This window comes from Helianthus annuus, chromosome 4 (assembly GCF_002127325.2).
Source record: "Helianthus annuus cultivar XRQ/B chromosome 4, HanXRQr2.0-SUNRISE, whole genome shotgun sequence".
Taxonomy (NCBI): Eukaryota; Viridiplantae; Streptophyta; class Magnoliopsida; order Asterales; family Asteraceae; genus Helianthus; species Helianthus annuus.
This window is the reverse complement of record NC_035436.2, coordinates 92293421-92365509: the sequence shown is the minus strand read 5'-3', so window position 1 is coordinate 92365509 and position 72089 is coordinate 92293421.

Here is a 72089-nt window from a genome sequence, read left to right as displayed (position 1 = left end):
CATGCTAGGCCACTAATACGTAGTTCTGAGATCGTGGTACATCTTATCCGAACCAGGGTGTACTGAGTAGCGAGACTTATGTGCTTCATCCATTACAAGTTCGTGAAGGTTGCCATAAAGTGGGACCCAGATGCGTCCTGTTACATAATAGGCGCCGTCTTCCTTTTGTTCTAACCGTTTCCTTGATCCGCGTAGGGCCTTAACCCTGACGTTTTCTGGTTTCAATGCTTTTACCTGAGCATCTCGTATATGTGCAGGAAGATTAGACTGAATGGTAAGTTGTAACGCTCGTACGTGCTTAGGTGTAGTATCCTTTCGACTGAGGGCGTCAGCCACAACATTGGCTTTGCCTGGATGGTACTTGATCGTGCATTCGTAATCATTCAAAAGTTCAATCCATCGACGTTGTCGCATGTTTTGTCACACCCCCAAAAAACCACCTGCGGAAAATCACCGCTTGGGAGCGTGACTGACCAGGATCAAGCCACCAATCATATTGAACATGTAATTAATATCAAGTAAAATAAATGCAAACCAATCATTCAATACGATAGGTGTTCAAAACATAAATATAATATCAAGCGTAGCGGAAGCATAAGTATGAAAAACCAATGTATATCATAGTTCAAATGTTTAAATGTTTTAACATGGCATCCACGATCCATGCTCCACAACGACCTGCTCCTCCCTGTGCAAGCTCCATGTATCTAACGACCTGCAAGGCATGCAGCAGAGAGTCAACAACTAGTTGAGCGAGTTCACAGTTTATAGTTCAGTAATTGTAACAGTATAGTAAGCATTGTATTCGTTTATTAAGTCATGTATCGTAATAGTTCGTATCGCGGCCCTCTAGGCATGTATGCGAAGATTAATGAAAGTTCTCAAGTATTCTAGACTAGGTATATTTGTATCGCGGCCACCCGGCATCTGTGCGAAGTTTAGTGAATAGTTCGCAACCTTCCTAGGCATGTGTGCGAAGATCAGTCATAATATCGCGGCCAACCCTGGCGTGTATGCGAAGATCAGTTCAATTAGTATCACTAGTCTAGCAGTATCTTAACCAATTACCTTCCTCACCTGAGGATCATATCACTACGTTCCATTATCTAGAGATGTACAAGTAAATAATCCAATCCCATTCCCACCCTGGGAACCCCATGCCTTGGCTGTGTGAACTCACCTTGGTTTGCTCGGTATGCTCAAAGGGTTACACGTTCACAATTAATCAATCACGACCTATCGTACGCACGTATACATAATCAGTTTCGAATTCGCAATATTTCACATGTACTCTATGTCACAAAGTGTGTTTGGCAATTGACAACATGCACCACGTAAGCAGTTAGTAAGTTCTCATGCAATTTATGTTTCACACAAATGTTCATCACAGTTTATACTAACATGGTTATTGATTCACATACTTGAGAGTGTCGCAGTCTTAACGAAGTTAGCAACTTATCAGGGTTTATAAACATAACAGGAATAATAAGGTAACACCGTTAATTAACTAACAGGATTTACTAACGGAGTTAACAAAAGTTAACCACTTACATAGTCATATACGTAACTTAACAAAGTTAACAACTTAACAGGTTTAATCATGTTATAACATACATTCATAGCTCCATGTTAACAGCACACAAGTCGGACAGGGCCTTGCCCTATTTAAAACTCGGACAAGTGTGGGGGGGGGGTTCCCCTGTTCAAAAGTCGGACAAAACTAGGCATGAAACTCGGAGAGAATCAAAAGGGGGGTATGGGGTTAAAAGTCGGACATATGGGGTTGGGGGTTAAAAAAACTCGGACATGGGGGGTTTAGGGATAAAAACTCGGACATGGTTATTCTTCATAAAAGTCGGACCACATGTGTAGTTTAAAAACTCGGACCCCCTTTGTTGAAATCACAAAAGTCAGACTAGGGTATGGGGCCAAAACTCAGACATCACAACCATGAGAAATTCGGACTCATCAACATATAGAAACTCGGACCCCAAGTGCTTGTTTAAAAGCTCGGACAACATGTGTAATCATCAAATAATTCGGACAACAACACTTATTACAAACATCGGACTATAGTAATATATATAAAACTCGGATTAGGTGATTATGCATGAAACTCGGACTACATGTCCTATGTTTAAAGGTCGGACCCTATGCTCCTTTTAAAGGTCGGACATCATTCCTTCTTAAAAATCTCGGACAAGCTTAACAATTACAAAACTCTGACAAACATTAATCATACGTTCATTGTGATTATAGCAGTTACGCTTCATACATTCAACAGTTACTTTCATGGTTTCTACGATCCAAAACCCTAAATCACACATATTCACAGTGCAGTAAATCTCAATCAAGCTCAACGATTTTTGCACATCATGTATCTAATCATAAGCAATCTATTATACAACTAGTCAATTATCATTTCACAGTAAATCAGAACCAATTAAACAAAGAATAGCATAAGAAGAACTAGGGTTTTCAAGTATTACAAGATTCAAGAATTGAAAATAATCAAGCAATCCATAAACAATTACCTTGTATTGATTCTAGAGAAAGTGTGGAATCACGGGTGATGAATATCTTATGCCAAAGATGATGGTGATGATTGCCAGAGAATTAGAGAATAACAGTACGTGTCTTGCTTTGTGTAAATGATTAGTGAAAAGGAATTAGGGTTAAGTATGATTTAGGTTTCACTAATAACTCTTTACACCCTTTATTATTATATTTTACACAAGCACACCATCTCACAACAATTTCACAGTTTCACCACCAAGTTCACATATTTGACAAGTCTATCACAATTAACACATAACCATGCAAAATCACACAATACACTTCATTGTATCCAAAACGTTACAGTTCACAGCAAACTAATTGTGCAAATAACAACTAAACAATAAATGAACGTGCAATAAACGCGAAATAGAAATCTTGGAAATTCGAGTTGTCACATTATCCCCAACTTAAGAGAAATTTCGTCCCGAAATTTAGCATGCGGTTACTGAGGAAGCTAGGTAAGTTGTATCGTTTACTGGTTTTCCTGGGGTGTCACATCATCCCCCCGTTGATTTGGAATTTCGTCCCGAAATTCCGCAGTAGTAGCTTCAGTCTCAGTAGTGGTTGCATTGGTTCCGAATAACTGGGGGTACTTTTCTGTCATCTGATCTTCGCGTTCCCAGGTGTACTCTGGGCCACGTTTGGAGTTCCAACGAACTCGGACAAGAGGGATTCTCTTGTGTTTGAGGAGCTTAACATCCCGGTCCGTGATTTCAACTGGTTCCTCGACGAAGTGCAACTGTTCGTCGATAGTGAGTTCCTTAAAAGGAACTATGAGGGTCTCATCTGACAGGCACTTCTTCAGATTCGACACGTGGAATACATTGTGAACTGCACCGAGTTCAGCTGGTAGGTTCAGTCTGTAGGCTACTTTGCCTATTCTTTCAGTGATTTCGAATGGTCCAACATACCGTGGATTGAGCTTGCCTCGTTTACCAAATCTAACCACACCCTTCTAGGGTGAGACTTTAAGTAAAACCCGGTCCCCGACCTGAAATTCCAATGGCTTCCTACGCTTATCCGCGTAGCTTTTCTGGCGATCACGAGCTGCCGCCATGCGTTGTCGTATTTGTGCTATTCGTTCAGTAGCATCAACTACCATTTCTGGACCTGTAATCTGACTATCCCCCACCTCTGCCCAACAGAGAGGTGACCGGCATTTACGTCCATACAATGCCTCGAATGGAGCGGCTTGTATGCTGGTGTGGTAACTGTTATTGTACGAAAACTCCACTAAAGGGAGGCGCTTTTCCCAGCTGTTGCCGAAATCAATAACACACGCCCGAAGCATGTCTTCTAGAGTTTGGATCGTGCGCTCAGACTGCCCATCCGTCTGAGGGTGATAAGCTGTGCTCATGTCTAATCGAGAGCCAAAAGCTTTGTGCATTGCTTGCCATAGTTCTGAAGGGAATCGTGCATCCCGATCCGAAATAATAGAGGTTGGCACCCCGTGCCTCGAAACAACTTCTTTCAAGTAGATGTCTGCTAAAGTAGAGAACTTGTCCGTTTCTTTGATAGCCAAGAAATGAGCAGACTTTGTGAGTCGATCTACGATTACCCAAATAGTATCATTCCCGCGCTGGGATCTAGGCAGGCCAGTAACATAATCCATGGAAATTTCTTCCCATTTCCACTGTGGTATCCTGGGTTGTTGAAGTAGGCCTGAGGGTTTCTGGTATTCTGTCTTGACTCTCGCACAAGTCAAACATTTGCCGACGTAAGTTGCAATGTGGGCCTTCATACTAGGCCACCAATATGTAGTTCTGATGTCGTGGTACATTTTATCCGACCCTGGATGTACCGGGTAGCGAGACTTGTGTGCTTCATCCATCACAAGTTCTCGTAAACCGCCATATAATGGTACCCAAATACGTCCTGTTACATAGTAGGTGCCGTCTTCCTTCTGTTCTAATCGTTGCCTTGATCCGCGTAAGGCTTCAGCCCTGACGTTTTCTGGTTTCAATGCTTCAACCTGAGCATTTCGTATCTGTGCAGGAAGATCAGACTGAATAGTGAGCTGCAAGGCTCGTACACGCCTAGGTAAAGTATCCTTTCGACTGAGAGCGTCTGCCACAACATTGGCCTTGCCTGGATGGTACTTGATGGCACATTCATAATCATTAAGTAGCTTGACCCATCGTCGTTGACGCATGTTCAATTCCTTCTGCTTGAAGATATGCTCGAGACTCTTGTGATCGGTGTAGATAGTGCACTTGGTACCGTACAGGTAGTGTCGCCATATCTTGAGCGCGAAAACAACAGCTCCCAGCTCTAAATCGTGCGTCGTGTAGTTCCGTCCATGAACTTTGAGTTGCCGCGAAGCGTAGGCAATAACTTTATCCCGCTGCATCAATACACAACCAAGCCCCTGTATCGATGCGTCACAATAGACCACAAAATCGTCCGTGCCCTCTGGCAATGAGAGAATAGGCGCACTGCAAAGCCTATCCTTTAAGTACTGGAAAGCAGTTTCCTGATTGTTGCCCCAACGGTAGGTGACACCCTTCTGTTTCAGTAGTGTAAGCAGCTATGCGATCTTCGAAAAGTCTTTAATGAATCGTCTGTAGTACCCCGCCAAACCCAAGAATTGGCGTATCTCTGTTGGTGTACGCGGTGCAGGCCAGTTCCTGATCGAATCTACCTTGGATGGATCGACATGGATCCCATCCCTGTTCACCACATGGCCTAAGAAGTGGACTTCTCGAAGCCAGAAGTCGCATTTTGAAAACTTGGCGTACAATTGCTCCTTTCGAAGAAGTTCCAAGATAAGTCGTAAGTGTTGCTCGTGTTCCTCCTGACTCTTGGAGTAGATCAGGATGTCGTCGATGAAAACAATGACGAACTTGTCTAGATAGGGTTTGCACACCCTGTTCATAAGATCCATGAAAACTGCAGGCGTGTTCGTAAGCCCAAATGGCATGACTAGGAACTCGTAGTGACCGTAGCGAGTTCTGAATGCTGTCTTGGAGACGTCCTCATCCCGGACTCTCAGCTGATGATACCCTGACCTTAGATCAATCTTGGAGTAGTAACTCAACCCTTGCAACTGGTCGAATAAGTCGTCGATGCGTGGAAGAGGATAGCGATTCTTCACTGTGACCTTGTTCAGTTCGCGGTAGTCTATGCACATCCTGAAAGTGCCATCCTTCTTTTTCACAAATAGTACTGGAGCTCCCCAAGGCGAAGAGCTTGGACGAATGAAGCCTTTATCCAAGAGCTCTTGTAGTTGCTTAGACAGTTCTTCCAGTTCAGTTGGAGCTAAACGATACGGTGCGCGAGCTATAGGCGCTGCTCCTGGAGCTAGCTCTACTTGAAACTCGACCTGGCGATGAGGCGGTAGACCAGGTAAATCTTCAGGAAACACTTGAGGAAAATCACGTACAACTGGAATCCTCTATTCTTTTCTCTTTCGTCGATGCATCAGTAACTAGTGCCAAAATGGCAGTGTGACCTTTTCGCAAACATTTCTGTGCCTTCAAGAAAGAGATGATGCCAACCACAGCACCACTCTTGTCGCCCTGAACTTCGAGAGGTTCTTTACCCGAACGTGGAATACGAATAATCTTCTCCTTACATAGGATCTCTGCTTGCTGCTTGGACAACCAATCCATGCCGATGACGATGTCGAAACTACCCAGAACTATAGGAATAAGGTCGATGGAGAAAGCTTGACCAGCGAGGATAAGATTACAACCCTGAACTATTTGTGTTACCTCTATATTTTTACCATTAGCTAACTCTACGACATGTTTAGTGTTTATTGGAGTTGGTGCACGCTTTAACATTTGGCTAACTTTCAAAGACACATAACTTGTATCCGCACCGAATCAAACAAAACAGTAACGTAAAAGTCGTCAAGAAGAAACTTACCCATGACTACGTTGGGATCATTTCTCGCTTCTCCCTGCCCCAGCACAAATACTCGTCCCCTAGCTTCGTTGTCGTTGTTGTTCCCACCATTGTTGTTGTTGTTGCCATTTCCCTGATTGTTGTTATTGTTGCGATTCTGGTTCTGGTTCAACTGGGGACAATCACGCTTGAAATGACCTTCAGCCCCACACTGAAAACATCCCCTGTTGCCCCGCTGTTGCTGCTGCTGCGGGTTCTGTGGAGCTGGTGGTGGGTGTTGCTGATTCTGATTTGCAGGTCGCGAACTCCTGCAGTCTTTAGCTTCATGCCCTATCTTGAGACATCTCTGACAACGCTCCTTACGACACCGTCCACTGTGGTGCCTGTTGCACCTGTTACACAATGGGTGAATTCCCCGATATCCACCCTGCCCCTGATTGCCCGAAGAGTGCTGACTGAGACTCTGATAACTGTCAGTTTTTCGCTGCTGAACCTGTGACTGAACTGAAGCTGAACCTTTACTGGAATCCCCATCCCATTTTCTTTTGTTGTCACTGGGAGTAGCAGAAGTAGTGACAGCAGTAGTGGTAGCACTGATGCGTTTTGGCAGCTTGTTCTGTTCCACTGCCTGATCTGTAATACGATGAGCAAGGCGCTGAATAGCCTGAATATTATCAAGATTAGCGGATGTCACATGGCTCTGGATCTCTGGCGCTAACCCCTTGAGATACAACTCAATGCGCTTGATTGGAGGGTCCACCATAGTTGGACACAGCACGGCCAGCTCGTTTGACCTTTTAGTATAAGCTTCAATCTCTGACCCAGTCATTTTCAAATGGTAAAACTCATCCTCCAGCTTGTGGATGTCTTCTCGAGTGCAGTATTCCCTTTTTATCAGTTCCTTGAAATCATTCCAAGGGGTGGCGTTAGCAGCTGCCAACCCTAGGATCTGCACTTGTGCGTTCCACCAAGTTAACGCAATCCCCTCTAAGGTACCAGTGGCATATTTGACCCTGCGAGCTTCAGGGCATTCACACATTTCGAATACTGACTCTAGCTTCTCAAACCAATGGAGGAGTCCCACTGCCCCCTCGGTGCCACTGAATGTGCTTGGACGACAGTCCATGAAGTTCTTGAAAGTACAAATAGGCTGATGAGCGTGTTGACCTAATGTGTAAGAACAGAACGAGGTTAAACATAAGAGTTGTTTAGGAACGTAGGATCTAAAGATCCTAGAATGAGTTACGACTGCAGGATATACCTCCTGCGTTTGCAGCTGCAAGTGCCGCAGCAACTTGTTCATTGATAAGAGCCGTCAACTGGGCTTGTGTCAAATTGATACGTCCGGCCATTGATCTTCACATCAAGGGCAGCATAAGTGAGAAAAGTTCCTGAATAGTGCGATGACAGAAGAGTGTAAGCAAATAGGTGTTCTCAAGCAATAACAAGTAATGAGCAGTGTAATCTAAGCATACTACGAGCAAAGTTCTATGCATTTCTAGCAAGTAGGCAATAAACATAAACCTTATTACCTAGAATGTTGAGTCTTGCACGTGGAGCGAGGCGTCGTTGTGGATCGTTGAGAGCACTGTTCTGGTTATAGTCTGGTTTTAATAAAATCGTTTTCCCATATTAAAACCAAGTTCTCTATAACCAATGGCTCTGATACCAATCTGTCACACCCCCAAAAAACCACCTGCGGAAAATCACTGCTTGGGAGCGTGACTGACCAGGATCAAGCCACCAATCATATTGAACATGTAATTAATATCAAGTAAAATAAATGCAAACCAATCATTCAATACAATAGGTGTTCAAAACATAAATATAGTATCAAGCGTAGCGGAAGCATAAGTATGAAAAACCAATGTATATCATAGTTCAAATGTTTAAATGTTTTAACATGGCATCCACGATCCATGCTCCACAACGACCTGCTCCTCCCTGTGCAAGCTCCATGTATCTAACGACCTGCAAGGCATGCAGCAGAGAGTCAACAACTAGTTGAGCGAGTTCACAGTTTATAGTTCAGTAATTGTAACAGTATAGTAAGCCTTGTATTCGTTTATTAAGTCATGTATCGTAATAGTTCGTATCGCGGCCCTCTAGGCATGTATGCGAAGATTAATGAAAGTTCTCAAGTATTCTAGACTAGGTATATTTGTATCGCGGCCACCCGGCATCTGTGCGAAGTTTAGTGAATAGTTCGCAGCCTTCCTAGGCATGTGTGCGAAGATCAGTCATAATATCACGGCCAACCCTGGCGTGTATGCGAAGATCAGTTCAATTAGTATCACTAGTCTAGCAGTATCTTAACCAATTACCTTCCTCACCTGAGGATCATATCACTACGTTCCATTATCTAGAGATGTACAAGTAAATAATCCAATCCCATTCCCACCCTGGGAACCCCATGCCTTGGCTGTGTGAACTCACCTTGGTTTGCTCTGTATGCTCAAAGGGTTACACGTTCAAAATTAATCAATCACGACCTATCGTACGCACGTATACATAATCAGTTTCGAATTCACAATATTTCACATGTACTCTATGTCACAAAGTGTGTTTGGCAATTGACAACATGCACCACGTAAGCAGTTAGTAAGTTCTCATGCAATTTATGTTTCACACAAATGTTCATCACAGTTTGTACTAACATGGTTATTGATTCACATACTTGAGAGTGTCGCAGTCTTAACGAAGTTAGCAACTTATCAGGGTTTATAAACATAACAGGAATAATAAGGTAACACCGTTAATTAACTAACAGGATTTACTAACGGAGTTAACAAAAGTTAACCACTTACGTAGTCATATACGTAACTTAACAAAGTTAACAACTTAACAGGTTCAATCATGTTATAACATACATTCATAGCTCCATGTTAACAGCACACAAGTCATACAGGGCCTTGCCCTATTTAAAACTCGGACAAGTGTGGGGGGGGGGGCGTTTCCCCTGTTCAAAAGTCGGAAAAAACAAGGCATGAAACTCGGAGAGAATCAAAAGGGGGGTATGGGGTTAAAAGTCGGACATATGGGGTTGGGGGTTAAATAAACTCGGACATGGGGGGTTTAGGGATAAAAACTCGGACATGGTTATTCTTCATAAAAGTCGGACCACATGTGCAGTTTAAAAACTCGGACCCCCTTTGTTGAAATCACAAAATTCGGACTAGGGTATGGGGCCAAAACTCGGACATCACAACCATGAGAAATTCGGACTCATCAACATATAGAAACTCGGACCCCAAGTGCTTGTTTAAAAGCTCGGACAACATGTGTAATCATCAAATAATTCGGACAACAACACTTATTACAAACATCGGACTATAGTAATATATATAAAACTCGGATTAGGTGATTATGCATGAAACTCGGACTACATGTCCTATGTTTAAAGGTCGGACCCTATGCTCCTTTTAAAGGTCGGACATCATTCCTTCTTAAAAATCTCGGACAAGCTTAACAATTACAAAACTCTGACAAACATTAATCATACGTTCATTGTGATTATAGCAGTTATGCTTCATACATTCAACAGTTACTTTCATGGTTTCTACGATCCAAAACCCTAAATCACACATATTCACAATGCAGTAAATCTCAATCAAACTCAACGATTTTTGCACATCATGTATCTAATCATAAGCAATCTATTATACAACTAGTCAATTATCATTTCACAGTAAATCATAACCAATTAAACAAAGAATAGCATAAGAAGAACTAGGGTTTTCAAGTATTACAAGATTCAAGAATTGAAAATAATCAAGCAATCCATAAACAATTACCTTGTATTGATTCTAGAGAAAGTGTGGAATCACGGGTGATGAATATCTTATGCCAAAGATGATGGTGATGATTGCCAGAGAATTAGAGAATAACAGTACGTGTCTTGCTTTGTGTAAATGATTAGTGAAAAGGAATTAGGGTTAAGTATGATTTAGGTTTCACTAATAACTCTTTACACCCTTTATTATTATATTTTACACAAGCACACCATCTCACAACAACTTCACAGTTTCACCACCAAGTTCGCATATTTGACAAGTCTATCACAATTAACACATAACCATGCAAAATCACACAATACACTTCATTGTATCCAAAACGTTACAGTTCACAGCAAACTAATTGTGCAAATACCAACTAAACAATAAATGAACGTGCAATAAATGCGAAATAGAAATCTTGGAAATTCGAGTTGTCACATGTTTAACTCCTTTTGCTTGAAGATATGCTCGAGACTCCTGTGATCGGTGTAAATGGTGCACTTGGTACCGTACATGTAATGTCTCCATATCTTGAGAGCAAAAACCACTGCTCCCAACTCCAAGTCATGCGTAGTGTAGTTCCTTTCGTGAACTTTAAGTTGACGTGACGCATAAGCAATGACCTTGTCACGTTGCATCAACACACATCCAAGACCCTGGATGGATGCGTCGTAATAAACCACAAAATCGTCTGTGCCCTCAGGCAATGAGAGAATAGGTGCGCTACGAAGTCTATTCTTCAACTGTTGGAACGCTGATTCTTGAGCATCACCCCAACGATAGGTGACTCCTTTCTGAGTCAGTAGAGTAAGCGGTTGCGCAATCTTCGAGAAGTCTTTGATGAACCTTCTGTAGTAGCCTGCCAAGCCCATGAATTGGTGGATTTCTGTTGGTGTATGAGGTGCGGGCCAGTTCTTGATGGAGTTGACCTTGGATGGATCAACGTGAATCCTGTCCCTGTTTACCAGGTGGCCTAGGAAATGGACTTCATGAAACCAAAAGTCGCATTTCGAGAATCCTTGCATACAGTTGCTTTGTTCGAAGGAGTTCCAAAATAGGTCACAAATGCTGCTCGTGTTCCTCCTGACTCTTAGAGTAGATCAGGGTGTCATCGATGAGAACAAGTGACACATTCATCCGGTTAGACTAGATTCGAACGTCGAGTCTGAAAATCCATATCGGTCGTATCAAGTTCAAAGATCAGTACTTGTGGTATTATCACATGTATAGCCCAATGCTCATCGAGTAATATTCGTAGAGGGTAACTTGTCCAAGCGAGTGTCCGCGGGGATTGTTGTTAGGATCACTGAATCCCAAAAGCATATCATGCATGGGTGTGGCAACATAAGAGGAAGTAGTCTCATTCGGTGGGTCAGCGTTTAAGAGTCCACAGCAGGGGTTTACTCGTCATCGAATGTACAGCTGGCTGTACAACAGTTGGGTATCGTTAAGATAAAGTATGTCGTTGATTACATATTGTTGTCATGGGGTTAAATCAGTCAGAACAAGAACTTAACATAGCAGCATGTTTATCGTACAATCGTGTAGCGTTAAGTTTCACAGTGACTCCCACCAGGAGCCGTTGGAATCGCCCCCATGTGAAGGAGGGACAATTTACCTAAATTCAGGAACTTAGGTGTGTGTGTTTCATCAAGTAAGCAACTAAGTCCCCGGGGGGGGGGGGTTCCTTAAGTCGTGCAATTGAGTCCAAAGTACGTCTGTGTATTCATGAGGTTACAAGGAAAGATGTGTAAACGCATTCAAGAGAGTATAATCATATCAACATTACACCACCATTCTCAAGGTTTCGTGGAGTGATCACCAGTGATCAGGAGTCTAGCCTTCTAGATCCTCTAAGCTGGAGAGTGGTTCGTTTCAGTGGCTCATCATGGAGGAGCGAGAACGTAACGTTGCTGTGGTACAGGTGTGATAGTTTGCTCTAAGCCAATGGTAGGAAGCGGGCATACTAGCCATCAATAATCATGAGTCGGTGTAAGAGTCGGTACGGAGATTTTTGTATATGCAAGAAAACTACCATAAAATAGGGTACGTCTCTTGTAGTGTAAGGTGGGTCATGCAAATGTATAACTTGTCGTGCTTGCTGGTAGGTTGACTGATCCATAACTCTGTCCCTAAATGTCTTGAAGACTATTTCACCAATGATGGCATCCATTCGCTAAGTTGGGTATATGATAGAGTTAGTCAACCCGAATAAAAATGAACCATCCAACAGGGTAGTAAGGTAGTCTCGTGAAAGTCGTGGTATGGTTATTGGCGTCTCATTAAATTGGTTGCCAATCGGAACAACAGAGAGTTACTGAGGTTCATACGAAGAATCGAGTGTAAAATAGGGTCCATCGATTACCAAGGATTTCAACCAGTTAACCTGCTGTCTAGAAGCAATTTCTAGTAGGGGTACATGGCGGCATGGCACAAAAAGGGAAGTTTGTTGCATCACGATCACAAAGGTATATCACTTGTCCAAAACAAAATTTGGTTGGTAGGGTTGCTAGTTGCAAAACGACGAACGCATGTAATTGTGGCTGCTTTGAATTTGGTATAGACAACTAGTGGAGATGATGAGGTTCGTCAACAGGGATGCGTGGGTGTATTACTCCTAAACCCGAGTTCATTTGAGTCGGTCCTGGTCTATGTGGTTGTTGGCGTACAAGCCGTATGTACGAAGGGTCAAGTGGCGACGTCTTGTCGAGATAAGCGTACAAATAGATAGAATGCATAAACAGTCGTAGTAGGGTGACGAGAAATTAGAAAGGGGTTTGACCACCACTTTTTTGGGTAAAGGGTTACCCCGGTAAAGTTTATAAATCACCAACCAAAAGGAACAGGGTGTGCCAAGACATTGACACACACTATTAGTCAAGACAAATCAAGACTAGAAACATCCAACAACACAACCAACGACAAAAAAAAAACATACAACCAGAAACAACTCAAGACCCAGCCGAACAACCCCCTAGCTCAAAACAAAACAACAGAAAACAAAAAAAACGACTCTAGCCCGGATCACAATCCAAATTCTTCATCGAGATCTGCCAAGTATCCAAAATCTTGCAATGCTTCAGGTCCCTGCCAACTTTAAATCCCATAAGCTTCAGTCGAACCGTACTGATGATAACATGGGAAAGCGTATCAGGAGTACGTTGGACACTAGAGAATAACTGGTTATTCCTCTCTCGCAATACATAGTATGTAGAAGCCGCGATAAGGATTTTACAAACAATCCGGTCAAGATGGCGAGAATTTGCATTTTGTACATCCACTGCATAATCGAGGACCATGTGTTGTTGACACTACCCATATTAACCATTTTCCTTACTGATTCCCAAACTTTCGAAGCAAAGGAGCATTGAAAGAAAAGGTGGTCTCTACAGTCACGATCATAGTTACAAAGAGGACAACACATAAGAATAAGATTTGTCGCACTGCCCGCTTCCCAAGTAGCCATCCTATCTTGCGTCTTTAGCTTGTTATTTTTCACTAACCATAGATGGAAGGAATGCCGAGGAATGCATTTGTTTTGGTCAAAAATGAAGCAATGATAATGCAACCAAACTTTTTGTTGTGAGGTGTGATGCTTGAATCAATGAACAATATTAAGGATCACTCTGAAATGTAATGAACAAGTGGCACAGGGATTTATACGAGGAAAAAGCCCTTGATCAATGAATGATCTCCGGCGTAAAAAACCTCGGGTGATGGAAACTACCGATCACCAACTCAGATGAAACAAGAAATGTGTTACAACTTCGGATGATAGCGAGGTAATTACAACGATAACTATAGTGTAATGTGCAAAAAAGTGTGTAATCGCCAAGTGAATTGTCAAGAGCTGGTGAGAGCAGTTACGAGTGTGTGTGTATTAAGCTAAAATTAGCCAAGTGTTTTTATTTAGCTCGCTATCCCCTTTAAAAATAGAAAATATCTAAGCTAACAAACATTCCGCATTTGGTGCAAGTCCTCCACGAACTCCATAACGTCCACTTCAGCCGTGCACGTGCGGAATAAATATGGAATATGCTCCAGGAATATCGCCAAGACCAAGTCCAAGCTCGTACTCCTGCAAAACAACATCATATTCAAAGCAGACAATCGTTAATATAAGGATCCTTATGATGATCCATGATCTTGATCCTGCAATACTTCTGAGGATCACTAATTCAGACAGAAGTCAGGATCACTAAACCCAACAGCAATTGAGGATCACTGATCATTCAAAAATCCTCCCCTAACAATTGCCCCCAAAATATAAGGAGTAATGATGCAGATTGTTAGGGGAGGATTTTCTAATGATTTGTGATCCTCACTTGCTGTTGGGTTTAGTAATCTCACTTCTGTTTGAATTAGTGATCCTCAAAAGTTTTGCAGGATCAGGATCAGGGATCATCATAAGGATCCTTATACTAACGATTGTCTGCTTTGAATATGATGTTGTTTTGCAGGAGTACGAGCTTGGACTCGGTCTTGGCGATATTCCTGGGGCATATTCCATGTTTATTCCGCACGTGCTTGACCAATATGGACGTTATGGAGTTCGTGGGAGACTTGCATGAATTGCGGAATGTTTGTTAGCTTAGATATTTTCTATTTTTAAAGGGGATAGCGAGCTAAATAGAAACACTTGGCTATTTTTAGCTTATCACACACACTAGTAACTGCTCTCACCAGCTCGTAACCATTCACTTGGCAATTACACACTTTTATACGCGTTACACTATAGTGATCCTTGTAATTAGCTCGCTATCATCCAAAGTAATAATACATTTCTTGTTTAATCTGAGTTGGTGATCGGTAGTTTCCATCACCCAAGGTTTTTTATGCCGGAGATCATTCATTGATCAAGGGCTTTTTCCTCGTATAAATCTCTGTGTCACTTGTTCATTACATTTCAGAGTGATCCTTAATTTTGCTCATTAATTCAAGCATGATACCCCGTAACAGAGAGTTTGGTTGCATTATCATTGCTTGATTTTTGACCAAAACAGTTTGGCACCCACCGTGGGGCAATTGGTGCTTCATTCCTAAGGAGTTCTTGTTTTTGTGTTCATTTCGGTTCGCTGTAATCAAGCAGATGGCTTCTTCCGCAAAGAACACCTCAAGTGCAATGCCAGCAATAAGTTCTACATACGGCGTTCCACCTTTGCCTCCACCACCTTCTGGATCCCAGAAGAATGCTGAAAAGAGACCGACTCCCATTTTCTCAAAACCACCAACTTCTTCTGTTTCTTCTAATCCTACTACTGGTGACCTTTTTACTTTGATTTTGCAGATGAGGGATCACATACAAGAGCAGGACAAAACCAATGAAAAGATTCTCAAGGAGATTGGTGAAATCAAGAGACAGAAAAGATCAGTGGAGGATCATTCTCCATTTCCATTGATGCCTAGATCACTGAATTTTGACACTCCGGTCATAACTTCTCAGGATTCTGCAGCTCCGGATGTCCAATACTTGGGTGGAACAAGAGGAATGCACTACGGATCCTCAGCAACGTCTCAGGCTTTAGGATCCTATTTTCAACCAGCAGGATCCTTCTCTCAGCATCAAGGATCCTTTGTAAGCTTAGGAGGGTACATGGGGACGCAGCAGATTCAAGGATCGTCTCAGGTACAAGGATCCTCCCAGGTTCAAGGATCCTCCCAGGTTCAAGGATCCTCTCAGGTTCAAGGATCCTTTCAGGTTCAAGGATCCTCCTTTCACCTTCAAGGTTCCTCACAGGTTTTCGGATCCATGGATTATCCTCCAAGACCCCCATCCATAGTGCATCAAGGATCCAATGCTCCACAGGATCTAGGATCCTTAAGAAGTTTGCAACCTGGAAGTTCTGATGTCCATCAAGGAGACTTCATCCCAATGCAGACCATTGCTTCTTCTGGTCCTTCAATCATACCAGAACCTCGACAATTTGGATTTACATCCGAGATGCCAAGTTTGAATCCACTGGGAGGTAACACTTTCAACAATTCGTATACCACTAACCATGGCCTTGTGCAGGATACAGGTATCAGTCAAGCTATGGCTAGGGAGTTACAAAAGCTTAAGGATATGATCTCCAGTGTTCCAGGGGTGGTTAAGCCTATTCCTGAGATTGAAGATGGGAGCCATAAGATATCTCGTTTTGCACCACCTATTTGTGATGTTGAGATACCCAAGAGGTTCCAGATACCAACCATGAAGTTATATGATGGCTCCACAGATCCTGAAGAACACATAGCTCAATACAGAGAGAGGATGGAGATTAACCCCATCCCAGAAAGGATAAAGGAAGCATGTCTATGCAAGGGATTTGGGTCCACCCTCACAGGATCAGCTCTTAAATGGCTGCTAACTCTTCCCCCCTACTCTATTACTTCATTTGCTAATCTAGTTAACTTGTTTAATAACCAATTCTCTTGTAGTAGAAAGTTTGAACGATTAACTAGTGATTTGTATAGGATAACACAAGGTCAAAATGAATCACTTAAAGATTATATAACTAAGTTTAGCAAAGAATCTTTAGACATCCCTAACTTGGATATAGCCACGGCTGTAGAAGCCTTTAAAATGGGATTGCTTAGGGATTCATTATTCTATGATGATCTTGTTATGACACCTTGCAGGAATCTCGATGAAGTGAGAACCAGGGCCCTTAGGTTCATCCGGTTAGAGGATGACAAAAGGATTCAGGAAAGACTAGCAGGATCCTCAAAACAGGAAAAACAAGGATCCTCTTTCAAGAGCAACAAGTTCAAATCCTACAACAAGTCTGATAACCAGAACGTGCATGCACTGGAATAGGAAGAGGATGATGAGGATTATCCTCCAATCTCTGAATACTGTTTTTCTGTTGATAACAATGAACTGATTCTTGCAATGCAGAACTTAGGTGAGAAAGCTAGATGGCCAAGAAAAAGTGATAAACCAGCTACTACAAAAGATAAATCTAAATGGTGTGCTTACCGCGAGGATTTTGGGCATCTCACTGAAGAGTGTATTGCACTAAGAAAAGAAATTGGTTACTTGTTAAGCAAGGGGCACTTAAAGGAACTTTTGGGACGAAAGAAATCAAGAACCCAGGATCCTGAAAGGATCCCAGAAAAAGCTCCAGCTCCTCCAGCAGATGCATAAGTTATAAACTTCATATCCGGAGGATCAGACATTTGTGGTACTTCCTTTTCAGCAGCCAAAAGACATGCCAAGGATGAAAGCACATGAAAGCGTAAAACCTAATCTCTCTCTCTAGCCTGGCGATTGTCGTTCCTCATGTAACCCTAATTTCTTCTTCGTAATCTTCTGATTAACAGGTTTGTTATTAGCGTTTGTTTCTCCAATCTCTAGTGCAGATTCTGTTACCAGTAGTGATCGATTTTAAAATTAGGGTTTCTGTTTTTCGTTCTCAATCGCCGCCTAGATTAAGGTTTTGCTCGTTTCTGTTGGTTGCGGTCGTTGTTTGATTGTAATTCTGTTGCATGTTCGTTGTTTTCTGTTTGATTATTGGAGAGAGTTGCCTGGTTTGTTCGTTCCGATTGGATTCTGTTTGGGTTTGGTCGAATTTCAGCTTCACGGCGGCTAGGGTTTGATCTACTTCAATTGTAGTTTTCGGCTAGGGTTTTGTCACGGCTGCCTTGTTTTCAGCCAGCAATCCTTTTGCTGAATCTCTGTTGACGGCAACTAGGGTTTCTCAATATGGGTATGGATAAACTTAACAGTTCTGGTGGAAATCAACAGGATACTCGTGGGAAGCCGCGATTATCGTTTGATGAAATTGCTGCAGGGTTTATTGATGTTGATGGGAATATATTGAAGCCAAAGCGTGGTTCTTCAAATATCATCGATGATCTCACAAAGGTAACAGTTCCGATTCATTTGGAAACACGGGAGGTTGAAAAGGCTGATAATGTTTGGGAGTTCTCTAGCAAGTTTACGCCAAAATCAGACCTATTTGGTGCACCTATATCGGCTGACAAGAGGAAACAAACAGGTTCTGATTCTGCGGAACAATTATCCTTTGCGAATGTTGTGAAGGATTCTAAAGAGAAGGTTAAGGTAAACTTTAGGGTGATGGAATCGAATGAGGTTGCTGACGTTGTCATTCCAGTGTCTTCAGTTAAACAAGTCACCGACAGGTATGCGAACACTTTGTATGGTTACTTTCTAGGCAAACGGCTGGCATTTCCTGTGGTTGATTTCTTCGCCAGGAACAATTGGGCAAAATATGGGTTGTCAAGAATTATGATGAATGCAAACGGGTTTTTCTTCTTTAAGTTTAAAACGAAAGAAGGGATGGATCAAATGTTAGAGGATGGTCCGTGGATGATAAGAAATGTTCCAATCATTTTGAAACCGTGGTCGGCCTCTATCAAGTTGGAAAAAGAGGATTTAAAAGCTATTCCGGTTTGGGTCAAGATGCATGATGTGCCGTTAGCGGCATTTACTGAGGATGGGCTTAGTTTACTTGCATCTAAGATTGGGGTGCCTTTAATGTTAGATTCGTATACTCCTACAATGTGTGCGGAATCTTGGGGAAGAAGCAGCTATGCTAGAGCTCTTATTGAAGTTCAGGCAGGAGTTGAGTTCAAGAAGAGTGTTACTGTAGCAATCCCATCTTTGGAGGGTCTTAGTCATTCAATGGTGGAGGTTAAAATTGAGTATGATTGGGAACCGTTAAGATGTTCATCTTGTTGTGTCTTCGGTCATGATGATAGCTCGTGCCCTAAGAATCCTCAGGTAAATTTGAGTGGGGATAATGAGAAGAAGAAAAATGATGACTTTCAGGTCGTAGGAGCCAAAAAGAAGAAACCCAATAATCAAGGGCTTCATATGAAAAACCAGAAGCCAAAGGTAGTTTACAGGCCAGTTGTCAACCCTAAACCAAAATCGTCCTCAAATAGTCCGATGCAGAATCAGGTTTCAACGTCTAACCCGTTTGACATTCTGAAGGATGATAATGGTAATCAGGGAGGTACCACTATGAGTCGAGTGGAGAAGAAACCGTCGAGTGACAGGCAGGATTCGGATGAGGAGGTGGTTGAAGAAGTCTACAATGAAACTAGTAAATTTATGACATCGGGTACTCATCCTTTCTCTTCGAAAGCAGGGGCAAGCACCTCTTCTACCAAGTTCTCTAATGGATAGGCTGTCTGCTTTTCGTCTTAAGGGGCTGCTGTTTTGTGGCTACTTTATCTTTGATGATGGTGGTTGAGGATTGTGTTTTGTGTTTTGCATTGTTTTGTCTACTAGATGTCGTGTCATGATGTATAGTAGGCTAGGTTTTTTGGGTGTTATAGGTCTTTGGTTTTTGTTTGTTCTAAATATATGGGGCATGTCCTGTATATGAACTAGTGTGGAACACATCCTCACTACTTGTACTTTATTGCGGTTGCATTTTAATAGATTCACCGGGGTAACCCTTTACCCAAAAAAAAAAAAAGACATGCCAAGGAGACCAAGATGGACAATGGAGACAGACCCATTTGAACATCCAGTGTTTTTTTTTTTTTTTGGGTAAAGGGTTACCCCGGTGATTCTATTAAAATGCAACCGCAATTAAGTACAAGTAGTGAGGATATGTTCCCCACTAGTTCATATACAGGACATGCCCCATATATGTAAAACAAAACAAACCAAAGACCAATAAACACCCCATATCCTAGTCTACTATACAGCATGACACGACATCTAGTAGACAAACAATGCAAAAAACACAAAACAAAACCTCAGCCACCATCATCAAATATAAAGAAGCCACAAAACAGCAGCCCCTTCAGACGAAAAACAGCTAGCCTATCCATTCAAGGACTTGGTAGAAGAGGTGCTTGCCCCTGCTTTCGAGGAGAAAGGATGAGTGCCCGATGTCATAAAAGCACTAGTTTCATTGTAGACTTCTTCAACCTCCTCCTCATCCGATTCCTGCTGGTCATGCTGAGCTTCACCATTTTTACCCACATTCTTACCTCTATCCGATAGAACATCAAACGGATTGTGCGTTTTGACACTAGGTGGCGGACCTGAGGTAGTAGCCCCACCCTGCGGCTTGGATCCAATCGGGCGATATTCGAACTTCTGCTTCTGCTTATTAACAGGAAACCCTGATTTCCTAGCCGCTTTTTTTCGCTCCACATCCGTAAATCCCTCTTTGTCTACAGCCGGCTGCTTCACTTGCTTCCGGGAATTGCTTCCCTCATGTTTGTTTTGACCAGTGATCGGCCCCTTAGGATAAAATCATAACTTTTGATGAGCATGATCGTGTTGACATTCAGGATCCTCATCATGACGGTCTTGTTATTACTCTTTTTATTTCTAACCATTTTGTTCGCAGGATCCTTATAGATGGAGGAAGCTCTGTGAACATCATCCAGCTTGATGTTCTTAAGAAGATGAATATTCCTGAATCCGATATCATACCAAGATCCTCAGTACTTGTGGGATTCAGTGGGGAGAGCAAGAATACTCTGGGGGACATCAAACTCCCAATCTATATTGAGGGATTACATTCTTATCAAAATTTTTGTGTTATAGATTGCTTATCTTGTTGTAATGTTATCCTTGGCAGGCCATGGATACATGATATGACGGCAGTCCCATCTACCTATCATCAGTGTGTAAAGCTTCCTAGTCCATGGGGGTGGTAAAAATTGAGAGTGACCAGCAAGAGGCTAAGAACTGCTACACGTCATCAATGAAGCCATCCTCAAGACCAAGGGAGCAAGGCAATTAAAGTATCCTTCAAGAGACGTCTTGGAGGCAAGAGAAAAGGATTTGAAAGAAATCCTCATGGATCCTGATGATCCTTAATCCAAGATCTTCATAGGATCAGGGATCCTTAGTGACATTGAACAGGAGCTGATATCCTTCTTTAAAAGAAGAAAGACCACCTTTGCCTGGAAACATGAGGATATGACAGGTATATCTAAGGATGTAATAACTCATAAACTTGGCATTGACAGGTCATTCAAGCCAGTTCATCAAAAAAGGAGGAAGTTTGCACCTGAAAGGAATGCTATTATCCAGGAAGAGGTAGATAAACTACTCCGAGCAGGTATGATAAGGGAGGTTAAGTATCCAAGATGGTTAGCCAATGTGGTTGTTGTTCAAAAGAAAAATGGAAAGTGGAGGGTATGTGTCGACCTTACTGATTTAAACAAGGCATGTCCCAAGGATCCTTTCCCATTACCCCACATTGATTCCATGGTGGATGCTACCGCGGGTCATGAACTGTTAACTTTTATGGATGCTTCATCTAGATTTCAGCGAATTCAGATGGAACCATCTGATCAAGAGGATACAGCCTTTATGACCCTAACTGGTATATATTGTTATATTGCTATGCCATTTGGACTAAGAAATGCAGGTGCTACTTATCAAAGGCTAGTCAATATGATGTTCAAGGATCAATGTGACACCTGTGTCACCACGAACACCAAACAAATTCCAAATCAATGAAACGTTGTGTTTCATACTTGGGATTTGTATAAATATGTGTATCCTTTGCACATATCAATTCTTTTTCAATTCCGAGCTTTAAATCGCTTTCTGGAAAGTTATACGCGCACTGGTGCGTAAACGTAATCAGTTTAGCGCGAAAAACACTCCGGAATAGTGAAATAGCCTTAACATACCTTAAATGACCTTCACATAACTTAGGAATAAGTTTTGGAAGGTTTGGTATGGCAAAAACAAGTTTATTCGATCGCAGGGACTATTTGCGTCAAACTGCGAAACTATACCGATTCGTATGGTGTCGAACAGTCCAGAACTTGATCATAAGTTAAACATACCATATATAACCTAATCATAGCTTAGAAATAAGCTTTGAGTGGTTCGGTGTGCGAAAACATGCTTATATGATCTTTCAGGGACTCAAAGTGTCAAAAACGGCGTAAGTTTGCATTTTCGCGCATATCTTACGTTCTGGACACATCTGGACATCCAAAATTTTTGTACACACTAAAATATTTTTATTTTAGTGATCGGCATGCAAAAATCCCATTCGTCGCTTAATTTGGTTCGTTTTCGCGTCCGTTTGAGTTTCGTCGTAATTTAACGAACAACGCGACCGTACGACCAAACGAGCCGACATCCGAGAGTGTTCCAAGCATATTTTGAGTCCTCTAAACTTTATTGACCTTGTAGAGCCTTGAAAATGGCTTAACGGGGGTCAAAAAGGCCTGAAATGGACTCGAATGCATGCAGGGACTAAAACTGCCAAATTTGAAACTTTGCTGATCTGGGGACCTCACACGGGGTGCGTAAGGTTGCCCCTATACCTTATGCGGGCCGCGTGAGTTGCCCAGCGACCAGAAAGTTTGTTTTTGCAAACTGTTTGCAAATTCAGGGGCTGTTTTGGTAAATTCTTGGTGTGTTGAGCAAGTTTAAGTGTTCTCCAAGGCTTTATACCTGCTTGTGACAATTGTAGGCCCTTGATCATTGCTTGGAGGTTACACAAACACTTGTCATGATCTTGTTCTTCATGCCTTACTATAAATAGCCATCCAAATTCATTCATTCCTTGCTCATTCCTCTCTTCTCTCCTTTACATCTGCTTTGGAGCTCTCTCAATTGAGTTTGGGACTTGTCTTCTTTGTAGAAAAGATAGCAAGGACTTGGGTGAGCCTTCTTTCATTCTTTTATTTGCTTTCTAGTCTAAATAGTCAAACAAGTGTTTGACTATTAGTTTGACCAGCCTTTGGTCAACGCAAAGTTCGGTTGAACTTTGCAACGTGATTTTAATCATGATAGTTATAATCCTTCGTGATTATAACCGCTGATTACCACGTTAGCGAGTTGTAGTGTCGAGTCAAAGTTTCGGTCAAAATGCGTTTTAGCACGCATTTTGCAACGGAACTACTTTGGGGTATCAAAACACTTTGTTTTGATACCAAATCAGTAGGTTAAACATGTTTTGACATGTTTAACTCGACACTATTAGTTTAGTGCTTGTTTAGGGTCGTAAGGTAAGCGGTCTAAACAACCGCTTAGACTTTCGAACCCGACCCGTTTGGTCGATCTTTAGGATCCGACCAAGCTTAGTTAGTGTTATGATCACATAGGATTGGTTAGTCGTATGCTAGTTAGCTTGTATGCCCATAGGAAATGACCAAAATGCCCTTTTGAAGCATAAATCCGTATTTTGACTATGTCAACATATTTTTGACATATAATCTGAATTAGTAACATGTTTAGGGATAATTGGGCATGTAAGACTTGACATAGCACATAGTTAACCATCCGAACATAGTTTTACACAAACGACGCATTATAGTGGCTTATACTACCATAATGGGTCGAAACGGGTCGAAAGCACTTAGGTAGACTTCCAAATCAGAATATTGGGACTATTAAATCATACCATATGAGTTCCATTACTCATTTGATTTATAGAACCTCATTCTATCCTATCTCCCGACTTAGGATCCGATTGTTTAACATAGTGATCCATTCTAGGTGCCACTTAATTCCTTGATTTCCCGAGCTTTGTTAGGACACTTAATCAAGGATACTCGCAATCTCAAGTGAGTACATAGTCCCCTACTGTTTTCAATTGTTTTGGGGTGAAACATATATGCCTATCTGTTATTTTCCTGATTTTAAACTACATGATTATACATGCTTAGTACATATTCTTTTGATAAATTAAACGATTTCCTATGGTTTAAACACTGATTTTCCAAAACTTAATAAACAAATTGTTGGATTGTACCATTTCTATACATTCACCCAGCCGATTGGTAGTATGATATAGCGCTATAGGACTAGACACCCCATTCCTGTTGTATGGAATGTCAGAAACCAAATTTTAACCAAATAGAAATTGCCTTCGTGGTATTTCTATAGTCTCCAAAGTGTAGTTTGATACACTAAGGCTTGATTGAATACCAAATCACACTCTTTTTGTATATTTTGATATACTACAAAAGTATAGTTTGATGTACTCTCAAATGTGATCTACCAAAGTATGTTTTGATATACTACGTACAAAATCCAACATATGTTTTAATATACTACTTTTACCAAAGCATAATCTGATATGCTACTGTTTTCCAAAGTATAGTTTGATATACTATCGACTCTGTTATTTCATAAACCGAAGTATAATTTGATATACTACCAAAGCATAGTTGATATGCTATTTTTTTAAACCAAAGCATAGTTGATATGCTATTTTCAAACCAAAGTATAATTTGATATACTAACGATACTTTTATCCTTAAACCAAAGTATACTTGAGATATACTACCAAAACTATTATTTTAATTACTAAAGTATATTTCGATATACTATCCTTTTAACTATTTCAAAACTAAAGTATACTTTGTTATACTATTTATACAAGCTTTTTCAAAAACCAAAGTATATTTTTGTCTATACTATAAACTCTTTTCCAAAACGACACGTTTTCAGAAACAAAACTTTTACATTAGATTCATGGTTATTTTGAAAACATAAAACCTTTTCTCACATTATCCAAAGCCATGAATCTAATACACAAAATCCTATGTTACTCACAGGCATTTTTATGCTGACGTACCTATTTTCATATATGTTTCAGGTACTGCTGTGTGATGATTATTGATGCATGCTTCACATAGGATGGACCTGTGCCTTAGCGACCTTAAAACTGAGAAACAATTTATTTTTATTTATCTGATTTGTTCCAAAACACTGAGTTCAATAATTTAATAAAACAAAACTATTTGATCCATGGTTGTGAAACAATTATTCTGTTACAACACTCCCCGACGTTTCCGCCACGATTTGTTGTTTTACGTGGTCGGGGTGTGACAGAAAAGTTGGTATCAGAGCCAATGGTTATATGGAATTAGGTTATTAGTAATGCTTTGACCTAGACTATAACCTTCCTAGGACCCAAGTTATCTTGTGTTTAGTCTTAAAACAATACACTTCACCTATCCTTAGGTGATTAACAAAAACAAAACACAATTCATTCTCTGGAGTCAAAATTTTTCAAAACATCACAAGAAGTCATCTATCCTTAGATGATTTGTTTTTAGGCTTTTAAGCCTTTGGTGTTTTTCAAAATCTCGTCAAAGTTTGGGTCTAAATAATGTGAACACGTGCAAACTGGAAGGGTGAATGCCTGTACCCTGAGTTTTCTGTCTAAGGCTAGAGTGTTCGTACAAATCCGCAGTATCTGTGACAACTCGAGTTTCTGACTTTCACTTTCGCATTAAATGCGCGTTGACTTTGACTGTTTAGTTGTTTGGATTATGGACTTGTAATTGTACACGTTGTGTTTTGATGAAATGAATTGTCGTGTTGCACATATGTGATTACTTGCTGTGGTATTAAAGTTATTATTAGAATATGATTAAAACACTTAGTTTAGATCGAAACATGTTATGCCAATCGAAGGACCCCGAAAGATATCCTTCGATTCGAAGGATCAACTGCCGGTTCGAAGGATCTCGAAACATATCCTTCGAACCAAGACCATATCCTTCGACTGGAACCCAGATCCTTCGGCCCAGTCTTTCAGATGGGCTTGGCCCATTTCTGTAATACGTATAAATACGTATCAGCATGTATCGGCTGTCATTTTCTATCATATTCCCAACCCTAGAGCTCTCCAAACTGTGACGGCAAGCTAGTAACCACAGGAGACCCTTGCGACCAAACCCTCATTTCGGTTAGTAAAATCTATTTGATTCGATCGTTCGTTTATATGCGTATGTGTTCACGTGTAGTGTGTTCTTGATTGTTGATGTAACCTGAACTGATACATGCCTGAATATTATGATTTTGAATACGATTGAATATCGATATAGATTTCACATAGGGTTTGATGATGTGTTAATGTGCGTTAACCGGTTTCGTGATACGTTTAAACTAGGTTCATGCTAGACAATGATTTCTGGATGATTGCGTTATGATTAGATGTGCTAAATGATTCTGATGTTTTGGTAATGATGATGACGGCTGTACAGATGATTAGGGTTGCTGTTCCTGTGAAAACGTAACTGATTGTGAAAACGTAACTGTTGATTGATCGAAAGATGCTTGTAGTCGAAACATAGCATTGACCGAAGGATAGATATGACCGAAACATAATTAAGTTGACCGAAAGATACCTTAGGTCGAAAGATGACTGATGGTACGAAACATACCAACTAGTCCGAAAGATAACTGTGAAAACTTGTAAGTGTTGAAAGATCACTGATGTGTCGAAAGTTAACAGTGGATCGAAGGATAGTAGCAATTATAAACATCCTTCGAAGGATGGAATGTATACATGAACTATTTGACATGCCATGCTTGATGATGAATGTTTACATTTGTAATTGTGTGCACTAGCTGATGAGTAACTAGGAAATGGTACGTGTTGCGCCGATGTACAAACTGACTGTTACGTGAACATTATATTGCATGCGAATCATTGTGAACATGAACTGATTTGTTATACGTGCGTACAGTAGGACGTGATTAATTACTAGTGAGCGCATAACTTAGCATACCGAGCAAACCAAGGTGAGTTCACACTCTTACCAAGGCATGGGGTTCCCGGGGTGTTGGGAATGGGATGGAAAGGTTGATTAGATACATTATTGACACTATGCCTAGACTACCACTTTACTATCCTCGGTTGTGAAGGATACCTATAGTTACGAGTAGTCTAGTGGTTATACAACGTGGAACACCACCACACAGTAACGTGGAACACCACCACAGGAAAACGTGGAACACCACCACAGGAAAACGTGGAACACCACCACAGGAAAACGTGGAACACCACCACAGGAAAACGTGGAACACCACCACAGGAAAACGTGGAACACCACCACAGGAAAACGTGGAACCCCACCACAGGAAAACGTGGAACACCACCACAGGAAAACGTGGAACACCACCACAGTAAAATATACAAACGGCCCAGTAGAGCCACCTATTACAAATGAACTTACTATTACGCATTTCCTTTATGTGAACTCGCTCAACTAGTTTGTTGATCATTCTGTTACATGCCTTGCAGATCGTTAGGTACTTGGAGCTTGCACACGGAGGAGCTGGTCGTTGTGGGGCTTGGATCGTGATCACCTTGTTAAACACTTTTGATGTCTGATACTTATTTGCTATGGGTTTTACAATAATACGCTTCCGCTAAACAATGTTAACTTACTTATGTTTTGGAAACACCTTTCATATGGAAATGGTTTGGATTATAATGTGATTACTTTTACTTTATACAATGTTCTGTATGATTGGTGGCTTGATCCTGGTCAGTCACGCTCCCAAGCGGTGATACTCCGCAGGTGGATTTTTGGGGGTGTGACAGATTGGTATCAGAGCCATTGGTTATAGAGAACTTGGTTTTAATAAGGGGAAAACGTTTTTATTAAAACCAGACTATAACCAGAACAGTGCTCTCAACGATCCACAACGACGCTTCGCTCCACGTGCAAGACTCAACTTCCTAGGTAATAAGGTTTATGTTTATTGCCTACATGCTAGAATTTGCATAGAACTTTGCTCGTAGTATGCTTACATTACCTTGCTCACAACTTGACATTGCATGAGAATACTTATGTGCTTACACTCTTCTGTCATCGCACTACTCGCGAACCTTTCTCACTTATGTTGCCTTTGATGTGAAGATCAATGGCCGCACGAATTACCATGACTCAAGCCCAGCTAGAGGCTCTCGTTGCTGCGGCAGTTGCAGCCGCCCAAGCAGGTAGTATACCCTGCAGTATAGACACTAGGATCTTTAGATCCTACATTAATTCTCGTACTTAACTTTGCCCTATTCGTACACAATAGGTCAACCCGCTCAGCAACAACCTGGGTGCACATTCAAGAATTTCATGGACTGTCGTCCTAGCTCGTTCAGTGGCACGGAGGGGGCAGTTGGACTCCTCCACTGGTTTGAAAAGCTCGAGTCGGTTTTTGAAATGTGTGAATGCCCTGAGGCTCGCAGGGTGAAGTTCGCCACTGGCACACTTGAAGGGATTGCGCTCACTTGGTGGAACGCACAAGTGCAGATCTTAGGGTTGGCAGCTGCTAACGCCACACCCTGGAATGAATTCAAAGAACTGATTAAGAGGGAATATTGCACAAGAGAAGACATCCACAAGTTGGAGGATGAGTTGTACAATTTGAAGATGGTGGGTTCAGAAATCGAAGCTTACACCAAGAGGTCGAATGAGTTGGCTGTGCTGTGTCCAACCATGGTAGACCCACCATACAAGCGCATTGAGTTGTATCTCAAGGGTTTGGCGCCAGAAATCCAGAGCCACGTGACGTCGGCTAACCTCAACAACATCCAGGAAATTCAGCGCCTTGCACACCGCATCACAGATCAGGCAGTAGACCAGGGCAAACTGCCAAAGCGTATCAGTGCTACCACTACCGCTACTGCTTCTACTACGCTTGCTACTCCCAGTGAAAGTAAAAGAAAATGGGAGGGGGATTCTAGCAAGGGGTCAGTTTCAGTGCAGGTGCAGTCTCAGCAGCGAAAGACGGACAGCTACCAGAGTCCAAGTCAGCACTCCTCTAGCAGCCATAAACAAGGAGGGTATCGAGGAAACCTTCCAAAGTGTAACACCTGCAACAAACATCACAGTGGCCAGTGTAATAAGGTTCGTTGTCAAAGATGCCTCAAGATGGGTCATGAGGCCAAAGACTGTAGGAGTCCACGGCCTGCAAATCAGAACCAGCAACTCCCACCGCCAGCTCCACAGAACCAGCAGCAGCAACCACAGCGTGGAAACCGGGGATGTTTCCAGTGTGGGGCAGAAGGACACTACAAACGCGATTGTCCTCAGTTGAACCAGAATCAGAACCACAACAATAACCAGGGCAACGGGAACAACGACAACAACGGGGGAAACAACAATAACAATGGCAACGAGGCAAGAGGTCGAGTTTTCATGTTAGGAGGAGGAGACGCAATGAACGCTAATTGAACTTATGACTTCTTTTTGGGGTTTTTCATTATTATGTTTCCGCTATTCGAACAAAGTTTGGTTTGAACATCAAATGTTTTGGGTTTTATGAATTATTTCAACTACTATATTTTATGATTGATGTGATAAATGGTTTGATATTATTGAACACACCCGCCGTATTTATGGACATTACGAACAGAGTGTGCAAACCCTACCTAGACAAAATGTTCTTGACTCCATCAACGACATTCTGATCTACTCCAAGAGTCAGGAGGAGCACGAGCAGCATCTTCGTCTTATTTTGGAACTCCTTCGGAAGGAACAGTTGTACGCCAAGCTTTCTAAATGCGACTTCTGGCTTCGTGAAGTTCACTTCTTAGGCCACGTAGTGAACAAGGATGGGATACATGTCGATCCATCCAAGGTAGATTCGATCCGAAACTGGCCTGCACCGCGTACACCGACAGAAATACGCCAATCCTTGGGTTTGGCAGGTTACTACAGGCGATTTATTAAAGACTTCTCCAAGATCGCGCAACCACTCACTATGCTTACACAGAAAGGTGTCGTTTACAGATGGGGTAATACACAGGAGACCGCTTTTCAGTACTTAAAGGATAGGCTTTGCAGCGCGCCTATTCTCTCACTGCCCGAGGGCACGGATGACTTCGTGGTTTATTGTGACGCATCGATACAAGGGCTTGGTTGTGTATTGATGCAACGGGATAAAGTTATTGCATACGCCTCTCGGCAACTCAAGGTTCATGAACGGAACTACACGACGCACGATTTAGAGCTGGGAGCTGTTGTTTTCGCGCTTAAGATATGGCGACACTACCTGTACGGTACCCGGTGCACGATTTACACCGATCACAGGAGTCTCGAGCATATTCTTAAGCAAAAGGATTTGAATATGCGTCAACGAAGATGGGTTGAACTTCTGAACGACTACGAATGTGCCATCAAGTATCATCCAGGGAAGGCCAATGTTGTGGCTGATGCCCTCAGTCGGAAAGACACTTTACCTAAGCGCGTGCGAGCGCTACAGCTTACCATTCAGTCCAGTCTTCCTGCACAGATACGAGCTGCTCAGATTGAAGCACTAAAACCCGAAAACATTAAAGCTGAAGCCTTACGCGGTTCAAGGCAACGCATGGAACAAAAGGAAGACGGTGCTTACTATGTAACGGGGCGTATTTGGGTCCCACTTTATGGCGGTTTACGCGAACTTGTAATGGATGAAGCTCACAAGTCTCGCTATTCGGTACATCCAGGGTCGGATAAAATGTACCACGACATCAGCACTGCATATTGGTGGCCTAGTATGAAGGCCCACATTGCTACGTACGTTGGAAAATGCTTGACCTGTGCGAGAGTCAGGGTCAAATATCAGAAACCAGCTGGCCTACTTCAACAGTCTACGATACCACAGTGGAAATGGGAAGAAATTTCCATGGACTTTGTTACAGGCCTACCGAGATCTCAGCGTGGGAACGACACAATATGGGTGATCGTGGATCGACTCACCAAGTCTGCACACTTCTTAGCTATTAAGGAAACGGATAAGTTCTCCACTCTCGCAGATATCTACCTCAAGGAAGTTGTTTCGAGGCACGGGGTGCCCATTTCTATTATTTCGGATCGCGATGCACGATTCACGACAGAGCTTTGGCAAGCGATGCACAAATCCTTCGGCTCAGAATTAGACATGAGCACAGTATATCACCCTCAGACGGATGGGCAGTCTGAGCGAACTATTCAAACTCTAGAAGACACGCTTCGAGCGTATGTTATCGATTTCGGCAACGGCTGGGAAAAGCACCTCCCTTTGGTGGAGTTCTCGTACAATAATAGTTATCACACCAGCATTCAAGCCGCTCCATTCGAGGCATTGTACGGGCGTAAATGCCAGTCACCTCTCTGTTGGGCAGAGGTGGGGGATAGTCAAATCACGGGTCCAGAGATTGTAGTGGACGCCACAGAAAAGATTTCACAGATACAACAACGCATGGCGGCAGCACGCGACCGTCTGAAAGCCTACGCGGACCAGCGTAGGAAGCCATTGGAATTTCGGGTCGGGGACCGGGTTTTACTAAAAGTTTCACCCTGGAAGGGTGTAGTACGTTTTGGCAAACGGGGCAAACTAAATTCACGGTATGTCGGACCATTCTAGATCATAGAACGAATAGGCAGGGTAGCCTATAGATTGAATCTACCAACTGAACTCGGGGCAGTTCACAATGTCTTTCATGTATCGAACTTACAGGAGTGCCTATCCGATGAAAACCTTATCTTTCCTTGTAAGGAACCCACTATCGACGAGCGGTTACAGTTCGTCAAGGAACCAGTAGAAATCACGGACCGGGATGTGAAGGTCCTCAAAAACAAGAGAATCCCTCTTGTTCGAGTTCGTTGGAACTCCAAACGTGGCCCAGTGTACACCTGGGAACGCGAAGATAGGATGACAGAAAAGTACCCCCAGTTATTCGGAACCAATGCAACCACTACTGAGGCTGAAGCTACTACTACTGAATTTCGGGACGAAATTCCAAATCAACGGGGGGATGATGTGACACCCCAGGAAAACCAGTAAACGATACAGCTTACCTAGCTTCCTCAGTGAGTGCATACCAAATTTCGGGACGAAATTTCCAATTAGTTGGGGATAATGTGACAACTCGAGTTTCTGACTTTCACTTTCGCATTAAATGCGCGTTGACTTTGACTGTTTAGTTGTTTGGATTATGGACTTGTAATTGTACACGTTGTGTTTTGATGAAATGAATTGTCGTGTTGCACATATGTGATTACTTGCTGTGGTATTAAAGTTATTATTAGAATATGATTAAAACACTTAGTTTAGATCGAAACATGTTATGCCAATCGAAGGACCCCGAAAGATATCCTTCGATTCGAAGGATCAACTGCCGGTTCGAAGGATCTCGAAACATATCCTTCGAACCAAGACCATATCCTTCGACTGGAACCCAGATCCTTCGGCCCAGTCTTTCAGATGGGCTTGGCCCATTTCTGTAATACGTATAAATACGTATCAGCATGTATCGGCTGTCATTTTCTATCATATTCCCAACCCTAGAGCTCTCCAAACTGTGACGGCAAGCTAGTAACCACAGGAGACCCTTGCGACCAAACCCTCATTTCGGTTAGTAAAATCTATTTGATTCGATCGTTCGTTTATATGCGTATGTGTTCACGTGTAGTGTGTTCTTGATTGTTGATGTAACCTGAACTGATACATGCCTGAATATTATGATTTTGAATACGATTGAATATCGATATAGATTTCACATAGGGTTTGATGATGTGTTAATGTGCGTTAACCGGTTTCGTGATACGTTTAAACTAGGTTCATGCTAGACAATGATTTCTGGATGATTGCGTTATGATTAGATGTGCTAAATGATTCTGATGTTTTGGTAATGATGATGACGGCTGTACAGATGATTAGGGTTGCTGTTCCTGTGAAAACGTAACTGATTGTGAAAACGTAACTGTTGATTGATCGAAAGATGCTTGTAGTCGAAACATAGCATTGACCGAAGGATAGATATGACCGAAACATAATTAAGTTGACCGAAAGATACCTTAGGTCGAAAGATGACTGATGGTACGAAACATACCAACTAGTCCGAAAGATAACTGTGAAAACTTGTAAGTGTTGAAAGATCACTGATGTGTCGAAAGTTAACAGTGGATCGAAGGATAGTAGCAATTATAAACATCCTTCGAAGGATGGAATGTATACATGAACTATTTGACATGCCATGCTTGATGATGAATGTTTACATTTGTAATTGTGTGCACTAGCTGATGAGTAACTAGGAAATGGTACGTGTTGCGCCGATGTACAAACTGACTGTTACGTGAACATTATATTGCATGCGAATCATTGTGAACATGAACTGATTTGTTATACGTGCGTACAGTAGGACGTGATTAATTACTAGTGAGCGCATAACTTAGCATACCGAGCAAACCAAGGTGAGTTCACACTCTTACCAAGGCATGGGGTTCCCGGGGTGTTGGGAATGGGATGGAAAGGTTGATTAGATACATTATTGACACTATGCCTAGACTACCACTTTACTATCCTCGGTTGTGAAGGATACCTATAGTTACGAGTAGTCTAGTGGTTATACAACGTGGAACACCACCACACAGTAACGTGGAACACCACCACAGGAAAACGTGGAACACCACCACAGGAAAACGTGGAACACCACCACAGGAAAACGTGGAACACCACCACAGGAAAACGTGGAACACCACCACAGGAAAACGTGGAACACCACCACAGGAAAACGTGGAACCCCACCACAGGAAAACGTGGAACACCACCACAGGAAAACGTGGAACACCACCACAGTAAAATATACAAACGGCCCAGTAGAGCCACCTATTACAAATGAACTTACTATTACGCATTTCCTTTATGTGAACTCGCTCAACTAGTTTGTTGATCATTCTGTTACATGCCTTGCAGATCGTTAGGTACTTGGAGCTTGCACACGGAGGAGCTGGTCGTTGTGGGGCTTGGATCGTGATCACCTTGTTAAACACTTTTGATGTCTGATACTTATTTGCTATGGGTTTTACAATAATACGCTTCCGCTAAACAATGTTAACTTACTTATGTTTTGGAAACACCTTTCATATGGAAATGGTTTGGATTATAATGTGATTACTTTTACTTTATACAATGTTCTGTATGATTGGTGGCTTGATCCTGGTCAGTCACGCTCCCAAGCGGTGATACTCCGCAGGTGGATTTTTGGGGGTGTGACAGTATCGGACCAGTCACTCTTACCTGGGAACTCTTGGGGTGAGTGTTCACTTATAGGCGAGCATGTCTTCAGTGATACATTATATTAACCTATTTACTTTGATTTGTCACAGTGTCGTTTGTTTGTTTTAAGTAACGAACGAATGATCACAATCCTTATGCTCTGTCGATATTCTTAAACATCCAGTTTTGAATATCCAATGACATCTCACTCGTTTTTCCCTCATGTTTCTTTGCCCTTTTAGAATATGCCTCCTCGACGTGATCAAGCTCAGGATGCCGCCTTGGCAGCCTTGATCGCTCAGCAATTCGCTTCTGTACTCCCGAACCTTATCACTCAGATAAATCAGGCAAACAATAACAATGTTCAGTGCACCTTTAAGACATTCAACTCAGCTAAGCCACTTACATTTACTGGGTCTGAAGGGGCCACGGGGCTCCTACAGTGGTTTGAGAGTCTCGAAAGTACGTTTCGTCATGTACAATGCCCAAACGAGCGAAAAGTTGAGTTCGCGTCAAGTGTGTTCCAGAAAAGAGCACTCACATGGTGGAATGGCATAATGAGGGATCGAGGTGCCGATGTGGCAATGGCACAAACCTGGGAAGAGCTTCGGGCTCTAATGATGAAGGAATTCTGTCCTCGTCATGAGATTAGGGCTTTAGAACGGGAATTTGATAATCTCAAACAAGACAGCGGTGAACATAGAGCCTACACTGATCGTTACGAGGAATTGAGTCTGTTATGTCCTTCCATGGTTACGCCTTTGGATAAGGCGATTGAAAAGTACATTGATGGCCTTCCTGACCCAGTTCAGGATATTGTTACTGGTAGCCACCCTACTACCGTCAGACAAGCCATTGAAATATCTGCCACCCTGACTGAATCTCAAATCAGGAAGGGTAAGCTTTTCAGAAAAGGCGATCTGAAACCATCTGACAAGTCAGCACAATATAAACCAAAGGATAAACAGACCGAGTCCTCTAAGAAGTCGAAGAAGCGTAAGGCTTCACAAAACTTCGCAGTGGTTGCTCAGAATGATCAGGTTGCACCAAATCAACCAGCGCAGCCTCGTGCTAGGAAGAACTATATTGGTACTGCACCTTTGTGCAACAAATGCAACCGTCATCGTGTGAATCAAACACCGAGTCACAAGTGTACCCACTGTGGGCGTTTGGGACACTTGGTCAATACATGTCGTCATGTTATCCAAAACCAGAATGCTGCAAATCCTGCTGCTGTTCAAGCACAATTTCCACCTGGATCGTGCTATAACTGTGGTGATCTTACTCACTACCGGAACAATTGCCCAAGACTTGTTAATGCAAATCCAGCACGCGGACGAGTATTTAACATAAACGAGGCAAACGCGAACGACAATGCAGCAATGAACAATTAGCCTTTTGTATTTCCTTTGTTTGTTATCTTTTGACATTTGAGACAATTCAGTTATTATAAATAAAATGGTTGTTCCAATTTTATTTCCAAAACTGATACGATTGTGTGTGTGTGTGTCGACATACCCCTACAATACCGACACCAAAGAACCATGTTCTTTCTAGAACAAACTACTCATGTGGTTCCTTCATTCCATGATCATTTGTGATCTCCCCAAAAATCCTAAGTACTAGTTTCTTTTAAGAAACAAAGTACAGGTGCAATTCTTAATCAGATACTTGAAGTACCATTTCAAATCTTTGATTTGATAAAGGTGCTATCGTGAGTCCTTGATTGGATTCTTTATGTGTCCTAATACGAATGTTATAACACGACAAAAACAAATTCCAAATCCTTATAAGATCTTCCTATCTTCATAGTTAGATTCTTGAGGATATTTTAAAGTACTAATTGAAGTCCGTGATTAGATTTCTAGTGTACTTCAAAATGCATTAATTCACAAACGAGCTGATAACTAAATTAACAAATACACAATTTGGTGATTTTGTGTTTATATGTAACTCCAAAGCTCGTTATCTAAGTCCTGGTAGAATCTTTCGTATTTTCATATGTTAGATTCTCAGAAGGATACTTAAAGCACCTTCTTAAATCCTTAAGGGGGTTCTATGCAAATAGTAAGAACCTTGGATTCCAAAGTGCTGATTCAAAACACTTATTTGATTCCGAGATATAACGATCCCTTAAGTGGTCTATTTAAAGAGATCATACAACGGTCTAGTTAAGGAAGATCATGTGTTGATCTAGTTAAAGAGATCGTTCATTGATCTAGTTAAAAAGATCTTTTGGTGGTCTAGTCAAATCATTTCATGTTTATTTGATTGATTTTACCCCACACATTATGAAATGAACTGTGTGGACTGAGCAAGGAATTACGTAATTATGGATGCATACGTAATTATGGAATTCAGTGCACAGAAATCACAGCAAGTTTTGTCATGTGTTAAGACCCATAGTGATGAGAATAACGAGACGGGAACGATGTCAAAAGGGCATGGTGGATACGCCGCTGGTACTTCCTATATATAAGTGTTCCTTATTACATTGCGAAAGTAGCGTTATTTAAATTACTAGAAGTTCTGGGCCTTGGCCAATGTCATTTTATTTTGCAATCTCCGACTCTGTTTTCGAGCACACACAAGTTTCCTATAATAGTCTTCATAGGAAACCTCCTCCTATCCATTACTCGAAACTCCATGTTTTTGTTATTTCAACAATGACATTTGGGCAGTTATCAGATTCGCTAAGAATCCAAACGTGACCTAGAGTTTTACTTGGGAAACGGAGGATTCATTCGAAAGTGAAACAATCACAGTTGTCTTCACAAGTTTCATCTAGCATTAAATTTCGGGACAAAATTTCCTAAAGTAGGGGAGACTGTGACACCTGTGTCACCACGAACACCAAACAAATGCGAAATCAATGAAACATTGTGTTTCATACTTGGGATTTGCATAAATATGTGTATCCTTTGCACATATCAATTCTTTTTCAATTCCGAGCTTTAAATCGCTTTCTGGAAAGTTATACGTGCACTGGTGCGTAAACGTAATCAGCTTAGCGCGACAAACACTCCGGAATAGTGAAATAGCCTTAACATACCTTAAATGACCTTTACATAACTTAGGAATAAGTTTTGGAAGGTTTGGTATGGCAAAAACAAGTTTATTCGATCGCAGGGACTATTTGCGTCAAACTGCGAAACTATACCGATTCGTATGGTGTCGAACAGTCCAGAACTTGATCATAAGTTAAGCATACCATATATAACCTAATCATAGCTTAGAAATAAGCTTTGAGTGGTTCGGTGTGCGAAAACATGCTTATATGATCTTTCAGGGACTAAAAGTGTCAAAAACGGCGTAAGTTTGCATTTTCGCGCATATCTTACGTTCTGGACACATCTGGACATCCAAAATTTTTGTACACACTAAAATATTTTTATTTTAGTGATCGGCATGCAAAAATCCCATTCGTCGCTTAATTTGGTTCGTTTTCGCGTCCGTTTAAGTTTCGTCGTAGTTTAACGAACAATGCGACCGTACGACCAAACGAGCCGACATCCGAGAGTGTTCCAAGCATATTTTGAGTCCTCTAAACTTTATTGACCTTGTAGAGCCTTGAAAATGGCTTAACGGGGGTCAAAAAGGCCTGAAATGGACTCGAATGCATGCAGGGACTAAAACTGCCAAATTTGAAACTTTGCTGATCTGGGGACCTCAGGCGGGGCGCGTAAGGTTGCCCCTATACCTTACGCGGGCCGCGTGAGTTGCCCAGCGACCAGAAAGTTTGTTTTTGCAAACTGTTTGCAAATTCAGGGGCTGTTTTGGTAAATTCTTGGTGTGTTGAGCAAGTTTAAGTGTTCTCCAAGGCTTTGTACCTGCTTGTGACAATTGTAGGGCCTTGATCATTGCTTGGAGGTTACACAAACACTTGTCATGATCTTGTTCTTCATGCCTTACTATAAATAGCCATCCAAATTCATTCATTCCTTGCTCATTCCTCTCTTCTCTCCTTTACATCTGCTTTGGAGCTCTCTCAATTGAGTTTGGGACTTGTCTTCTTTGTAGAAAAGATAGCAAGGACTTGGGTGAGCCTTCTTTCATTCTTTTATTTGCTTTCTAGTCTAAATAGTCAAACAAGTGTTTGACTATTAGTTTGACCAGCCTTTGGTCAACGCAAAGTTCAGTTGAACTTTGCAACGTGATTGTAATCACGATAGTTATAATCCTTCGTGATTATAACCGCTGATTACCACGTTAGCGAGTTGTAGTGTCGAGTCAAAGTTTCGGTCAAAATGCGTTTTAGAACGCATTTTGCAACGGAACTACTTTGGGGTATCAAAACACTTTGTTTTGATACCAAATCAGTAGGTTAAACATGTTTTGACATGTTTAACTCGACATTATTAGTTTAGTGCTTGTTTAGGGTCGTAAGGTAAGCGGTCTAAACAACCGCTTAGACTTTCGAACCCGACCCGTTTGATCGATCTTTAGTATCCGACCAAGCTTAGTTAGTGATCATAGTTGCATAGGGAATAACCACTGAGGTTATACCTTATGATCACATAAGATTGGTTAGTCGTATGCTAGTTAGCTTGTATGCCCATAGGAAATAACCAAAATGCCCTTTTGAAGCATAAATCCGTATTTTGACTATGTGAACATATTTTTGACATATAATCTGAATTAGTAACATGTTTATTTTTTTGGGTAAAGGGTTACCCCGGTGATTCTATATATTCACAACCATGAAAAACAAGTAGTGTAGAGAGTCCACACTAGTTCAATCATGAGACATGCCCCATGAAAGTAAAACAAAGGAAAAACAACCAAAACGAAATAACCAACAAGACTAGAACCACTAGACTAACATCTAGGACTTAGCGACAGAAATCAAGTACTAATCAGCCACCATCATCGTCCACGTTTCCCTTGTGAATCTCCCAATCTTCTAACAATCTTCGCACTCTTGTAGTATTCTTGAGCTTGGCGCCCATCAGCTTGTACCTAACCGTTGATAATATAATTTCACTGATTTTCTCCGGAGGCCTCAACTGGTTTTTAAATAATCTAGCATTTCTTTCCTGCCAAACGAAATATAAAGCAACAGCCACCAAAATTTTAGCCACAAAAAACCCTGCCGCTTTAGACCGAGCTCGAGCCAGCAACCAATCAACTATATCAGCCCATTTCGGCCTGACCGTATCCATACCCACCTTGTTTCGAATAATCTGCCACACTTGAGACGAATACTCGCATTCAAAGAATAAATGCGCATGAGAGTCAAAGTTTTTCTAACATAACAGGCAGCACATCATATTCATATTCTTCCTCCGCGACAACTCCCAATTTAAAATTTTATCTTGAGTCAAAAGCTTACGTTTAATTACCAACCACATCATAAATGCATGCCTGGGAATACACTGCGAAAACCAAACAATGTTGCACCAATTAACTTCAGGATCTTTGTGACGAATAGAATGCCAAACACCCGAAGAAGAAAACTCAGATTTATCAGTGCCATCTCTCCATAACAGTCTATCAGGTTTTGTCGGATTCAAGTGAACCTGATCCAATTGGATGAGAACCGGGAATAAATCTCTCCACGCCATATGCCAAGACCAAGAACCATGAGAGTAAATGTTAGCCACAGAATCGTCCAGCGTAAAATCAGCATCAGAAATGTTTCTCGGTGAAATAAAGTCACCGAGCGGGCCTATATCACACCAATAGTCGAACCAAGCAGAAGTTTTAACGCCATTTCCAACCTCCGACCATACATGATTTCTAATAAGCGGCCTCAGCTGAACCAATTTTCTCCAAGACCAACAGCAATTAGAGGGGGTTTTACACACCCAGAAACTCTTGCCTTTAAGATGGTAGCTATACACCCATTCAACCCATAGAGAATCCCGCTTCGAAACAATGCTCCAAATGTGATTAGACATAAGAGCCTTGTTCATATCTCCAATGCGTCTAACGCCCAAACCTCCTTCATACTTTGGCGTGCAAACAGCCTTCCAAGAAACTTTAGATTTGCCCTTAGAAAACGAGCTCTCCTGGGACCATAAGAAGTTACGCATACAAGCTTCAAGCTCATTAATGATCCTAGCCGGTAACATAAAAACAGAAGACCAATAGATGTGCATGGACGAGAGAACCGAAACAATAAGCTGAAGCCTACCCGCAAAAGAGAGTAACTTGTTCCTCCAATGTGTTATACGCTTCTCTAGTCTTTCCACAAGCACTCGACAATCATTATAACCAAGCCTAGAAGAGATTAAGGGGACCCCTAAATATCTGACCGTCAGTTTTCCTTCCACAAAAGGCATGAGCTCCAGAATAGCTTCTTTTACATGGTTACTAACATTGAAGAAGAAAATCGTACTCTTTTGATTACTAGGCACTAGCCCCGACATCTTAGTGAACTTTGAGAGAGATGTCATAATACACCGAGCCGAGTTGACTTCTCCTCTAGCAAAAAGGAACAAATCATCAGCAAAGCAAAGATTGATAATCTGCTGTTTTTCGCATTTATTATGAAATTTAAAAGAAGAATCAATACGGACCGCATGATGAAGAATGGAAGTTAGAACCTCCATAACCAAAGTGAATAGGTAAGGAGAAATTAGGTCCCCTTGCCGTAACCCTCGTTTGCCCTTAAAAAACCATGAACTGTCCCATTGACACATATAGAAAAAGAGGCAGTCGAGACACACTCCATAATCCAATCAACCATCTTCCGATGAAACCCAAATCCAAGCAAAGCATTTTCTAGAAAACCCCAGTCAACCGTGTCATAAGCTTTCTGGATATCAACTTTAAAGGCACATCTTGGAGGGCCCGAATGTCTATGGTAATTATGCATTAATTCTTGAGTCAGCATAATATTATCCGATATTCTTCGTCCCGGAACAAACGCTGATTGATTAGTGCTGACGATGTCATTTAGAGCATTTTTTATTCTGTCAGCCACAATTTAACAGATACACTTGTATAACACATTACAGCACGCAATTGGACGGTAGTCAATGACGGCTGAAGGAGTAGGAATTTTCGGAATGAGCACAATATTCGTGTGATTCAATTCCCGAAGCAGGTTTCCTGTCTCAAAAAAATCAACAATAGCACAAGTAATATCATTACCAACAATAGGCCAGGCACTTTTAAAAAATGCTGCTGTATACCCATCAGGACCAGGCGCTTTATCGATACCAATAGAAAACATGGCCTTTTTCACCTCTTCCGCCGTAACTTGTCGAATCATATGAGTAGCAACCTGAGGAGCAAGGACTTTAGAGAATAAATCCGGAGCCGGAGTAAGAGAAATATCGCCTTGAGACCCAAAAAACTTTTCGTAATGCTGAACAAACGGTTGATAAACGTTGTCTCCTTCAAATAGATTGCCTGCCGAATCTTTGATCACCTCAATCCGGCTAACATGATTTCTGACTTTCAGCGATGAATGAAAAAATGCCGAGTTCATATCCCCCGCACTCAACCAATCAACTTTTGACTTTTGTTTCAGAAATCGTTCCTCATCTAACGAAGCCTCTTGGAGCTAACGACTGATCGAAGTCTCAGAAACTCGTAAATCCGCATTAGCGGGATCCCGATCAATAAGATGCTGAATAGAATCCAGCTCCACGCGCAGCTTTTCAACCTTTTTATGCAGATTGCCTTGCTTGAATAGCAAGGAGCGCAGCGGGTGTTTCAGTAACCGGAGTTTTTTTACCACCCTAAATTGATGAACACCATTCACAGACGTCTCCCATTTATCTTTAACAATATCCGAAAACTCAGGTTTGAAAACCAGGAAATTAGCAAACTTGAAGGACCTAGGCTTTAACAAACCAGCATCCGGGAACGAAAGAATGCACGGGCAGTGATCCGATAATCTATACGGCTTAAACATGGCAACCGAATTAGGAAAATCAGCTATAAAAGCTGTATTACCCATCACTCGATCAAGTTTCTTTAGTAACCCTACCCCATTTTTTGGTTTTTGAGTCCATGTAAAATGGATCCCCATTCGGTTAATATCGACAACCTCAATATTATCCACACACTCCTGAAAATCTCTCATACCAATAGAAATCGATGACGTTCCCATAGAATTATCTTCAATGTTGAGAGCCGAGTTAAAATCACCCATAATGCACCAAGGTTTATCATTAACAAGGGCTTTATGCATTGAGAGATTATGCCACAACTCTTTACGGGAAACATAATAATTAGCAGCATAAATAAAAGAAAAAAAATCATTCTTTTATCCAATTTAAACACAAGCTGAAGATGCATAACCTGAGGAGATTGAGACAAAATCATCACATCAAAAATAGCCGGGTTCCATCAAATAATAATTCTCGTGCCTTTGTCACAACAACCACCGTAAGAAGTCCACTCCCACGAACGAAAGACTGACTTACACACCTTACCCAAATTACCAACATCCACATGAGATTCTAATATAGCACACAAACTCAAATTAAAATCTTTGACAGCCTGCCGAACCTCTTTTTGTTTAAGCGGGCGGTTCAACCCTCTTATATTCCAAGAAGCAATACTAACCATCATTAACTATCGGAGAAGGAGTGCTTGCCCCTTTACTTTTAATATTAAGAGTACCCTCCTTTAAAAAGCCATCCATATCTAAATCATTCTCAATAACCTCATCTTCATCGGACTCATCATTGTTTACCCCCGACTTTGTGTTACTAGTACCTGCAACATCTTCCACTTCGTTAAGAACCTCAAAAGGATTACTCGACCTTACATCCGTAGCACTCGATGTTTTATTGGTGTCCCCCTTCGGCTTTGAACCTACCGGACGATATTCGAACTTAGATTTTTGTTTATTCACAGGTATACCAACTTTCTTCGCCGCTTTCTTGCCATAAACACCTGTGTACCCATCCTGGTCCACGATTGGCACCTTCTTAGCTGGACGATTCTTTTGAGCATTCCAATTTTGGTTCTCCTGGATAGCTTTGCCCGGTCTCCTCGGCTGTTTAGGACAAACATCAGTCGCATGACCGAAAACACAACACTTAGCACACCGATGCGGATTCCATTCGTATTCCACAAACATTGTCTCTCTAATAAAACCCTCCCCTTCAGGTTCTGGTATTGCCATTGAAATTTCTTCCCGGAGGTCATTATCTGCTGATATCTCAATCAGAGCTCTGCATAGCTACTACGGCCCCATGATTCCGTGCACATAGATGTGGTAAACGAGTCAAGCATTTTTGGATCCCCAATAGTTGTTGCAATCAAGCTCAAGCCATCCTCCGTATAAGCCGCTAAAGGAACTTCATGAATTTTGACCCATACTTGAACTTTCTTGACCTCCTTCTTTTCAAGCTTAGTAGTTGGCGTCCAGTTATCAAGAAATAATGGTTGAGATCTGATTATCCATGGCCTGTCTTTAAGGACGTTCGACATACCCACTTCATCGTTAAACTTGAAAAAGAAAAAACCATTCGCGTTCATCATAGTTTTAAGCAACCCATATTTTTTCCAATTTGTGCGCACAAAATAATCAACCACTGGGAAAGCAACCCGATCACCTAAGAAATAACCATAAAGAGTATTAGCCATCTTATCTTGCACAGAACGAACTGATTCCCTTGGTAGGACAACATCACAACCATCATACTTCTCGGAACTGGCAAGAGAACAAAAATTAACTTTCTTCACAGAATTAGCAGCTACCGTATCTGCATAAGACATAGGTTTGGCACTAGATCCCTTAGGCGGCTGAACATCCAGATTATCACCCCCATCAGATTTAGACCAAGCAGCATCATATTCCGATTGAGAAACCGGAACAGTGATCTTAACAAGTTCGTCAATTACATTAAAATTTTTATCCACTTGATTCGGCAATTGCACAGAACCCCTTCTAGGTAAGACCGGATTACCATCAATATTGACCACACGACTTGTCAAACCCTTATACTGAAACGACGGCTTACCCCGATCACGAAGAACAGAATCATCAATTTTAGGACGATCATCCATGATGAAATAGACACCTCTCCCTATAGAACAATAAGAACAATAACCATGCACACAGAAGACACGTAGCCCAGAAATCCAAGAACCCGAAAACCAGAAAAAAGAGAAACCCTAATTCTAGCAAACCCTATCCTATGTATCCTTCCGTAATCTATAGTAACCCTATTAATCAAGATCTTAGCAAGATCGATCAACCAAGATGACTAGAGAGAGAGCATTAGGGTTTCCAATTAGTGGAATAGAACACAATTAGTAACATGTTTACGGATAATTGGGCATGTAAGACTTGACATAGCACATAGTTAACCATCCGAACATAGTTTTACACAAACGACGCATTATAGTGGCTTATACTACCATAATGGGTCGAAACGGGTTGAAAGCACTTAGGTAGACTTCCAAATCAGAATATTGGGACGATTAAATCATACCATAAGAGTTCCATTACTCATTTGATTTATAGAACCTCATTCTATCCTATCTCCTGACTTAGGATCCGATTGTTTAACATAGTGATCCATTCTAGGTGCCACTTGATTCCTTGATTTCCTGAGCTTTGTTAGGACACTTAATCTAGGATACTCGCAATCTCAAGTGAGTACATAGTCCCCTCTTTTACTGTATTCAATTGTTTTGGGGTGAAACATATATGCCTATCTGTTATTTTCCTGATTTTAAACTACATGATTATACATGCTTAGTACATATTCTTTTGATAAATTAAACGATTTCCTATGGTTTAAACACTGATTTTCCAAAACTTAATAAACAAATTGTTGGATTGTACCATTTCTATACATTCACCCAGCCGATTGGTAGTATGATATAGCGCTATAGGACTAGACACCCCATTCCTGTTGTATGGAATGTCAGAAACCAAATTTTAACCAAATAGAAATTGCCTTCGTGGTATTTCTATAGTCTCCAAAGTGTAGTTTGATACACTAAGGCTTGATTGAATACCAAATCACACTCTTTTTGTATATTTTGATATACTACAAAAGTATAGTTTGATGTACTCTCAAATGTGATCTACCAAAGTATGTTTTGATATACTACGTACAAAATCCAACATATGTTTTAATATACTACTTTTACCAAAGCATAATTTGATATGCTACTGTTTTCCAAAGTATAGTTTGATATACTACCGACTCTGTTATTTCATAAACCGAAGTATAATTTGATATACTACCAAAGCATAGTTGATATGCTATTTTTTTAAACCAAAGCATAGTTGATATGCTATTTTCAAACCAAAGTATAATTTGATATACTAACGATACTTTTATCCTTAAACCAAAGTATACTTGATATATACTACCAAAACTATTATTTTAATTACTAAAGTATATTTCGATATACTATCCTTTTAACTATTTCAAAACTAAAGTATACTTTGTTATACTATTTATACAAGCTTTTTCAAAAACCAAAGTATATTTTTGTCTATACTATAAACTCTTTTCCAAAACGACACGTTTTCAGAAACAAAACTTTTACATTAGATTCATGGTTATTTTGAAAACATAAAACCTTTTCTCACATTATCCAAAGCCATGAATCTAATACACAAAATCCTATGTTACTCACAGGCATTTTTATGCTGACGTACCTATTTTCATATATGTTTCAGGTACTGCTGTGTGATGATTATTGATGCATGCTTCACATAGGATGGACCTGTGCCTTAGCGACCTTAAAACTGAGACACAATTTATTTGTATTTATCTGATTTGTTCCAAAACACTGAGTTCAATAATTTAATAAAACAAAACTATTTGATCCATGGTTGTGAAACAATGATTCTGTTACAACACTCCCCGACGTTTCCGCCACGATTTGTTGTTTTACGTGGTCGGGGTGTGACAATCAAATTGGACATACTATGGAAGTTTATATAGATGACATGGTGGTTAAGTCTAAAAAAGCTGAGGATCACCTTAAGGACTTGGAGGAAGCATTCAATATCCTTGATAAATTTAATATGAAGCTAAATCCTTCCAAGTGTCATTTTGGTGTTAAAGCAGGTAAATTCTTAGGCTATATGGTGACAAAGAGGGGCATTGAAGCAAGTCCAGAGCAAATCAAGGCTATTGTGAATATCAAATCCCCTGCCAATGCTAAATATGTTCAAAGATTGACAGGCAGGATCGCAGCCTTGAACAGGTTCATATCCAAATCCTCAGAAAAGTGCAAGGAATTCTATGACATCCTGAGGAAGAACAAGAAATTTGAATGGACGGAGAAGCATGAAAGTGCCCTTAAAGCTCTTAAGGATTACCTGTCCTCAGCCCCCGCCTTAATGAAACCAGAAAAAGGGGATATATTATCCTTATACTTAGCGGTATCCTCAAAAGCAGTAAGTGCGGTCCTTGTTAAGGATCACCAAGGTACACAACATCCTGTTTATTATGTAAGTAAGAGTTTACTTGATGCTGAATCCAGGTATTCACATTTAGAAAAACTTATCCTTGCTTTGATTATGGCATCCACTAAATTAAGACATTATTTTGAAACTCATGCCATTATTGTTAAGACTAATTTTCCAATCAAGAATGTTCTCAGGAAACCTGAAATGTCAGGAAGGATGGCGAAGTGGGCAGTGAAGCTCAGTGCTTATGATATAAGATATGAGCCTAGAACAGCAACTAAGTCCCAAGCCTTAGCTGACTTTGTGGCAGATTTCAGTAGTGACGTGCAAAGGGAAGCTGAATTAGAAGTCCAACAGCTAGAGGAAACTAAGGATCCTTGGATACTCTACACTGATGGAGCCTCTAATATCAAAGGAACAGGGCTTGGAATACTACTAAAATTGCCACAGGGGGACATAATACCCCACTCTATAGCTTGTGGGTTCCAAACTACTAACAATGAGGCTGAATATGAAGCCTTGATAGCTGGTTTGCAAATTGCTAAGCATATGAGGATCAGGTATCTTGAGGTACATGTAGATTCATTATTAATCACTAATCACTTTAATGGATCCTATGCTGTTAAAGGTGAAAAGCTAATCAAATATTTAGAGATAGTCAAAGAATTGGCACTCTCTTTTGTATCCTTTAGTTTGACACAGGTACCAAGGAAAGAGAATGCAGAGGCTGATGCATTGGCTAATCTAGGATCATCCTTGAAGATCCCGGAGGATATAAGGATTCCTATTATCCATATCCTGACCCCTGCTATCGAGGATCATGCAGCTATGCAGATAGGAGAGGATTCTGCAATAATCCCTAGTGATGATACTCAATTTCATTCAAGATCATGGATCCTCCCAATCATGAGATACATACAACATGGAGAGATTCCTACAGGAGAAAACCCTAGGGCTTTCAAAATTAAGGTATCTCAATTTACAATATTGAATAATATGTTGTATAAACGATCTCTTTGTGACAACTTGAATTTCCAAGATTCTATTTCGCATTTATTGCACATTCATGTATTGACTAGTCGTTTATTTGCACAATTGATTACCATGGAATTATATATGTTTTGATTGTTTGATTGTGCATGGTCGTTTGTTAGTTGTGAAATTGATAAATATATGAACTTGGTGGTGAAATTATGAAATGGTTATGAGATGGTGTACTATTGTAAAATATAATACTTGAGGATGTAGAGGACAATTAGTGAAATTCTAGTCATACTTAACCCTAATCCCATTTCACTAATCACTTTCACAAAAACCAAAGCACGTACATTCACTTCCTCTAGCCATCATCATCATCACCAAATCATTGGCAAGACATCACAAGTTTGATTCCTCTCTTTCTCTAGGATCAACACAAGGTAAATGATTATTGTCTATTGATTTCTTGATTGTTATCAATTCTTGATTCCTGATTATTGATTATGTGTTCATAGAAACCCTAGTTCCTTATATAATACATTCTGTGATTTTGTATTGATTCTAGATGATTGTGATGATAATGATGTTGATGATTAGTTGCGTATTGAGTTGTTGTATCAAGTTTCATGATGTGCTACTATTATGATTAAAAGGGCTGCCAGTATATGAATTAGGGTTTGTCCAGATCGCTTGAACAATAGAAACGTAACTGCTTTGATCTCAATGAGCGAATGATTGAAATGTTCTCAGGGTTTGTGAATGAATATGTTATCATGTCCGAGGTTATTAATATGTTATCATGTCCGAGCTTCAATATGATCTAAGTCAGAGTTTCATTTACTAAGTATAGTCCGAGTTTAGGGAGACTTTATGTCCGAGTTTAATGTGTTTAATGTTGGTCCGAGTTTGTGCTATTGGGGGGAAGGGAGTCCGAACTTATGAAGCCATGATATCCGAGTTTTGTTAGTGTTTCTCTTGCCCGAGTTTATGGCCCCAAAACCCCCACCCCTTAGTCCGAATTTAATACATAAGATTACCATGTCCGAGTTTAGCATGGCAGCTCCATGTCCGAGTTTCATGACATGTTTGTTATGTCCGAATTTGTGATAAAAACTCACCATGTCCGAGTTTGTGTAAAGGGACCTTTGGTCCGAGTTTTGGCAAGAGATCAAGGGGGTCCGACCTTTCAAACCCCACACATATTGTCCGACTTTTAACCCCCTTAGGTCCGAGTTTATATTACATTTAACCAGAGTTTTATCAGTTTATTAGTGGTCCGACTTTCAAACAGGGGAAGCCCCCCCCCCCCCACACCTGTCTGATGTTGTGTAACTGTCTGATGTTGTATGATTGCCTAATGATGCGAAATTGTCTGATGTTGTGTAATGATCAGTTTGAAACAACGAGCTGCATGATATATTATGCTAATCCAGTTAAGCTGTGTATGATACTTTGATTCCCTGACTTCGTTAAACATGTGAAGATATTTACACTGTTAAATGCATAAAGCGTGTTAACAGTGGCCACTGGATTAATATACACGTAAGATTAAACCGTGAAATCAGGGACGCTACGCATGAATTACGTGAATAGGATTGACTGCTTACATGATGTATGATTCTATGTGAATGATTGTATGATATTGAATGCAACGGTATGATCCTGTATGTGTGAACATTTTATGTAATATTATCGTGTACACAATAAACACACAAAGCACCGATGCTTGAATATCGAGGATTGTAAACCCTAATTGAATGAATCATGTGCAATATATCCTAGGTCGTGTGTAACGGACTTAGAGATTAATAAACCCTAGAAGCAATAACATACCGAGCAAACCAAGGTGAGTTCACACAGCCAAGGCATGGGGTTCCCAGGGTGGGAATGGGATTTGATTATTTACTGGTACTTATCTATACTGGAACGTAGTGATGTGATTTGATGAACTATGGTACATACTCCGCTGATTGAACTACGACTAGACTAGTAACACTTATTGAACTGATCTTCGCACACCTGCCAAGGGTTGGCCGCGATATTATGACTGACTTCGCACACCTGCCTTTGGAAGGCCGCGAACTTTAATTTTACTATTCTTCGCACACCTGCCTGGTAGGCCGCGATACAGGTAAACCTAGTCTAGAATACTTGGGATGAACAACCCCTAATATCTTCGCATACCTGCCTGGGAGGCCGCGATGGAAACTAATACGATACATGACATAACGAACGAACATACTACTACTCACACTATACTATTATTGAACTGTTAACTGTGAACTCGCTCAACTATTTTGTTGATCCTCTGTTACATGCCTTGCAGGTCGTTAGATATTTGGAGCTTGCACAAGGAGGAGCAGGTCGTTGTGGAGCATGGATCGTGGATGCCATGTTAAACCACTTAAACATTTGAACTTAAGTTACATAATTGGGTTTTCATACTTATGCTTCCGCTATACTTTGAAACTATGATTATGTTTTGAACACCTATCGTATTGAATGGTTGGTTTACATCTATTATACTTGATATTAATTACATGTTCGATATGATTGGTGGCTTGATCCTGGTCGGTCACGCTCCCAAGCGGTGATACTCCGCGTGTGGATTTTGGGGGTGTGACAGATTGGTATCAGAGCCATTGGTTATAGAGAACTTGGTTTTAATATGGGAAAACGTTTTTATTAAAACCAGACTATAACCAGAACAGTGCTCTCAAACGATCCACAACGACGCTTCGCTCCACGTGCAAGACTCGACATACTAGGTAATAAGGTTTATGTTTATTACCTGCTTGCTAGAACTGCGTAGAACTTTGCTCGTAGTATGCTTACATTACTTTGCTCACTACTTGTTATTTCTTGAGAACACCTATGTGCTTACACTCTTCTGTCATCGCACTATTCGCGAACCTTTCTCATCTATGTTGCCTTTGATGTGAAGATCAATGGCCGGACGTATCAACATGACACAAGCCCAGCTAGAGGCTCTCGTTCAAGCTCAAGTTGCTGCGGCACTTGCAGCTGCTCAAGCAGGTCAACACGCGCAGCAGCCCGTCTGCACTTTCAAGAACTTCATGGACTGTCGTCCAAGCTCATTCAGTGGCACCGAGGGGGCAGTGGGACTCCTCCATTGGTTCGAGAAGCTAGAATCTGTGTTTGAAATGTGTGAATGCCCTGAGGCTCGCAGGGTTAAGTACGCCACTGGCACTTTGGAAGGAATCGCGTTGACTTGGTGGAACGCGCAAGTACAGATCCTAGGGTTGGCAGCTGCTAACGCCACCCCTTGGAATGATTTCAAGGAATTGATCAAAAGGGAATACTGCACTCGTGAAGACATTCACAAGCTGGAAGATGAACTGTATCACTTGAAAATGGTTGGGTCAGAGATCGAAGCCCATACCAAACGGTCGAATGAACTGGCCGTGCTATGCCCAACTATGGTGGACCCTCCAGTGAAACGTATTGAGTTGTATCTCAAGGGTTTGGCGCCAGAGATCCAGAGCCATGTTACATCGGCTAACCTTGATAATATTCAGGCTATTCAGCGCCTTGCTCATCGTATTACAGATCAGGCAGTGGATCAGAACAGGCTGCCAAAATGAGTCAAGGCTACCACTGCTGCTGTCACCACTTCTGCTACTCCCAGTGACAACAAGAGGAAATGGTAGGGGGATTCCAGCAAGGGATCAGTTTCTGTTCAGTCTTAGCAGCGCAAGACAAATGACTACCAGAATCCGAGTCAGCAATCATCTGGCAGCCAGGGGCAGGGTGGATATCGGGGAATTCACCCACTGTGTAATAAGTGCAACAGACACCACAGCGGAAGATGTCGCAGGGAACGTTCTCAAAGATGCCTCAAGATGGGTCATGAGGCTAAGGATTGTAGAAGCTCTCGGCCAGCAAATCAGAACCAGCAACTCCCACCGCCAGCTCCACAGAACCAGCAGCAGCAACCACAGCGTGGAAACCAGGGATGTTTCCAGTGTGGGGCAGAAGGTCATTACAAACGCGATTGTCCTCAGTTGAACCAGAATCAGAACCACGACAATAACCAGGGCAACGGGAACAACAACAACAACGGGGGAAACAACAACAACAATGGCAACGAGGCAAGAGGTCGAGTTTTCGTGTTAGGACGAGGAGACGCAATGAACGATATTTGAACTTATAACTTATCTTGGGTTTTCATTATTATGTTTACGCTACTCAAACAAAGTTTGGCTCGAACATTAATCGTATTGGGTTTTATGAATTATTTTACCTACTATATTTTATGTTTGATATGATGGATGGTTTGATATTATTGAACGCACCTGCTGTATTTATGGACCTTACGAACAGGGTATGCAAACCCTATCTTGACAAGTTCGTCATTGTCTTCATCGACGACATTCTGATCTACTCCAAGAGTCAGGAGGAGCACGAGCAGCACTTACGTCTTATCTTGGAACTTCTTCGAAAGGAGCAGCTGTACGCAAAGTTTTCAAAATGCGACTTCTGACTTCGTGAAGTCCATTTCCTAGGCCATGTGGTGAACAGGGATGGGATTCATGTCGATCCATCCAAGGTAGATTCGATCAGGAACTGGCCAGCACCGCGTACACCGACGGAAATACGCCGATTCTTGGGTTTGGCGGGGTACTACAGACGATTCATTAAAGACTTTTCGAAGATCGCGCAACCGCTTACTATGCTGACACAGAAATGTGTCACCTACCGTTGGGGAGATTCCCAAGAGACCGCTTTTCAGTACCTAAGGATAGGCTTTGCAGCGCACCTATTCTCTCACTGCCGGAGGGCACAGATGACTTCGTGGTTATTGTGACGCATCGATACAGGGTCTTGGTTGCGTATTGATGCAACAGGATAAGGTTATTGCTTACGCTTCGCGGCAACTCAAGATTCATGAACGGAACTACACGACGCACGATTTAGAGCTGGGAGCTGTTGTTTTCGCGCTTAAGATATGGCGACACTACCTGTACGGTACCAGGTGCACGATTTACACCGATCACAGGAGTCTCGAGCATATTCTTAAGCAAAAAGATTTGATCATGCGTCAACGAAGATGAGTTGAACTACTGAACGACTACGAATGCGCCATCAAGTATCATCCAGGCAAGGCCAATGTTGTGGCCGACGCCCTCAGTCGAAAGGACACCCTACCTAAGCGCGTGCGAGCGCTACAGCTTACTATTCAGTCCAGTCTTCCTGCACAGATACGAGCTGCTCAGATAGAAGCATTGAAACCCGAAAACGTCATGGCTGAAGCCTTACGCGGTTCAAGGCAACGAATGGAACAAAAGGAAGACGGCGCCTACTATGTAACGGGGCGTATTTGGGTCCCACTTTATGGCGGTTTACGAGAGCTTGTGATGGACGAAGCACACAAGTCTCGCTACGCGGTACATCCAGGGTCGGACAAAATGTACCACGACATCAGAACTACTTATTGGTGGCCTAGCATGAGAGCCCACATAGCCACCTATGTTGGCAAGTGCTTGACCTGTGCCAGAGTCAAGGTTGAATATCAGAAACCCGCAGGCCTACTTCGGCAACCCAGGATACCACAGTGGAAATGGGAAGAAATTTCCATGGATTTTGTTACAGGCCTACCTAGATCGCAGCGTGGGAATGATACTATATGGGTGATCGTGGATCGACTCACCAAGTCTGCACACTTCCTGGCTATAAAGGAAACGGATAAGTTCTCCACTCTCGCCGACATCTATCTTAAGGAAGTTGTTTCGAGGCACGGGGTGCCCACCTCCATCATTTCGGATCGGGATGCACGATTCACGTCAGAGCTATGGCAAGCGATGCACAAATCTTTCGGCTGACGGTTAGACATGAGCACGGCATATCATCCTTAGACAGATGGGCAGTCTGAGCGAACAATCCAAACTCTTGAAGACATGCTTCGAGCATGTGTATTCGATTTCGGCAACGGCTGGGAAAAGCATCTCCCGTTAGTGGAGTTTTCGTACAATAACAGTTATCACACCAGCATACAAGCCGCTCCATTCGAGGCATTGTACGGGCGTAAATGCCGGTCACCTCTCTGTTGGGCAGAGGTGGGGGATAGTCAGATTACGGGTCCAGAGATTGTAGTGGACGCCACAGAAAAGATTGCACAAATACGACAACGCATGGCGGCAGCACGCGACCGTCAGAAAGCCTACGCGGATAAGCGTAAGAAGCCATTGGAATTTCAGGTCGGGGACCGGGTTTTACTTAAAGTCTCGCCCTGGAAGGGTGTGGTTCGATTTGGTAAACGAGGCAAACTTAATCCACGGTATGTTGGACCGTTCGAAATCACTGAAAGAATAGGCCAAGTAGCCTACAGACTGAATCTACCAGCTGAACTCGGTGCAGTTCACAATGTCTTTCACGTGTCGAATCTGAAGAAGTGCCTGTCAGATGAGACCCTCATCGTTCCTTTTAAGGAACTCATTATCGACGAGCGGTTGCAGTTCGTCGAGGAACCAGTTAAAATCACGGACCGGGATGTTAAGGTCCTCAAACACAAGAGAATCCCTCTTGTTCGAGTTCGTTGGAACTCCCGACGTGGCCCAGAGTACACCTGGGAACGCGAAGATCAAATGAAAGAAAAGTATCCCCAGTTATTCGGAACCAATGCAACCACTACTGAGGCTGAAGCTACTACTACTGAATTTCGGGACGAAATTCCAAATCAACGGGGGGATGATGTGACACCCCAGGAAAACCAGTGAACGATATAACTTACCTAGCTTCCTCAGTGAGTGCGTACCAAATTTCGGGACGAAATTTCTTTTAAGTTGGGGATAATGTGACAACTTGAATTTCCAAGATTCTATTTCGCATTTATTGCACATTCATGTATTGACTAGTCGTTTATTTGCACAATTGATTACCATGGAATTATATATGTTTTGATTGTTTGATTGTGCATGGTCGTTTGTTAGTTGTGAAATTGATAAATATATGAACTTGGTGGTGAAATTATGAAATGGTTATGAGATGGTGTACTATTGTAAAATATAATACTTGAGGATGTAGAGGACAATTAGTGAAATTCTAGTCATACTTAACCCTAATCCCATTTCACTAATCACTTTCACAAAAACCAAAGCACGTACATTCACTTCCTCTAGCCATCATCATCATCACCAAATCATTGGCAAGACATCACAAGTTTGATTCCTCTCTTTCTCTAGGATCAACACAAGGTAAATGATTATTGTCTATTGATTTCTTGATTGTTATCAATTCTTGATTCCTGATTATTGATTATGTGTTCATAGAAACCCTAGTTCCTTATATAATACATTCTGTGATTTTGTATTGATTCTAGATGATTGTGATGATAATGATGTTGATGATTAGTTGCGTATTGAGTTGTTGTATCAAGTTTCATGATGTGCTACTATTATGATTAAAAGGGCTGCCAGTATATGAATTAGGGTTTGTCCAGATCGCTTGAACAATAGAAACGTAACTGCTTTGATCTCAATGAGCGAATGATTGAAATGTTCTCAGGGTTTGTGAATGAATATGTTATCATGTCCGAGGTTATTAATATGTTATCATGTCCGAGCTTCAATATGATCTAAGTCCGAGTTTCATTTACTAAGTATAGTCCGAGTTTAAGGAGACTTTATGTCCGAGTTTAATGTGTTTAATGTTGGTCCGAGTTTGTGCTATTGGGGGGAAGGGAGTCCGAACTTATGAAGCCATGATATCCGAGTTTTGTTAGTGTTTCTCTTGCCCGAGTTTATGGCCCCAAAACCCCCACCCCTTAGTCCGAATTTAATACATAAGATTACCATGTCCGAGTTTAGCATGGCAGCTCCATGTCCGAGTTTCATGACATGTTTGTTATGTCCGAATTTGTGATAAAAACTCACCATGTCCGAGTTTGTGTAAAGGGACCTTTGGTCCAAGTTTTGGCAAGAGATCAAGGGGGTCCGACCTTTCAAACCCCACACATATTGTCCGACTTTTAACCCCCTTAGGTCCGAGTTTATATTACATTTAACCAGAGTTTTATCAGTTTATTAGTGGTCCGACTTTCAAACAGGGGAAGCCCCCCCCCACACCTGTCTGATGTTGTGTAACTGTCTGATGTTGTATGATTGCCTAATGATGCGAAATTGTCTGATGTTGTGTAATGATCAGTTTGAAACAACGAGCTGCATGATATATTATGCTAATCCTGTTAAGCTGTGTATGATACTTTGATTCCCTGACTTCGTTAAACATGTGAAGATATTTACACTGTTAAATGCATAAAGCGTGTTAACAGTGGCCACTGGATTAATATACACGTAAGATTAAACCGTGAAATCAGGGACGCTACGCATGAATTACGTGAATAGGATTGACTGCTTACATGATGTATGATTCTATGTGAATGATTGTATGATATTGAATGCAACGGTATGATCCTGCATGTGTGAACATTTTATGTAATATTATCGTGTACACAATAAACACACAAAGCACCGATGCTTGAATATCGAGGATTGTAAACCCTAATTGAATGAATCATGTGCAATATATCCTAGGTCGTGTGTAACGGACTTTGAGATTAATAAACCCTAGAAGCAATAACATACCGAGCAAACCAAGGTGAGTTCACACAGCCAAGGCATGGGGTTCCCAGGGTGGGAATGGGATTTGATTATTTACTGGTACTTATCTATACTGGAACGTAGTGATGTGATTTGATGAACTATGGTACATACTCCGCTGATTGAACTACGACTAGACTAGTAACACTTATTGAACTGATCTTCGCACACCTGCCAAGGGTTGGCCGCGATATTATGACTGACTTCGCACACCTGCCTTTGGACGGCCGCGAACTGTAATTTTACTATTCTTCGCACACCTGCCTGGTAGGCCGCGATACAGGTAAACCTAGTCTAGAATACTTGGGATGAACAACCCCTAATATCTTCGCATACCTGCCTGGGAGGCCGCGATGGAAACTAATACGATACATGACATAACGAACGAACATACTACTACTCACACTATACTATTACTGAACTGTTAACTGTGAACTCGCTCAACTAGTTTGTTGATCCTCTGTTACATGCCTTGCAGGTCGTTATATATTTGGAGCTTGCACAAGGAGGAACAGGTCGTTGTGGAGCATGGATCGTGGATGCCATGTTAAACCACTTAAACATTTGAACTTATGTTACATAATTGGGTTTTCATACTTATGCTTCCGCTATACTTTGAAACTATGATTATGTTTTGAACACCTATCGTATTGAATGGTTGGTTTACATCTATTATACTTGATATTAATTACATGTTCGATATGATTGGTGGCTTGATCCTGGTCGGTCACGCTCCCAAGCGGTGATACTCCGCGTGTGGATTTTGGGGGTGTGACACTCTTGTAGGACCATATCTAAGATGCATTGAGGATCCTGAAATCCAAGAAGTCTTAAAGGATTTCCATGAAGGAGATTGTGGAAACCACACTGGGGGCAGAGCATTATTCTCAAGGATCCTGAGGACAGGATACTCTTGGCCTACTAAGAAGAAGGATGCTGTGGAATATGCCAAAAAGTGTGATTCTTGTCAAAGACATAGTAATATCCTTCATCAACCAGCAGAGCTTTTGCATCCTATATCCACTTCTTGGCCTTTTATGAGATGGGGAATGGATATAGTTGGTAAGCTTCCTAAGGCACCTGGTGGAAAAGTATTCATGCTTGCTATGACTGATTACTTCTCCAAGTGGATAGAGGCTGAAGCTTTTGCTCAAGTCAGAGAAAAGGAAGTTATATCCTTCATTAAAAGAAACATTATTACTAGATTTGGTATTCCTTCTGAAATTGTATGTGATAATGGATCCCAATTTATTGGGAATAGAACTACTAACTTTTGTGACAGCTAGGGGATTAAGATGATAGCATCAACACCAGTCCACCCACAAGCTAATGGCTAGGCAGAATCATCCAACAAGATCATCATCAACAATTTGAAAAAGAAACTTGGATCCAAGAAGGGGAAATGGGCAGAAGAACTACCTTATGTCTATGGGCTGATAGGATAACTCCCAAGAATGCTACTGGCCAAACTCCATTTTCTTTGGTATTTGGGGCAGAATCAGTGATCCCTACAGAGATGGTGGTTCCAACTGCAAGAACAAGTATCCGTGATCCTGAAAGAAATGCTGAAAACTTGATTCAAGACTTGGATACTATAGAAGAAATCAGGGATTTGGCAAGGATAAGGATGGCCGGTTATTAACAAAGGATGGCTGGAGCTTACAACAAAAATGTCAGGATCAGGAAATTCTAAGTTGGTGATATGGTACTAAGGAAAGCATTTCAGAATACCACTAATCCTGCTGATGGAAAGTTGGCTCCAAAATGGGAAGGCCCTTATTTGATTGAAGCTGAGGCGGGAAAGGGGGCATATCGATTGCTAACAATGGAAGGTGATTTGCTACCAAGAGCCTGGAATGCTGTCCATCTGAAGAAATACTTCATGTGATAGGGATCCTTACAGAACAGATGATCCTCACATGACAAGTATCCTTGAAGGATCCTTACAGAACAGATGATCCTCACATGACAAGTATCCTTGAAGGATCCTTACAAGAACAAATGATCCTCATTTTGGTAACATTCTAATCTCAAACTATTTCATTCTTTTATTCTCTTATATAAGGATAAGGATCCTGCATCCTTTATCCTCCTTTCACTTGATTCTGAGTTTTGAAGTTTCAGGTATCCTTAACAAAGGATTGATTATCCACAGAAGTATCCAGTTATTTGGGCTTGACCCCAGTATCGCCAGTAGCGCACAATGATCCTGGTACAGTTCATGGCAATGGGATCATTACTCGCTTTAGGGGCTGACAATTTCATTGTACTGGCTGTATCCGAGATCCTACGTATATTGGTAGACGTACCATACATCCGTTCCTAAGGTTTCTAACGTTTTCACATTAGCTAAGGTTTTGGCATTTTCATGTCACAAAGTTTGGATAGTCGCTAGTGAGGGCCATACTCCAGTTTACATACGATCCTTTGGGCTTGTCCTCAGTTATCCTTTGGGCTTGTCCCCAGTTATCCTTTGGGCATGTCCCCAGTTATCCTTTGGGCTTGTCCCTAGTATATTGGGCTTGTCTCCAGAATTGTTGGGCTTGTCCCCAGTCACTAACTTGTCTTATATGTTGGCTTAGTCCCAAGCTGTATTCTATTTCAGGTTTTTGAAGTTAAACAAGTTAGGATCCTTGATCCTTACCTTCCACTAAGGTTTGTCTTACTTGATTATCCTGATTATGATTATTAAGGAGTTAGGATCCTAACTTGGATCCTCAGGTATGATCCTTAAATTACTTTGGTTTTATCATTTATATAAGTGACCCTTATTCTTTGACAACAGACCCAATGATTTTAAATTGGCATAACTTTTCTAAAGTTTATCATTTCCGACTATAGGATATTTGATCCTAGATCATATCCTAAAATTCTTAAACTTAATTTGTTTAACTTTTCTTATTCAAACAAAGTATACAATAACACTTGGAAACTAAAGGATTCATAAGGATAACATCACAGGATAAGTCAAAAAGTTAAAGTTTTATTTATTCACAAAATATTTAACCCTTTAAGGTTGTCAAAATTGCCAACCCACATTTCTACCAGCAAAACATGGCCCGTACACATGGTTTGGCAAAGGGTGTCCATTGTTCATGCGGTCATAGCAGTGCAGGAAATCAAAGGCGGCAGGATAACAAGTGGCTTCATCCCCCAAATAGAGGATCCCTCCACCACCTATTATCCTACCTATTGTCTAAGGATCCTTGATCCATAATCCTAAAAACTATTGTTCAAAGTACAGACCAACCATCATTGTTTAGAAACATCAAAAACCACTATCAAACTATAAAAAATCGGCTCCGGCTATGTCTAGAAATGTCCATCATCGCCCATCCTTGCAGCTACACCTTCGCTGCATCACCATCTCCTGCTCCACTTGCCTCTCCACCCTGATCCTTGCCACTGCCTCCAGCCTCGATTGCTAAGACCTCCTCAGCCTCCTCTTCGTCATCCAGCTCAGCTAGCCTAGCCTTCCAGCCGTCAACGTCCCAGTTGCTTCTATCAAACTCAGGATCCTGAGCTTCCAGGGCCATCTGCAGTTTGGTCTTGTACATAGCAATGGCAGCAGAGACCTTAGCACCCTCCATGAGCTCATGTTTCTCATAATCAGCATTGAACAACACTTTGGCCGTCTGGGTTTTGGTGTCGTTGAGGTCTTTTTCGAGAGCAGCAATCTTGTGATCCTTGAGCACCGCTACTTGTTGGAGGTCCGAATACTTTTGCTCAATTTCTTCAACGTTTCCAACGTAGTCTTCAATCTCAGCAAATTTCTGCAAAGAAGATAGTGCAAAGATCAGGATCACGTGATCCTCAAGTGAGTAGGATACTTAAGCTAAGTCGGTGATCCTTACCTCGTTAAAGTACTCAAGGAACTGGTGACAGAGCAGAGGCAAGCCTTGTAGATTCTCAGCTTCAGAGGTCTTCCTTTTCTTGCCACCCTTGCCTTTAGAGATGGGTGCCTTGGGGATCGAGATAGTTGGACTGGCAGGAAGCTTCTTCTTTGAGGATCGCACAATGTCATGGTCAGTGACACTGAATTTGGAGGCAGATCTTGAGGATTTTCCAGCACCTACACATTCAAAACAGATAAGTATCCTTATTTTATTTTCTTTAATCCTTTAATCTCATATAAACACAGATACTTACATGACATGGTGACGGAACCTGAGGATACTTCTTGAGAATCCTGGGTGTTTGCTTTGAATGATCTTATGGCAGGATCAAGTCTTCGGAAAGTAGCAAGCCTTTCCTTTGTTGCAGGTGTTTTAAAGAGATGTGAGATAGAAATAGATGCACAAAAGAGTGAAAACATGTTAGTGATCCTGGTCAGAAGTAAACTCATCCGGTGATCCTTCTAAGGATCCTCTATCCTACCATGAGTGGTCCGCTTTCTAGGCAGATCCTTCCCATCAGGGATAGAATCCCTTCTGACAAAGAAGAATCGCTGTTTCCAGTTGGTGTCATTCTTAGTGGCTTTGAAGATGGGATGTTCTTGACCGGGCTTATGTTTAAGTAGATATCGGTGAGACCCATGGCTAACAAGATCGTACATCTCTGAAAGCTCTGACATTCCCAGATCAATACCCTACTGTTCGATGATCCTTTCAAGGGTGATCAAAATCCTCCAAATCATAGGCATTGCCTGGATGTAGGAAATGCCAGTGAGAGAGAAGAAGGATTGGGTGAAAGCTGGAAAAGGGTAGGTGTATCCTATGGTGAATGGGGTGATTGGAAAAGCTACCCAAGTTTCAGACAGGAAGTCGCTTAGAACGGTGGGATCAAATGGCTTAAAAACGGTGTTCGCCGGAAAACAGTGGCGGGTTCTGTCAATCTGTGGATCGGTGAAGCAGCAACGTTCTTTCGCAGAATCTTTTATGATCCCTTGGCTCTTCAAGGGGCTGTTCTTCTTGTGATCCTTACCAGGTGAGGATCGTAGCATCATTTTGATTGAGATGGTGGTAAATGTTTTGGTCAAAAATCAGACGAGGATAATGCAACCAAACTCTCTGTTACGGGGTATGAAGCTTGAATTGGTAAACAACAATGAGGATCACTCATAAATGTATTGCACAAGTGACACAATGATTTATACGAGGAAAAAGCCCTTGATCAATGAATGATCTCCGGCATAAAAAACCTCGGGTGATGGAAACTACCGATCACCAACTCAAATTAAACAATAATTCTTTACAACTTTCGATGATAGCGAGCTTGGTACAAGGATCACTATAGTGTATCGTGTAGAAATGTGTGAAAATTGCTAAGTGTTTTGCCGTAAGCTGTTGAGTGCAGTTGTACGAGTGTGTGTAGCCAAAATTAGCCAAATGTTCTAAAAACTAGCCCGCTACCCCTTTTAAAATAGAAGTTAACTATGCTAACTAATGTTAGGGGAGGATTTTCTAACAATTAGTGATCCTTACTTGTTATCCTAATAGTGATCCTTACTTCTGTGACAGATAGTGATCCTCAAAAGACCTTCAGGATCAGGATCATGGATCACCCTAAGGATCCTCATACTAACGATTGTTTGTTCATGTTTTGTATTGTTTTGCAGGAGTAATAGGCTTGACTTGGTCTTGGCAACGTTACTATGAAATATTCCACGGGTATTTCGCACACGTTTGAATGGAAATGGACGTTGTGGAGAACGTGGGAGCATGGCACAAAAATCGGATAGTTTGTTAGCTTAGTTAGCTTTTATTTTTAAAGGGGTGACGAGCTATTTTTAGAACACTTAGCCATTTTCAGCTACATACACTCTCGTACTACTGCACTCTCGAAGCTTTCAGCAAACACTTAACAGTTTTCACACACTTTCACACAATTAACTATAGTGATCCTTGTACGTAGCTCGTCACTATCCGAAGTTGTAAACATTTATTGATTTATTTGAGCTTGGTGATCGGTAGTTTCCATCACCCGAGGTTTTTTATGCCGGAGATCATTCATTGATCAAGGGCTTTTTCCTCGTACAAATCCTTGTGTTGTTTGTGCAATTTACATCGAAGTGATCCTTATTATTGTTCTTCATTTCAAGCATCATTCCCCATAACTAAGAGTTTGGTTGCATTATCCTCATTAGATTTTTGACCAAAACAGTTTGGCGCCCACCGTGGGGCAATTGGTGCTTCATTCCTAAGAAGTTTTTCTGTTGGTGATCATTCCGGTTCATTGCATACAAGTACATGGCTTCATCATTGAAGAATACCTCTACTGCAATGTCTGCGGTCAATTCGTCTCAGGGCATTCCACCTTTGCCTCCACCACCTGCTGGATCTCAGAAAAATGCTGAGAAGAAACCAACTCCCATTTTCTCCAAACCTCCAACTTCTTCTGCTTCTTACACTCCCACTACTAGTGACATGTTTACTTTGATTTTGCAGATGAAGGATCATATACAGCAACAGGATAAAACCAATGAAAAGATTCTCAAAGAAATCGGAGATCTCAAGAAACAAAAGAAAGCGGCAGAGGATCATTCCCCACTGGTGCCCAGATCTTTGAGTTTTGATACTCCGGTGATCACTTCTCAGCCATCGGTGGTTCCAGATGTTCAATATGTGGGTGGACCAAAAGGAGTGCACTATGGATCAACAATGGTGACTCAGCCATCAGGCTCATATTTCCAGCCAGTAGAATCCTACCCTCAGCATATGGGATCCTTCATGAATTCGGGAGGATACTCAGGAGCACAGCAGATTCAAGGATCCTCCTTTGTTCCAGGATCATCCCAGGTTCAAGGATCCTCCTTTGTTCCAGGATCATCCCAGGTTCAAGGATCCTCCTTTGTTCCAGGATCATCCCAGGTTCAAGGATCCTCCTTCGTTCCAGGATCATCCCAGGTTCAAGGATCCTCCTTTGTTCCAGGATTATCCCAGGTTCAAGGATCCTCCTTTGTTCCAGGATCATCCCAGGTTCAAGGATCCTCCTTTGTTCCAGGATCATCCCAGGTTCAAGGATCCTCCTTCGTTCCAGGATCATCCCAGGTTCAAGGATCCTCCTTTGTTCCAGGATCGTCCCAGTTTCAGGGATCCTTCCAGATGCCAGGATCCTTGAGGAGTTTGCAAACATATGTCCATCAGGGAGATTTTATTCCGATGCAGACCATTGCTTCTACTGGCCCTTCGGTCATTCCAGAGCCTCAACAATATGGGTTCACATTTGGTGTTCCTAATTCGAACCCGATGGGAGATAACACTTTTAATAATTCTCTTACTACTAACCATGAATTCATGAAGGATACAGGTATCAATCACGCCATGGCCAGGGAATTGCAAAAGTTGAAGGATATGATATCAAGTGTTCCAGGAGTGGTCAAACCTATCCCGGAAATGGCAGATGGGATCCATAAGATATCTCGTTTTGCGCCACCAATCTGTGATGCTGAGATACCCAAGAGGTTCCACGTATCAACCATGAAGCTATATGATGGTTCAACGGATCCTGAAGAACATGTAGCACAATACCGGGAGAGGATGGAGATCAATCCAATCCCAGAAAGGTTAAAGGAAGCATGTCTGTGCAAAGGATTTGGATCCACTCTTACTGGATCAGCTCTCAAATGGCTGCTAAGTCTTCCCCCTTACTCTATTACTGTTTTGGTCAAAAATCACACAAGGATAATGTAACCAAACTTTATGTAAACGGGGTATGATGCTTGGTTAATTGTGAAAGTAAAGGATCACTTCTGTGATAAAGATGCAAAGACACAATGATTTATACGAGGAAAAAGCCCTTGATCAATGTATGATCTCCGGCATAAAAAACCTCGGGTGATGGCAACTACCGATCACCAACTTCAATATAAGAAAAATATAGTTACAACTTTGGATGATAATGAGCTGAGTACAAGGATCACTATTGTTTCGAGTGTCTAAGTGTGTGAGAGTTGCGTTGTATGTCGTCCGTCCTCTTCCAAATGATGGAGAGTGGTATTTATACAAGTGTAGGTGACCTATTTTAGGTAAAAGGACTAATTATCAGCTCATTACCCCTTTAGAAATAAAAGACAATCTAGCCTAAATTGCCGCCCATAAATCAAGCCATGTTTCCATATCCTGTGCAACGTCTATCTCCGATTAAGCTCTTGCCATAATTGTGAAGACGCGTCCCTTGATCATGATGCTTAGAGCGTATCCTGCTAGATATTCCTGCAAAAATAACATTGCATTAAGCGAAGATGATCGTTAGTATGAGGGTCCTATAATGTCCCATGATCCTGATCCTGAAGTCCTGCTGAGGATCACTATCTGCCAAAGAAACAAGGATCACTGGTTAGGATCACGTGTAAGGATCACCTATAATAAAAATCCAGCCCTAACAATTGCCCCCAAAATATAAGGAGTTTATTGTAAATTGACGAGTTATATTTTGTTTCGATCTTATCTCCAACGGGCGACTCCGAATAACTAGCCGTTACACATGGACTAGCCGTTGCGATCATTACGTCATAGATGTGACAATCCCTGCAGATCATGATTATAAATAGGAGATAGGGTGAGGATCAGTTTGTATTTAAATTCAGGATATACTCCCTTTATATTCTCCACCGAAGATTGATCAGGTATTCTCCTCTTCTCTCTTTCCTTTCTATATTCTCTTTGCTCTGTTTTTTGCTCCGTCTCTGTTTCTGTTCCGTCACAAACATGTTGCTCCGGAATTCTCCACACAAGGATTCCAAGAAGGATAGTCCCCTAAAAGGCCAGGGGATTATCAAGGATTCCCCTACGGAGCGATGTTGCTTTACTGACGTTCACGTAGACAGAATTCGTCATTGCTTTCCGGCGAATACTGTTTTCAAATCCTTCGTTCCTACAGCTTTAAGCGACTTTGTTTCAGATGTTTGGGTGGCTTTTCCTGCTACCCCGTTCACCATAGGGTTTTCATATCCTTTTCCAGACTTTACCCAGTCTTTCTTTTCCTTAACCGGCATTTCTTACATCCAAGCTATGCCGATGATCTGGAGGGTTCTGTATACCTTCGAGAGGATCATCGAGCAGGAAGGGATTGATCTGGGGATGGCGGAGTTGGCTAATCTTTATGATCTCACCACATTTGGTTCTCACCGGTATTTGTTGAAACGGAAAGCCGGGGAGGATCATCCTGTCTTCAAGGTCACTAAGAACGATACAAACTGGAAGCGTCGCTTTTTCTTTGTTAGGAGGGATTCCATCCCAGATGGGAAGGATCTGCCCAAGGAATGGGCCACTCATGGTAGGATAGAGGATCCTCGAAGGATCACTATCAGCCCTGTCTCATATAATGAGGATCACTAATATCTCTTTTTATCTCTTGTGCAGCTATATCCATTGCTCATCTGAAATTAAGCCCTGCTGCAAAAGAGAGAGTCCTAGCTTTTAAAAAGCTTAATCCTGAAGTCAGAAGTTTCCAAGTCACCGTCCAAGATTCTCAAGAAGTATCCTCTGCATCTGCCACTATGTCAAGTAAGTATCCTTATAGAAAATAAATTATATGTAGGATTGTTTGATTAATAAAGCAACTTATCTTGTTTTTTGATTGTGTAGGTGCTGGAAAGTCTGCCAGGTCTGTCAAATCTGCTTCTAAATTTGGGATAGACGATCTCACCAACGTCAAGTCTTCGAGGAAGAAGGCTCCTGCTGCCAGTCCTTCAGTTTCAGCCCCCAAGGCACCTATCCGGGGCAAGGGAAAAAAGAGGAAAACCTCTGAAGATCTTCAAGGATTTCCCCTCCTCCGTCAGCAATTCCTTGACTACGTGAATGAGGTAAGGATCACTGCCCCTGTTGGTTATCCGTTTCGAATATCCTGTTTGTGTATCCTGTTTCTTTGAGGATCATCCGGTTCTGAACTTACCTTATTTCCCTCTTTGCAGAAACTTGCCGAGATCGAGACCTATCTTGGCCATGTTGAGGATCAAGAGAGCCAGATTGCCGACCTTCAACAAATGGGCGTGCTTAAGGATCTCAAGATAGCAGATCTTGAGAAGGAACTCCGGGCCACGAAGGATGAGGCTGCTCAGAGGTTGATCGATATGGATAACGAGAAGCAGGAGATCACCCAAGACGCCAAGGTCTCCGCGGCAATTGCTATGTACAAGATACAACTTCAGATGGCTGAGGAGGCTCAGGATCCTACCTTTGACAAAAGCTCGTGGGACGTTGAAGGTTGGAAGGCAAGGCTGGCGGACCTGGAGGACGAGGATGAGGCTGAGGAGATCCCCATGTTGGAAGGTGGTGATGCTGAGAAGGATCAAGGTGGAGATGCTGGTGGTGATGGAGCAGCGAAGGAGTAGGCTGCATGATTGGGCGATGATGGATATTGTTGACTAGGCCGGAGCCCAATTTTTTTAGGTTTAGTAATGGTTTTTTGTGGTTGTTGATGGTTTGTGAACAATTATGGTCTGTAATCTTCGAACAATAGTTTTTAGGGTTAAGGATCCTGGATCCTTTGAACAGTAGGTAGGATTGCAAAAGGTGGAGGGATCCTCTGTTTGGGGGATGAAGCCTTTGTGATCCTGCCGCTTTTAATTTCCTGCACAATGCTAAGACCGCATAGACAATGGACACCCGTTGCCAACCCATGTGGACGGGCCACGTTTTGCTGGTAGAAACGTGGGTTGGCAATTTTGACAACTTTTTGCAAGGGTTAAAGATCCTTTTGCTAATAATATAACCTTAATCTTTCTGGCTTATCCTGTGTTGTTATCCTTTGTTTATCTTTTTGGTTTCCAATTGTTTTAGAAATATATTTGTAACAATAATTAAGCAAACCATGTTCAAGAGATATAGGATATGATCCTGGATCAAATATCCTATAATCGAAAATTTTCAAGGAAGTTTATTTTAAGGATCATAGGTTCAGTTGTCAAGGTCTAAAGGTTTTTCAAATGAATAATGAAATTAAAAATAGTTAAAGATCATACCTGAGGATCCAAGTTAGGATCCTAACCTTTAATCGGGATAACCACAAGTAAAACTTTAATGGATGATAAGGATTAAGGATCCTTATTTGTTTAACTTCGAGAACCTGAAAGATGGAACATATCTTGGGACTAAGCCAATGTAAGAGATAAATTAGTAGCTGGGGACATGCCCAAAGGATAACTGAGAATGATCCTGGAGGATCACTGGGGACAAGCCCATAGGATAACTGGGGACAAGCCCAAAGGATAACTGGGGACAAGCCCAAAGGATCGTATGTGAACTGGAGTATGGCCCTTTCTGGCGACTATCCATACTTAGTGACATGAAAATGTCAAAACCTTAGCTAACGTGAAAACGTTAGAAACCTTAGGAACGGATGTATGGTACGTCTACCATTATACGTAGGATCCTAAATATAGCCAGTACGATGAGGTTGTCAGCCCCGGAAGTGGGTACTGGTCCCAAAGACGTGAACTATATCAGGATCATCGTGCGCTGCTGGCGGAAACTGGGGATAATCCCAAGGATAACTGGGGTTGGACCCAAGGATCTGCGGTGCTTTTGAAGATCTTTGACGATATGCTGAAGATACCTGAACTATCATAACTCAAATGTTTCGTGAGTAGAGGATGAAGGATACATGATCCTTATCCTTAGGTAAAAAGTAAGAAAATACAATAGTTTCTAGGATAAGCATATTACCAGAGTAAGGATCACTGATATCACCGGGATCCTTTAAGGATACTTCAATGTAAGGATCACGTTCATGGAGTATCATGTTCACATGAAATATTTCTTTAAGTGAACAGCATTCCAGGCTCTTGGCAACAAGTTTCCTTCCATGGTTAGCAACCTGTATGCCCCCTTTCCTGCTTCAGCTTCAATCAAGTAGGGACCTTCCCATTTTGGTGCTAACTTCCCGTCAGCAGGATTGATAGTATTTTGAAATGCGTTTCTCAACACCATATCTCCGACTTGAAATTTCCTTAATCTGACATTTTTGTTGTAGGCACCAGCCATTCTTTGTTGGTAGCTTGCCAGCCTTATCTTAGCTAGATCCCTGATTTCTTCAATAGTATCCAAATCCTGAGCTAGAATTGTAGCATTTTCTTCAGGATCACGAGCACTTGTTCTAGCAGTTGGGATCACCATTTCTGTTGGGATCACTGCCTCTGCCCCAAATACTAAAGAGAAAGGTGTTTGACCAGTGGCATTCTTGGGAGTTGTTCTATCAGCCCATAGCACATAAGGTAACTCCTCTGCCCATTTCCCCTTCTTGGATCCTAGCTTCTTCTTCAGATTGTTGATGATGATCTTGTTGGATGATTCTGCTTGACCATTGGCTTGTGGATGAACTGGTGTTGATGTTATCATCTTGATTCCAACTGTCACAAAAGTTAGTGGTTCTGCTTCCAATGAATTGGGAGCCATTATCACATACAATTTCAGAGGGAATGCCAAATCTAGTTATAATATTTCTTTTGATGAAGGATATGACTTCCTTTTCTCTGACTTGGGCGAAGGCTTCAGCTTCTATCCACTTAGAAAAATAGTCAATCATGGCAAGCATAAATACTTTTCCACCAGGTGCTTTAGGAAGCTTGCCCACTATATCCATTCCCCATCTCATGAATGGCCAAGAGGATGGTATAGGGTGTAGCAGTTCAGCTGGTTGATGAAGGATATTGCTGTGTCTTTGACAAGGATCACATTTCCTAGCATATTCTATAGCATCCCTTTTCATGGTTGGCCAGTAGTATCCTGTTCCAAGGATCCTTGAGAATAATGCCCTGCCCCCAGTGTGGTTTCCACAATCTCCTTCATGGAAGTCTCTCAACACTTCTTCAATTTCAGGATCCTCAATACATCTTAAGTATGGTCCTGCAAGGGATCGTTTATATAGCACATTGTTTAAGATTGTAAATTGAGATACCTTGATCCGGAAAGCTCTAGGATTTTCTCCCATTGGAATCTCTCTGTTTTGCAAGTATTTCATGATTGGTGAGACCCATGATCCTGAATAAGATTGAGCTTCTTCACTAGGGATTATTGCAGTATCCTCTTCTATTTCCATGGCCACTTGATTTTCAATAGCAGGAGCCAGGATATGGGTGATAGGGATACTTATGTCTCCTGGAATTTTTAAGGATGATCCTAAGTTGGCCAATGCATCAGCTTCCGTGTTATCCTCCCTTGGTACCTGTGTTAAGCTGAAAGAAACAAAAGAGAGTGCCAATTCTTTGACTATCTCTAAATATTTGGTTAGTTTTTCACCTTTAACAGCATAGGATCCATTAAAGTGATTGGTGATTAATAATGAGTCTACATATACTTTAAGATATTTTACCCCCATATCCTTAGCAATTTGCAAGCCAGCAATCAAGGCTTCATACTCAGCCTCATTGTTAGTTGCTTGGAACTCACAGGCTATGGAGTGGGGTATTATGTCCCCCTGTGGCGATTTTAGTAGGATCCCGAGCCCTGTGCCCTTGACATGTGAGGATCCGTCAGTGTGTAATATCCAAGGATCCTTGGTTTCATCCAGCTGCTGGACCTCCAATTCTGCTTCTTTTTGTAGATCACTACTGAAATCAGCCACAAAGTCGGCTAAGGCTTGTGATTTAATGGCTGTTCTTGGTTCATATCTTATATCATGGGCACTAAGCTTCACTGCCCACTTAGCCATTCTCCCTGACATCTCCGGTTTCCTGAGGACATTCTTAATTGGAAAATTAGTTTTAACAACAATAGTATGGGTTTCAAAATAATGCCTTAACTTAGTGGATGCCATGATTAACGCAAGAATAAGTTTTTCGAGGTGTGAGTACCTGGATTCGGCATCAAGTAAACTTTTACTTACATAGTAGATAGGATATTGTGTACCTTCGTGATCCTTGACAAGGACAGCACTTACAGCGGTTGAGGATACCGCCAGGTATAAGGATAACACATCTCCTTTTTCCGGTTTTGCTAATGCTGGTGCTGAGGACATATATTCTTTAAGGGCTTGTAAAGCGTTCTCATGCTTCTTAGTCCATTCGAACTTCTTATTCTTCCTTAGGATATCGTAGAATTCCTTGCATTTTTCTGAGGATTTCGATATGAACCTGTTCAAAGCTGCTATCCTGCCTGTCAGTCTTTGAACATCCTTGGCATTGGCAGGAGATTTGATATTTACTAATGCTTTGATTTGTTCCGGGCTTGCTTCAATGCCCCTCTGGGTTACCATGTATCCTAAGAACTTTCCTGCCTTAACACCAAAATGGCATTTTGAAGGATTAAGTTTCATGTTGTAACTATCAAGGATATCGAATGCTTCTTCCAAATCCCTTAGGTGATCCTCAGCTTTCTTTGACTTTACCACCATATCATCTATGTACACCTCCATAGTTTTTCCAATTTGATCTTTGAACATCATATTCACCAGCCTTTGATATGTTGCACCTGCATTTCTTAGTCCAAAAGGCATGGCAATATAACAATATAAACCGGTTGGGGTCATAAAGGCTGTATCCTCTTGGTCAGATGGTTCCATCTGAATTTGTTGGAATCCAGAGGATGCATCCATAAAGGTCAACAGTTCATGCCCCGCCGTTGCATCCACCATGGAGTCAATGTGGGGTAATGGGAAAGGATCCTTGGGACATGCCTTATTCAAATCAGTGAAGTCGACACATACCCTCCACTTTCCATTTTTCTTTTGTACAACAACCACATTGGCTAACCATTTTGGATACTTTACCTCTCTGATCATACCTGCTCGAAGTAGTCTCTCTACTTCTTCCTGGATAATGGCATTCCTTTCTGGTGCAAATTTCCTCCTTTTCTGATGGATTGGTTTTATAGACCTGTCAATGCCAAGTTTGTGAGTAATAATATCCTTAGATATACCTGTCATATCTTCATGTTTCCAAGCAAAGGTAGATTTTCTTCTTTTGAGGAAGGATATTAAGTCTTCTTTCATCTCGCCAAGGATCCCTGATCCGATATAGATTTTTGACTCAGGATCACTAGGATCCAAAAGGATTTCGTCCACATCCTGTTCCCTTGCCTCCAAGATGTTCCTCGGAGGATACTGTAATTGCTATTGCTCCCTTGGCTTCGAGGTTGGCTTCATAGATGAGGTATAACAATCCTTAGCCTCCTGCTGATCACTGTCGATCTTGATTATCCCCCATGGGCTAGGGAGCTTCACACATTGATGGTAGGTGGATGGGACTGCTTTCATATCGTGTATCCAAGGCCTGCCAAGGATAACGTTGCAACAAGATAAACAGTCAATAACACAAAATTTCTGATAATTATGTAATCCTTCCACGTAGATTGGGAGTTTGATGTCCCCCAGAGTTTTCTTTGTTTCTCCACTGAATCCTACAAGCACGGAGGATCTTGGTGTGATGTCTGATTCTGGGATACCCATTTTCTTCAGAACATCAAGCTGGATAATGTTCACTGAGCTTCCTCCATCGATAAGGATCCTGCGGACAAAATGGTTAGAGATAAAGAGAGTAATGACTAAACTATCATGATGAGGATCCTGAATGTTAATGCGATCATCCTCATCAAATGTTATCGTCTTTCCTTCTGAAACACTTGATGTTCTAATAGGCCTCTCTCCATTATCCATTTTTGATTCTTTTGCATGTCTTTTGGCCGCCGAGAAGGATGTACCACAGATGTCTGATCCTCCGGATATAAAGTTGATCACTTGTGCATTTGCCGGAGGGGCTGGAGCTTTTTCGGGGATCCTTTCAGGATCCTGGGTCCTTTGCTTTTTTCTCCCCAGCAATTCTTTTAGATACCCCTTGCTTAGCAGGTATCCAATTTCTTTTCTTAAGGCTATGCAATCTTCAGTTAGATGCCCGAAATCCTCGTGGTATGCACACCATTTTGACTTGTCTTTAGTCCCTAATGGTTTATCATTCTTCCTGGGCCACCTAGCTTTTTCACCTAGGTTCTGCATTGCAAGGATCAGTTCATGATTATCAACAGAAAAACAATATTCTGAGATTGGAGGATATTCTTCATCATCCTCTTCCTGGTCAATAGCATGCACATTCTTATTTTCATTTCTATGGTAGGATTTGAATTTGTTGCTCTTGAAGGAGGATCCTTGCTTATCTTGTTTTGAAGATCCTACTTGTCTCTCCTGGATCCTCTTGTCATCCTCTAGCCGGATGAACCTGAGTGCCCGAGTTCTTACTTCATCTAAGTTCCTGCATGGTGTCATAACAAGATCATCATAGAATAATGAATCCTTAAGCAGTCCCATTTTGAAGGCTTCAACAGCCGTAGCCATATCCAAGTTGGGAATGTCCAAGGATTCTTTACTAAATTTAGTTATATAATCCC